The sequence below is a fragment of the Malurus melanocephalus genome, unplaced genomic scaffold (genome assembly GCF_030028575.1).
Source record: "Malurus melanocephalus ecotype Western Australia unplaced genomic scaffold, MMel_1.1 scaffold_62, whole genome shotgun sequence".
NCBI classification, from domain to species: domain Eukaryota; kingdom Metazoa; phylum Chordata; class Aves; order Passeriformes; family Maluridae; genus Malurus; species Malurus melanocephalus.
Genome location: NW_026623294.1, coordinates 1,969,373 through 2,030,320, shown reverse-complemented (window position 1 = coordinate 2,030,320; position 60,948 = coordinate 1,969,373). Strand labels below are relative to the sequence as shown.

General features: G+C 38.2%; 3 protein-coding genes across 6 annotated transcripts; 1 reads left to right on the top strand and 2 right to left on the bottom strand.

The window, feature by feature from the left end:
* Window positions 1-3,079: 3,079 nt before the first annotated feature.
* On the bottom strand, window positions 3,080-40,320 carry SPAG1 (sperm associated antigen 1). The gene is made up of 18 exons (XM_057366276.1): window positions 40,166-40,320; window positions 39,447-39,606; window positions 39,026-39,151; window positions 34,359-34,426; window positions 32,347-32,465; window positions 31,759-31,864; window positions 29,561-29,691; window positions 28,824-28,930; window positions 26,299-26,461; window positions 21,936-22,361; window positions 21,445-21,544; window positions 18,204-18,356; window positions 13,634-13,806; window positions 11,026-11,167; window positions 9,989-10,115; window positions 6,674-6,838; window positions 4,396-4,773; window positions 3,080-4,235 (listed from the first exon to the last, which is right to left on the bottom strand). The coding sequence occupies exons 1-18, from the start codon at window positions 40,303-40,305 to the stop codon at window positions 4,104-4,106; spliced, it is 2,916 nt and encodes a 971-aa protein (XP_057222259.1). The 5' UTR covers window positions 40,306-40,320; the 3' UTR covers window positions 3,080-4,103.
* Window positions 40,321-43,275: 2,955 nt separating this feature from the next.
* On the bottom strand, window positions 43,276-47,033 carry POLR2K (RNA polymerase II, I and III subunit K). Of its 4 annotated transcripts, none has more exons than XM_057366272.1 (4): window positions 46,952-47,033; window positions 44,668-44,731; window positions 43,840-43,932; window positions 43,276-43,427 (listed from the first exon to the last, which is right to left on the bottom strand). In XM_057366272.1, exons 2-4 carry the CDS (start codon window positions 44,726-44,728, stop codon window positions 43,405-43,407), a joined length of 177 nt encoding a protein of 58 aa, XP_057222255.1. In that variant the 5' UTR covers window positions 44,729-44,731; window positions 46,952-47,033; the 3' UTR covers window positions 43,276-43,404. The 4 variants fall into 4 exon arrangements, with proteins under 4 accessions (XP_057222255.1, XP_057222258.1, XP_057222257.1 ...); XM_057366275.1 differs by having other exon boundaries at window positions 46,996-47,019; XM_057366274.1 differs by lacking the exon at window positions 46,952-47,033 and adding an exon at window positions 46,852-46,934.
* Window positions 47,034-56,447: 9,414 nt separating this feature from the next.
* On the top strand, window positions 56,448-60,198 carry FBXO43 (F-box protein 43). The gene is made up of 4 exons (XM_057366233.1): window positions 56,448-57,925; window positions 58,782-58,884; window positions 59,675-59,860; window positions 59,950-60,198. The coding sequence occupies exons 1-4, from the start codon at window positions 56,448-56,450 to the stop codon at window positions 60,196-60,198; spliced, it is 2,016 nt and encodes a 671-aa protein (XP_057222216.1).
* The last annotated feature ends 750 nt before the right edge of the window (window positions 60,199-60,948 follow it).

Here is a 60,948-nt window from a genome sequence, read left to right as displayed (position 1 = left end):
GAACATTGAAAAATGTTAGAATTAATGAATTTAAAACCCATTAATACTCTGTCTAATTCAGGTGAAATTATGGCAGTCTTGRGCAGAAACTTTGGAATGACATGTGAGATTTATTTGGAATGACTTTCTGAAATGACAGAGATCTGAGGAGCACCATTACCACCTTGACTGCTCCTGCCAGTCCCAAAGGTGTCAGACTGCTCTTCCCAGGTGGAATGATCTGGAGTTGCTGTGGGAGCAGAATGTTGTCACCATGAGCGTTGAAGAACCCCCAGGCCTGATCTTGGTGAGAAGCACAGTCCAGACTGGGGAGAATGTCTTTTGTTACCTTCAGTCTCAAATGGGAGGAGAATCAGAAGTGGCCATGAGGTRCTTGGTAATCAAGGAGCTGGTCTGCAGGAAAAGCAGGAGTTTGATTCACAACCTCAAGGGTGGCACTGAACTTCTGCTGAACACAACCCCAAGTCTTGGAAGATGGTTCTGGAGATGAATGTGCTGTCGCTCATGTGCCAGGCCAGGAAATGGAATATCCTTGAGATGTGACAGTCTCAGCACCTGCCTCACACAGGTACCAGTGGGGAGCCTTTGGGGAGCAAACCCAGCAAGCTGCAAGGCACAGCTCTCCTTGCACCAGGTTCTGAGCTGGCTTGATAGAAGGACTATTACCACTTCCTTCTAACAATTRGGACATTAAAATTCCCAACAGCCTAAATTGGGGCAGTTGTGTTTAGGTACCAGACGAGTGCTCATGGGGCTGCATGGGCTTAAGCTTTGCTTTTTCCTCAGGCTGCATTCTCAAGACATTTCCAAGCACAGCGTTCTGTCTGACGGGCACTTTATCCCCTTWTAATCCCTGACTGTATTTACGAGGGTGGCATTTAGCACGGAGCTACTGAGAAATGGCACAGGGGTGCAAGGAAATGGCGCTGCCACAGCTGCAGGCTGCGTCTCCACTGAAATGTGTTACATCCCCAGGGGAGGGCCCAGGCAGGCACCCAGGGAATGAGGGAGGACTCAGGGTAGGTGATATTTCATCCCCCTCCAGCCAGCCAGCCAGGGTGATCCCCTGCTCCGAGCTGCTGGCCCTTTGTTCCTTGCATTGCTGCAGCTCACAGGCGCTGAGCAGAATTACACTGACTTGGGTCATAATAGGGAATACAATAGAGAAGCAGCTTTGTTCCGTGATGTTCAAAATGATGTTTTTTGATTTTATTGTAAGGAACAAGTCTGAAGGCCCTTCTGAAAGGCCTGGCAGCCACAGCAGCCTTTTATTTGTTTAATTGGATCATGTAAAGCAGAGCAGGTTCTGGTGACTGGAAATACAACTCATGTAAGGGCAAGGAGTGTGGTTTGCCAGTAACTGGCTTTCACCACTGCCTGCACCACTACACAGACATTGAAAGAGTGGTCGCCCCATACAACATCAGCTTTAGGGACAGGGAAGAACTTGCCCTGCTGMCACTGAGCCATGGTAGTGCCTCTACCCATCAGGTGACAGCATTGTTCAGCCTGGAGCTGGCTTCTCGAATAACATCAAAAATCCTTTGAAAGGACCAAAGTGAGAGCAACATGAACCCCTGTTGCCATGCTTTTCCCTAGCCACTGACCACATTTGCAGTGGCTACAGGAAGAACCTTGCTCTCTTGTGTGAGAGCCAGGGCTGTGTCCATGAGCAGGGTCTCTGCAGGCCTGGTCAGCTCGGCTGTACAGGACCCATTCTCTGTGACTGGCTGAATCATGGCCACGGTGGTGTCACATTGGTTCGTCTCTCCCATCACCTGCATAACCAGTGCTCTCCTGCTTTTGTCCTGCTGCTGGGCTTGGTTTGTTTTTACAAAGGTCGATGKTAACACTTGAGGGGCTGAGTGACAAGCCAAGAGCAACACCAGGCTGGGATTTGGGTCTMCCTGCCACAAAGCCAGGTAAGACATTTGGGGTTCTCCTGCCCCGCTTTTGRCTCTGTTGTTTATGGGCACTGTGTCCAGAGGCTGTGCACTGCAGTTCTGAAGTGGCAGTTACAGTCTTACCTTTGCCTGGCAGCACAGCAAAAGCTGCAGAAGAGGTAACATTTATAGAGTGCAGAGGGAGACAAAAAAAGCAGCATAAATAAGTGCAAAGCACAGAGCAGAAACAAGATTTAAAATATGGGAGTGTTCAAAAATAGGAGGGGAAAAATAGACCAGGAGGGTGAGGGATGGGGACTACCCAAGTTGAGATGAGCTCCAGCYCAGCAGTGAGGAAAGCAGTAATTCAGCAGCTCTGTGGCTTCTCCTGCTGACCTTTACAGACAGGAGACAGGCACAAAATGCATTTTGCAGCAGGTCCATGGTGGCCAAGTAGCTGCTTTTGGTCAGCAGCTRCTCCAGTGCCACACCAGGGTGCTGTGGCCACCTCTGTGCAGAGGCCAAGGACATTGTCTCTGGCAGGTGACCCCATATTTGCTGTTCAGCTACGACTGTTTGGGGCTGCAGAGATTGTTCCTCCTGGCCCTGAGGCAGTTTCCCAGACTAAGGCAAGAGGAACAGACTCAGGCAGCCCTTACCTGTCAAACAAATGGTGGTGTGAAATCCACACCTGAAGATATTCCATTCTGCACCCCATGCCCCCAAAAGGACTTTGAGTGGCCTAATGCTGCCCCCTCAGTTTTGAAGACTGGTGACCTCAGCTTGAGCTGTTTGGGCCAAATCAGCAGCACAGTCCCTTACCTGTGTTCAGTGCCGTTATTTTCTAAGTGCTATGTTCCTAGAAATTTTTCTGCCTGTCCATCAGGTCCTCCCTCCCCAGTGCTGTCTGAAAAAGCTGCCCACCTCAGTGAAAGCTGAATGAGGCAGGACCATCACCAAAATTACTGCAGGCAATGCTGATGTTTTACATCTTCAACCAGCCAAAGTTTAGGGTCTGCCTTAACCTGATGASATCACAAACACAAAAAGTGAAAACSCGTTAATTGCTAARTATCAGTTGTACTGATGATGCTTTAGGAATTAAAAGTCTCCTTCTTGGCACTCCAAGATGAAACTTGTGATCTACATGTCAGAATTACAGGCCTAAAGAGCACGGAACCAGAAAAGAGAATCAATTGAACTTTTCAAGGAAAAAACTTTATTAATATACACCTGAGAAAAATTTTAATTAGAACAACATTCTTAATAATATTTCTGCAGCACTAAGTGAGTCTGATACACATTTGTATCACCTGTGCAAAGAAGGCATCGGGGTATGTGAAAAATTTAAAAGCTTCACCTTTGAAGGAACTTTGTCAGAATCAAATATAAAATGTAAGTAATGCCTGAAATTAAAAAAAAATCATACTGGTCCAAAAAATTGTTTTAGTTTTATAAATGTATCTGTAAACAGAAATAGCTGGTATTTTAAACAATTTGATTGTGAAGTGCAGCCACTTGTTCTTCTGTCACTGCCAAAAAAAAGTCAGAAAACCAGCCAAGCTCCTGCACACACAGGAAAAGAAGTAATTCTCTGTGCTAAAAATTACTCACTTATTAAAAACATACCCATCCATTTAGTAACTCTTTCCATGACAAGCTAATATATTATTCATTTACCTTTGTTTTTAAGATGTATTGGGCCAAAATTTTTAAATCTCTTTTGTACAGACAAGCAATAGTGACCAAACAGATGGTCGATAGCAGGTTTTTGAAAAATGTTAATACTTTCTGTAAACTCATTTTAGCAAAGATACTGCTAACTGACCTGTTTATCTTGAAGACACTTCTTTATCACAAGAATGCAGAACTCATAAAATGAAGTAACAAGTGATGACTGAAAGTATATTTACCTATTGTACCATCAAGGTATTTCACATTATATATRTAATGCAAAATACATTTTTCTGTATCTAATTAACAGTCTTAAATAAAATTAGTATGCCAAATTTACTGAATACARATGGGCATTAAATTCTAGAGATGTAAACAACTACAAGAAAAGAAAAGCATCAAGTTTTAAATATGCATATGCTGTCAAAACAAGATAGAATTCCAGCAGTTCAGGTAAAGACCCACTTGAATCCAGGCAAGTCTGCAGAGTTCATTCATTCATCTTACACATGAACTATATGCATGCAGCCAATAAAGTTTAATTTCCTAAAGTTCATAAAGCTTTGTAAGGCTCTCAAGATCTTCCAATGAGTACTGATTACTCTGGCTTTCTGAAAGTAAGTCAAACAGTTTCTGCACCTCTTCTTTTTCATTTTTGCTAAGAAGGGCCAGCACCACCTGAAAAAAAAATCCCAACAAGTTACTTTATAATCAGCAAATGACTTAAAATCATAGTATCTGACAGATCTACAAAATTAGTGTGTTGTTTCCTTTTCAGATACAAAAATTCCCTTTAGATTTCTGTGCAATTTAACACACATTCCATCTAGGTTCTTACCTTAAATCTTTCTGCTTTGCTCAAGTAGAAAAGGTGCTGATATGCAAGGCCAGGATCTTTTCCAGCTACATAATGTTCCAATGACTGGATAAAAATCAAAAGKATTTCTCCTTCAAGTTTGTTACTYAGCAGCACTGGCAATTTTTTTGGATCAGTAATTGTTAAAAGATCTGCACAAGCAGCTTTATCCTTAGTGGCATTCACTGCATTTATAATCTGACCGAAGTCGTAAGCATTGGATGGTTCCGAAACAGAGAGTTTCTCAGAGCACTTCTGTGGCTCAGGGTTTTGAACAGCTTCCTTAGCAGTAACACGATGAGTCTCAACATCTTCTGATGTAGCAAACTGTCCCTCCTCCTGTTCATCAGGTTCAGTCACCTTCACAAAGAAAGTGGCAACAGATCACTTTAATGTGGATATAGAGACAACCTGAAGCTTCACTGACTGCACATATTCATCATAGCACTGGATTAAAGCTGGCATTCTACTCTTCATAAAAGAAAGGCACCTATGTTCTTCCATGTCCTACTGCCCCCCTGAAACAGGAGCTCTCTAATTCACCTTTAAAGGATCAGACAAAAGTGTGTATTTCACACTTCTTCCACCACTGGGCACTGCACTGTGGAACCACACCTGGAGAGCACCAGGAGAAAGGAGGGCTGTAGAAAAAAAGGAGGATTCTATACACAAATTAAGAGTGAAGTTCCAGAATCCAAGAACAAAGCAGCAGACACATGTTTCATTTCTCTGCCATGCCTCCAGAGCAGTACAGGCACAGGCAGCTGCATCAGGTTGTTGTTTGGAGTCTTACTGTGGAAAGAGAAAGTTCAGCATGGATACACTGCCTCACTATCCACTTAACTTCTCCAGAGATTTGCAGCTTCAAAGTTTCATGGATTAGTCACTAGAAAACAAGCTATGGGGGCAACTATACTTGCTAAAATCTACTTTAAGCCATCAAGAGTTGTGATATTAGTATAACCTGATTAAACCTTACTGAGCAGGGTCTCTCAATGCCAAGTATTTTGAAAAATCTGAAAATACTGTACTGCATAGTACAGGGGATTAGTAATTTTTGGAAAATACTGCATTTGGCTTATAGACATTTTGTTCTATTTTTCAACAATCCTTAGAATCAAGGGAGAAACCTTGACTGTCTTTTGCATAAYAGCTTGATTAATATGGAATAATGCCGATAAATTATTTTTCTAATTTTCTTTACTTTTTTTTGCTGTTTTCATGGAACTACCTTGTACTACAGCAGGTAAAACAGGAGGCTCTCCACAGGGGCAGCTGTAATTATGACAGCAAACATGAATGTTTCCTGCATCACCCCTAGAAAAATYACCAATGCCAGTAATGTAGTTAGCTGGTCTCTGAACAATGTGGTCACTTCCCAAACCTTCTCTAAATATTTTCCAGGTCCCTTTGTTTGTCACAACTCAGAGCTTAATTAACACTATGCCAGCTTATGCCAGTTACATAAAATCCCACAAGCTCGTGACAATCTGCAAGTATTTCAAGAACATGCACAAGAAGTGCAGCTTCCACTATACCACCACTCTGAAATTACATTATCAAATKACAGTATCACTCTATGAACTGGTAACTATGCATTTTAACTACACATTTGTAAATGAAAACGGGAAAAACAATTCTTAAACCAGCAAACCTACAATCCAAAAATATCAGATGACTGAGAAAATCCTTTCATCACCTAATTCTACCCAGAACTGTGCAAAGCTAACATTTTGATCCTGTACATAACATTACATTCTGTGTTTCTTTTTTAAGATTCTACAGATGTTTTACTCTTCCTCTTTAGGGTAGGATTTCATTTTTCAGATCCATAACTTTAGGACCAGCACAGGAGCAGCCAGCACATCTGCTGATCACAGACCTCTGCCAGCACAGCCCCAGAGGCTGCCCAAGGAGCACAGACTTCAAAAGCAGAACTGCTATTTCACAGCTGCATTSTGTAAAACATGTATTTCAAAGTTTAAGCAGGTTTTGTTTACAAGGAGTGTATCAAGTTTAGTGCCATCTAAATGAACTATTTCCCTTTCTGCTGTAGTTCTGAATACACTTCAGAGCAGTCCAAGCTTTACTTTGTTGTATACAAAAATCCTCCAACATGCCCTAAAAGTAACATGAAAATTACAACCCCATCTCCCCAAAAATGTAGGTTTGAGATGGGCAAAACAAAAGCTCTTATATTATCTCTTCAAAAGTGTAGTTTCTTTGGTGTTTGCTTTTAAAAAATAAAGAGATACACCACCTCTTCTATGGTTATTTTCTTCCTTTGCTTTTGCCGACTGCCAGCTCCAGCGCTGCTGTCACGGTGAAGCAGTTGGGTTACCTCCTCTAATTCCTTTTGTGCTTCAAGAACATTTGGATCTATTAGAAGTACCTTGTTGAAATCATCAGCACTGGCTTGATAATYCTGTAAAAARAAGAAAGTATTTTCTCATAAGCACATCACTAGAAAAGTAAATCTGAAYTAACATACTGTCCCTTACAAGTAAGAAAGGTAAAAATACTGGGACCTGGACATTAGGTAGACAATCATCTAAATACTGGTAAGGGTAATTTCACTAGAGGGGAAAAAGGAAAYTAAGTTTGACTTACTAYTCTGTGATTAAATACKTAAAAATAAAGATGTAATAGGAAATAATTTATTCTCAGAAAATTATTTCCTGTATGAGAGAACAAATTATTAAAGTTTGCTGCTTTTAAGTGTAATTGCTTACAGTGYAACACTGCTTCACAATTAATACACTGTGAGTCCAGCAAGTTTACATTCTTGCTTTGCCAATRAAAGAGTTAAACTGAGCTTTGATTAAAGATGTATCTAATCTTCCTGGGTTTCAATCCAACAGACCATCTCTTACAGTGAAATTTTGCTAATACTTGAGAAGACTGGGATTATGTTWTGAACTCTGGGATAAACCAGCTTAGGGCAAACACAGTGACAGAGTGGCCTTAGGACACAGTTCCTCAATAATCAGTCCTGTAATGTGTTTAATGCTTTTATTTCAAAGTTTTACAGTATAAATTATTATTTTTAGACTGAATTTTCTGGAGATATAAAGTTAATAGCATCAATTCTGAGGAAGACTGGAATTATCACATTGAAAAATCAAGACATCTCAAGGGCTCGAATATCAAAAATAAAGATGAAACATAGCAGTAAACAGTAAAAGACCATGCAGACAGTAAAAGACACACACAATTTCTTTTGTGAGTGGYTTGGTATTTCTTTTGCTCCCAACAAGTATCATAAGGTTACCATCAAATCATTTGTATTATGGAAAAAATTCCTCAGGTACCACCTGAGGTACTTCCTCAGCACCTCAACTGTAATAAAAGAGCCAGTATACAAGTCACTCATACTCTTTTGCACACTGAATATTTTGTTCCATACTGGTGGCCAGTATTCAAGGTGAAGAGAGGCTGCAGGACATCRGCAGGTGAACTGAAGCCAGCTAGGTCATGAAGGCAGAGTAAGAGAATGAGAATTATGTGCCCCAAACAAAGGAATGCACAAAGCGGCCAGGTTGCTTTCATCAGAAAGCCACTACTAATTAAGCTAAACCATCTGAATTACAGATGTGAAAATTCACAGCTATAAAGAAAAGAGGTTCTGGAAAAGACTTCCGAAAACAGTAACAAGGGTCAGCAACCAACTCTACTGGAATTAAAACTGCAGCCTGCCAGACTGCCAAACAAAAATCATACAAGGTGACTATCCAAAACAAGAGAGTGGACTACCAGCTGCAGGAGATGCTGTTGGAGATGCTGTTCAGGGTCCTGTGCCCTATGTTACAGGCCTAATACATCTCACAAACATTTTTTCCTCATCTTCCATAAACTACATCTTGGTAAGAAAAACCCCCTCATTTATTACATTAAACTCTACTGAAGCTTTTGTGGTTAAATGTCTGGTTATTCATATACAAATAACAATTCCCACCCTGGCTAGGTCTTTGCCAAACTACATTCCTTTAGCTCATACAATCTTTCATTACGGAATCATTTGTCAACTTTAGATCATTTTGTTATTCTCTGGTTTTACCTATCACTTTCATCCCTAAAAWGAGCAATTAAATCCAACCACAACAAAACATTTTGCGAGTCCCCTGCTCAGACTGTTCTGACRGAGTTCATGAACACAGTGTTTCAGGTTGTCTTCAGTAATACAAAAATAGCACCTTTTTCCTAGGAAAAAAGCAGAAGTTGTTTCTCCAGTTCTTGACCTTCTTCACAAGTGTGTAACACCCTTTTTTTTCTGACTGGTAGAATCACTATCTACTCATACTAACTTTTTATCAAGTTCAACAATACAAGGTTAGAGATGATTAATACCAGGTAGCTAGCACAGTTACAGAAAAAAATATTACACAGAATTAGGACTTTTCATACTTTCAAAGTTTCATAGCTACTGCAACAGAGAAACAAATGTACTACGTTCCTAGGTCTTGCATTTCGAATTGTAACAGGATGAGAATAGGCTGGTGTGCTGCTAAGCACAGGTGATTTGAGACACCATCAGGTAATTTTTTGTTATGGCAAACATAATGTAGGTGTGAGGTAAGTGTCCACTCAGTTGAGGGACGATGATGAAACCTGGTGGACCTCCAGTCCACTCTTGCCACATGAAAGTAAGCACTTCAGATGCTTGTTTAAAGACACTTGTAAATTTAATAGAAAGCAGATGATGAGAGCTGCCATCGTGAGCCTACAAAAGTGAGAAGCTGGTAATTCAGTAGCAGGGAAGAGCAGAGGGGGCAGATCACGGACTGCTATGGGAGAATTATGGAGTGCAGAGGCCAATTTAACATCACTGAAGATGGGGAACCACCAGAGGGAGGCCCAAAACGAACGACACAGTTCAAGTGATGGAACATGAGATTTGATATCACATTCAGGATGGATATGAACAATGTGTCTGCATTTATGATGATCAGGTACAAGGATGCTCTAAAAACTGTACGTAACATGAGCACTGTGGAGACACCACCACCATGCAGATGGAAAGGAAAAGGTTGAGTACTGACACTGCCACACAGTGACAAAGTACAGTAATGACAAAGGGTCATAAGGCATTTGGGGAAGAAAGAGAAAACAATGATTACTTAAAACCCTGGTTTAATATGACAGGCACTTAAACATGAGCAGATGCCAAGACAGCTGGAGATTTTAGTTAGGACAAATGAAGACAAACTTGGAGAGAATCCATTTGTCRTCAGCAAAGTTACAGTAAACTCCTTGACAGATAAAACAGATAGAGATACCCAGAAGTAGAATATTAGAGCATCAGAACAGATTTGAAACTTGCTTAACTAATGTCCAGTCAAACTTTATTTATTACAATATTCTTGTATTTTCTCAAGTTATTAGATCAATATGCAGGTTTTTATGGAGCAAAAGTATTTATGTAATGTTTTATGTATGCCTAATGTTCTRCAAAGTAATAATCACACTGAGCATTTTGTTTGTATTCACTCATTGACAGCAATTACCTCATTGCCTTTGAAGAGGATAAGCAAGTTTAGAAGTGCTTAGGAATACCTGCCAAGTTCTTTTTCCTCACCTGTAATCCTTTGTACGCTAGTGCTCTTCTATAAAAAGCTTTAATATTAGAATCTTCTATCTGAAGAACATGATCACAATCCTGCTTAGCCTCTTCATATTTATACAGTTTCAAGTAACAGAGAGCTCTAACACAGAAAAACAGAATATACTGCAATATAAGTAAATTCTACAGTGCTGTAGTGCCAACATTATCTGACTTGCGAATTTTAATTACAATATTTCACATGATTCACTCTCAATGTGCTATTTTTTTAAAGTACATAAAACCATTAACTATCAAGAACATCAGTGGATGGATTTAGAGAAGGCAAATTCCTGCAATAAAAGTCAAAATTCAAGTATGACTAATGCCTGAAGTTAAGCAGATATGCAAGTATTTTAAAAGCAGAGCCTATGTTATTATACTATGATAGTATGGGGGTTAATGTAATATAGATTTTATACAGCGATTCTGGGTAAAACAGTGCTCTGGATTAAATAAACAACATTGCTCTCTGTACCTAATTATTACTTAGAACTCTCCTATTCAAGTACTGGTTAATCAAATCCTTCTTAGTTTGTAAAAGCTGATAAGATTACAGCATAAAGAATTATACTGCTGAATTAGGTCAACCTTTAAAATAATGCTCATGTATGACAATGTTCTTTTATTTTCTCAGAATGTAGATTTTCTCTGAATATGTACTCTTCGTATCTGAGATACTGCAGATTAACTTTCTATTTCAAATCACACCAGTATTCTTARAAAAATCTCAAAAAATGCTTCAAAATGCTACACTAGTTACAACTCTTACTTCTGCTTACTCTAGTTCTACAGAAGATTTYACAATATGTATCAGTGACATTAATACTTGCTCCCCTTGAAAAATGTTTTTCTATAAAAAATCCATTTTGTCATTATGAACACTTACCAAATAGGAAAAAAAAAAATCCCCTTTTCATAATGATGAGTAAAGGGATGCAAAATCTCTACTTGCAGTGAGAAAATACCACTACTGTCATTCCACAAAGCAATGTTAAATTTTGGATCTTTACCTGTTAGTGTAGACAGTACATTCCTCAGTATTTAACTTCATGCACTCACTGTATTTATTTGCAGCTTCTTCATATTCTCCCATTTTTACAAAATCATTCCCTTCATTTTTCAGTCTCTTGAACTTCTCCATAGCTTCCTCACCTACATCACAGAAGGATCACAGTGTTACATAAGGTCAGTTCATTAAGGGTAGCTGAATAATCTGCGCAGACGAAGGATTAACGCCTGGAAACTGGAGGATCTGTCAGTCTGTACAGGGCCATTTCTGTTGCCAGCCTCCCCTGGTGTTTTAACAAAGACATAAAGTACCAGATCTACATTTGCCTCACCACATACTTCCCCACCCACTAGTGTAACTACTTTTCTGAAAGTAGTGGGAAGTAACTCTAAGCTTTCACAGTTTCTGCATGGTATATATCAGAGCAGCACTGATACCCTGCTTTTACTTAAAATCGTGGAGATTTCATCAACASGATTTAAAGGCCTTCCAGATTGCCAGCATCACACCAAGGTGGCCATAATTTGATCTAATATTCTCTTTGCAATCAGTTATCACAACTACTATGCTAAACTGACTATGACAAACAAATCACATCAGCTGGAGTTAGGGATACATCAGCAATATTCTGTTACCATTTATAAAAGATGCAGTGAAGAACCTAGCAATACCAAACACCACTTTTTTTTTATTAATACTGTTTTATTCCATAACTGCCTTTTCCTTCTTAATTCCACATCATTTGCTGCATATGCTTTTAGGTTAGGCTARTTTTTAGCTGTGTTTGCAGTAAAAAACTGATCTTGACTGCAGCTTCATGTCTCTATTGTGAGCAAACAATAATTAGCAACATAGCTCTAAGTAAATCATAACGAAATAAYCTACTTTTTGCACGCTGCTAAAGAATATGAGCCCCCAGGTTTTCAACACTGCATATAACCAACAATTTTAACCAATAATTAAACTCATTGAGTTCTGAAAATGAAAGAAAAAATAAACTACGTGAAACACACAACTAAATTATAACTCAAGTTGTAAAAYACAAAGGAAAACACACAACTGTTGCAAAAAAGTGTTAGCCAACACTAAGGTTTAACTACTGACAGAACATTATTTCTGGTAGGCTTTCAGTACCAGCTATCACTGTCAGGTCTCACTGATACAGCAGAGGCTTTAGAGTCAGTCTTCAGTGAAGAAAACRGTTACACAAACATTGTTTAGTATTCCTAAAAACAAAGCCTAACCAAAGCCTGCTGTATTTGAAATAGATTGAGACATGTTTTGCATCAAAATGCTACCAAGCACTTGGAGGACATTCAGTATTGCAGTGAAGCATTATGGACAGATAACCCCATCAGTGTACACATTTGGCCAACAGCCCAGTTACAAACTGCAGTCACCCCTGTGTTAATCGAGGGGAGATTACCTTCTCTACTACTTCATATTGAAATTAACTCAAAGGGAAACCAATTAATACTTGAATAAGAAATCAGAGGGTTAAAGCCTTTGCAAAAAGAATGTTTAATGGCAACAACAATATGGACTAACATAATAACAACAGAATCAGAGAGCTTCCTTCACCTCATTTACTGAAGGAGAAAAATGGAAACTGCAACGAAGGGGAAAAAAGTGAGGAAGGAATTAGTTTCCTAGCATTCAGCACTCAGTGATTATTATATAGAGACAAGTCCAGAACATCTTTGAAAGGTGTCTCCTACWTGTGGGTCATGGTTTTTCTGGGGAAAAACTGTATTATAATTGTACTACGATGTCAGGGAAACCAYTGATACTTCTGGTATCAGGCACAGCATCACCAGCCAGGCAAGGGAGGGGACTGTCCCCCTCTGCTCTGCACTGGGGTGGCCTTGCCTCAACTGCTGGAGGCAGTTTTGGGTGCCACAATGCAAGAAAGTCATTAAGCCATTAGAAAGTATCTAAAGGAGGGCCACGAGAATGGTGCAGGGCCTTGAGGGGAAGCCATATGAGGAGTGGCTGAGGTCACTTGGTCTGCTCAGCCTGGAGGAGACTGAGGGGAGACCTCACTGAGGTCTTCAACAACATCACGAGAGGAAGCAGAGGGGCAGTCATTGATCTCTTCACTCTTGTGACCAGTGACAGGACTCAAGGAAGCTGAGGGAGGCGAAGTTTAAGGTGGGTACCACAAAACAGTTTCTCACCCAGAGGGTGGCTGGGCACCATAACAGGCTCCCCAGGGATGCAGTCAAAGCACCAAGGCTGACTGAGCTCAAGAAAGGTTCGGACAATGCCCTCAGGCAGATCGTGTGCAGTTTGAAGTGTCCCATGCAGGATCARGAGTTGGGCTTTGGAGATACTGATATTTTGCCAATGAAAACATCTGCTGATTTTATAAAACTTCAGAAATTACATGCTGCAAACTACATCACTTGGTTTAAAAAAATTACCGTAACTGTGCTCGACAAAACACATAAAACTCAATCACGTACATGACAATCATATCTACTCTGGCTTTTTGCAAAGGTCTCTAGTAAGTATTTTCTRAAGCACATACTTTGACATTGTAAAAATGTATTCCATTTTCTTACTAGCTTTTTATTTTTTGAATATGTATTCAYATTAGCTATACATACGATTCATCTGCAATTCTTCTTCTCTGTTGATGTCTACAGTACTTGGCTTATTCTCTGAAGTGAGGTTTCCTCCATCCCACCTGTGTAGCTGAGCAGCAACTGGAACAACTGGAATTGGTGGCAGCTTCTCCCTCCAACCAGGACCATCCTGATCCATTAAAGTCTTGGTTATTCTGAAAAAGAAGAGCCCCATCAACATGACTTTTCATAATTTAACTCACATGTTAATAGCTTACAATCAGATAAAATAATAAAGTTATGTTCCAATTTTGCAAAAAAAAGGTAACAATTATTCTCAAGACTAATTTAAAAAACATTGTCACAGCTGTCAACAGTATTGCATCCACTTAAGATTCAGACTTTTTCACTTTTTTAGAGTGTTATGCTGGCATTTAGAAGACAAGCCGTTGCAAGCATGATCTGAATATATTTAAGTCAATGACAGATTTTGCAACTAAGCTCTAAATGCTGCCTACCRCATCCAGTAAAGAAATTAAAAAGAAAAAAAAWCCATATATTTATTTTGTGTACTCTTCTCAGCTGTTCACAGGTGTTATTTGTAGAAAGTTTACATTACAATATTCTCAGGCAAAATGTAGTACTTAGATTTGCAAATGTCAAATGAAACTTCTTCTGCAACAACTGTCTAAAAAAGCTGATGCAGGTCACAAAGTAGTCTGCATTAAGTTGCATTTTATAGTTTAGTAGTCAGAAATGTATCAGTCAATCCCCATTTTAAAATACTTTAATTATATATAAAAACTGTTTTAGTCTTTCTTAAACCAACACATACATTTATATATATACATATATATGTCAACTATTTCCATATATGAGAAGTTCAATCCAAATCCCTTTTAAGTGGGAGTTTCTCACTGCCTTTTTTCTCTTTTGGAGAAAGAGCTAAGTAGACACAGTAAGTGAAGCCATGTAAGATTTCATGGTTCCACTAGATTTTTTTTTTATTTTATAAAAATTTTTATAGCATGTTTGGGGTGTTTGTTTGCTTGGTTTTTGTTATTGTTTGGGTTTGTTTGGTTTTTTGTTTTTTTTTTTATTTAAATAAATAATCCATTATTCAATAACAGTAACAGTGGGATAAACATCTCCTAATCTCAAAATGGGCTTAAGAATCAAGTTCAACCAGCAGTAAGTCTAATTCATACTTTAACAAAGAAAATTCTGAATTGAGTAGCAAAACAAGTCRTTTTGACACTACAGCAAATAAAACTAAAATTTTTATATCAGGTGCATTTCCATCTGACACAGGTGTAAAAAATATACTACATGAATATACATAAAAAAAAATTAAGAACCTTGAAAGTGACATGAAGAACAACACAGAATGAACATAAATTACCTAATGGAGTTTTCTTTTTTACTTTTGTTCTTTTAAAATATTTTAATAACAATTTGAAAAAAAAAAGCATAAGTATAATACTTTGGCAACAGAGTCAGAGCACTCAAGACCTTATTCTTCTCCCATTGTGGTCTGATCAAAATCTAATGAAAGATGCAGCAACAGTTCTAATCTCCTTTAGGTAAAACAGAAATCACCAAAATATTTTAAAGAATGATAGAGACTAAAAAGTCTGTTTGAAGAGCTATGTAATGAGGGAGTTCATGTCTTACACAGTGCTGCATAAAACCAATGTATTTTTGACTTGCACCTAAATTTYTTCATTCACAGAATATCACTTTCTGTAGTATAATGTAGTTGCTTTATTTGTTTTTTAAGACTGTTTTACTGTGTGTTAACTGCATATGGCCTTGCAGGGCCTCTTCCCTGCCTGTACCATTCCCAAGTATTTTACAGGACATACCAACAATGTGGCTTGTTAAAGCACTGCTTTGCTCTAATTTTACTAGAACTTTAGGATTTTATGATAGCCTGAAGTCAATTGCTATGAAAAAATGTTGCACACCATCATAAACTGAACAGCYCAAAGACTTACTCAGGTTGTTTTATTAGACAACAAAACAACACACTTCWTATCAACATGTCAGTTAATTACATTTAGGTTTCCCACAGAAAGTAATGGAGTAATTCCACAGGAAACCAGAGTCACACTGACTTCCCGTTTGTTTCTTCATTTATCATAATGGGCTGAAGAAGTTGGAGGAAAAAGCTAATTCATCAAAATCCACAGAAAGAATCCTGCACCATCTGATGATCAACTGACTTCTAGCAACACCATGATGCAAGCACACTCTTTTGCAAAAATGCATACCTGTGTGCCATGMTTAGTTTCAAAAGCACAGGTGTCTCATGAAAAAAGCTGGGATAAATACACTCATTTCCCATCAACAACACCCTGACTCAACCCAACAACCCCGCAGTTCTGGAGTTGATCACAAATTACTTTCTGCAGTATAGTACTCATATGGGACCTTGTAAAAACAGCTCCCAAACTAATTCATGCAATTTYCTCACTGACACTAAAGGAATTGAACCAACTGAAATGAAACTTGAATTTAGTAAGAGGAAATGGATAAATATATTCCCACACATGAGAACTTCTACATTTCTAACAGAGAAAAGCAAAYAATGAAACATTCCAGAGGAAATTAAAATACACAAATAGGAAATCCATTGATTTTCACAAAGCTAGTAAAATGCCACTAATTAAAAGCATGCAAWTACCAGTTATTTGGCACACAGCATTAAAAGAGACAGTCCTTTCAGTTTATCTAAAAAAATCACCCCAGGAACCAATAAAAGACACAATTTAACATCACCTAATTAACATGATAAACAGTCAAGTAACTGTTTATACTTGTTTGCATTATACACCTAAACTCTTAATCATTTCCTTTTGATTGCAAAACAATCAGGTAAAGGCTTGATATTAAAAATTCTTGTCTGTTACAGGACCATTAAAAATATGCAATTGATTCTAAGGTTTTTGGCAAGTCTGCTTAGTTAAGTAAGCACRGAGAGACAAGCTTAAACATGGTTTATAAAAGCCACCTTCAGACACAAGGAAGATGATGGATTTTTTTGTCAGCATCCTACAGCATCACTATCCAAATTCCCACAGAAAATTACAAAACAAGAAATCAGCTAATACAAGAAAGTTGCTAAGACCTGATCTTCCTAGTATTAAAAAAAAACCAAAACAAGTATTATATTTGGTGTTGTCCCTTTATATTAAAAGGCAGTCATTTGTAAAAAAAAAATTCATTTTTAGAAAGGTCTCCTACTTTGGAAATGAAAATGAATGCTTACTTAACAGTTTCATTTGAATTTACAAATGATAAAATATTAAAAAAAATAGTTAAAGTTCAATTATGCAGGAGGTCTGTGGTTGAGAAACTAATAATTTGCAAGCAAAAATGAATTACCAGCAGCAGAGAAGAAGGAAGAAGCAGCTGAAATAAGGTGATGGGTTGCCAGGGAGGAAAGAGTAATGAGCAGTGAAGCTAAAAACATAAGGAAGGCCTAGAGAGGAGAAAAGGAAGAGTGTTAAGGGGAAAAGGGAAATAAGCTTATTACTAAGCAAGTTCCAAGTCAAGGAGAAATATGAAAAGAGTATYTGCAGATAAAGCAAGCCAATAAGATTTTTTGAAAGTGTAATAATTACAGAGGTACCAGGAATAGCAGTTATTCCACCAATTCAAGTGCTCTATTACCACCACAGATATAGAAGATCATTAATCACTTGTGTTATCAAAAATATACAACTTCTAAAAGATGATAAAGTGTCAAAATTTCATCTTGTCAAATAAGCAGAATTTAAAGAAAGATGTAMTTTTAATGAATAATGCAAGTGCTCATGGCCTTGCCTTAGGAAGGAAAAACCTGTACCAGATTCCATTGTAAAAATCACATGCATATGGGTTCCTGATTAATGGCTGCTCTGTTTTCACACAGACTTTCTTTTTTGTTCATTAAAAGAAAACAGAAAAGGAAATGTAAAAATCCTAATATTCATTCACYTAAGTATTTYATGTTATTGAGAAGACAATTACCATAGTATGTATACACWAACTTTATACTATTAAAATATAATTAGAGAAATTCAAACATTGCTCCTGGCAGCAAGAATTAATGGTGAAAGTATTAATACTAAAATAATATTAAATTGTATTTTTTACACCTCTAAGCTTTGTAGCCAACTACTGTATCAAGCTACTTCAGTATTTTCACAACTACATCATACAGAAGGATTCACATTTAACATAAATCTCCAACTGCTACAGAAAGACTGTTAATATGAAAAGGTAACAGGAATGTCAGAGAAAAGCCATGGACCTGAAAGCATTATTTTATACAGTATAAAATAGACATCAAAAAAGTGATCAAATATAAGCACTAGTGAAAAAAAAACCCCAACCTTTAAGTATTTCAAGTATTACATTTTTGAAAAACAGACAAGGGATCTACTGCTAGGAGAGGAAAACRGCAATTATGGGAAAACAACTACATGAACAGCCAATCCTCTAGCTATAACGCACTAGCTGCATGACAGCTCTGAGGATACARAATAGAGGGAGCATGTTAACCAAACAAATTTGAATTCTACTTTTCTATTTTGACTGTTATCAGAAAATTTCTAAGTGGAGTTACCTGTTAGCACTATCGTTTGCTGCTTGGATACTGCTGTCTATTTGTAGGATTGTTTTATAATCAATGTATGCCTGTCGATATCGCTCCATTGATTCATTCGCCATTGCTCGGCGTAGAAGAGGCTTAAGGGAAAAGGGCTGAAGCTCCAGAGCTCTGGAGTAAACAAAAAAAAAAGCACCAATGAAAAAGAGAAACTGAAATAATAATAATAATAATAAAACTGTTTTATAACATACATAACTACATGTAACTTTGTGATTTCAGATGGTACTTACAACAAAATAACTAAGGAAAATGAGTCATATCAACACCCTAAATTACAGAGCTTTGAAATTGTTAGTGCTTTTACTACAGCTTACTCTACTCAAAGCCCTATCTTCCATCTGGAAAACTGCTCTCATCATCAAGATATTATTATTAAGGTAATGGCACCTCCTTAAGAGCAAAAGCTACTTTTCTTAAATCATACCTAGATCTACAAGGTTTTCATGCATACAGTACTTTTGCTTACATGACTTTCAATTCTTCTTTCTTACATGAAACTATGAATTAAAAAAACCCATTCAGTAAGACATGAGTATACACCTGTCTTTCTTTGGACTTTAGGTTTTCACCTGTCTTCTGTCTATTTAAACCTTTGATTGTCTGCCTGATCAACACCGAGCTCAACACTGCGCAATTAGAATGCCTTCCCAACTCCATTCACTTTCTCAGCAATATGAAGCAGTCCACAAAGGCTTTACTTCTCAAAGACTACTTTCTTTTCAATCGATRATTCTTGCTAAAGAGAAATAAATTTTCAAAATACTTAAATTAAGATGAGTCTAGASAATCTGATTTCATGATATCATAAAGCAATCCAGACTGAATGTCCCTGRTCCAACTTTGTTACAGGCAGGGTCAACTCAAAGATCACACAAGGTTGCTCGGGGCCTTGAAAATCTCCAAGGGAATCTCTGTCCAGCATCTCTGGACAACCTGTTGCAATGCCAAGCACTGTAAATGGAAAGATTTCCCCTAATATACCATCCCAAACCTTGTGGTTCTATTTTTTGTCTCTTTCCTTTTGTCCCCCCACAGTTCACTGCCTGAGTGAGCCAGGATCTACAGTCCAGATAATCTCCTCATAGGTGCTGGCAGGCTGCTGTTAGGATTTCTGGAAACCATTCTCTTCTAAGCTGAACAAACCCAGCTCCCTTAGCCTCTCCTCCACAAATTAGCACTCCAGAGTTCACAACCACCTCTGTGACACTTCACTGAACTCACTCCAAGTAATCCCTGTCTTTTTTGTACTGCAGAGGCTGAACACCAACAGTTATCACAGTGTTGTCTAACAAGYGCTGAGTATGAGGGGATATTCACTTCTCTCAACCTCACTGGCTGTTTATAAGCCCAGCAGGCTGCTGGACTTCTCTGCTGTAAATTGGCTTTGCACCATTACTCCTCCTAAACYTAGAGGAATTACGATTTCTAGACTAAACACCTCCAACCTGAAGTCATACATACTTCCAATTTTCAATTTCTCTTTATGTTGCTGAATGCATTTGAAAAATACAACTATGCACAACATCATAACCCCTACAAAAATCTGGAAAAATGCTTGACATTCGGTAACTCAGAAGAATATTAACACAATTTCACACCCCTAACACCAGGAATGAAGAAAAAAAAAAACAACCATAAACAAACACAAGGAAAAACAACTCTGCTTGAAGAATAGCATCAGTGAGCATGGACCATTACATTTCCAGAGTAGGATGAAAAGGTAACACAGCCAGGGACCATACCACACTATAGGCCTAAATAAATTAACATTAGTGCATAGGGGCCCTTCTTTCACTCTCTGTAACAASAATCAAATGTACTCCAAATCACAGCTTTTGGAACACAGGGTTTTTWATACACTTCTAAGCCCTAAAGCTTAGACTGAGTAGCTCAGAATTTGCTAAAATGTAATAGAAGATAAATGTCCAATGCTTATTTTCTTAACGCAATTATTAGCACTACRTAATTTTTTACTTTGAGATCAAGTAACCTATTTGTAGATCATCCATTTTATTGTGTTGCCTATAGAAATTCATTCAACATTGCCTAATTTACATGTGTTTGCAGGCTTGAAGTTCTGCTTCCCAGTATCTAAACTAATTTCTACCTCTGTACTATTTCTACCACTAAACATCATGGGTCCTTGTGCATCCAGGAAATATGCATGACATTAAGGACACTATCATTAAGTAGTAAAACAAAAAGCTTCTAATTGGTAAGAATACAAAACTTAAAACATTTGTATTACTAAAGTATTCAACTAAAGTCTTACATACGTCAAACTTCCTGAATAGAAAAATGCAATGGCTCTTAAGTATGTCATCTTGGCCAGCTGTCTGTGGTCTTACATCTATTTTAACAATGAGTCATTTTTTTCAGAAAACTTATTCTATCAGGTAGAATATATACAGTGAGTTAAATGTTTTGTTACTACAAAGGTACATACATATTTTATTTTTAGTTTTGGAGGGCTTTTTTAACAGTTGGGTTCYGCTGTACAAAAAACTCGATTAATTAATATGATTTATAATTCTTTTAAGATGCTTTTTTGCACCCTAAGCCTCAGCATTACAAACTCAGTCTATAAAAATATTTTAAAAGCCYGAAACATCAGAAATACAGTAATAGTTTAGCAGGAAACAGCATCTGGAAGTTACTGAAGGTGTCTGATCTTCTCTAACACCAGTATCCTTATAAGCACAATAAGCAGAAAGGATTTTAGCTCAATTCCTGAACAGCTGTAATTACTTTTTATAACTATGCCAACTATATATTAAAAACCTCCAAATCAAAACAACAAACCAAACACAGMGAACACACACACATACACCATACATGTGCTCAAAAGCAATTTCCAATACTGTGATAAGCAACTGGCTTAACAATACTTTTAAATGTAAGTTACTGGAGAACATCATTGTAAGCCTGCTTTCGTATTAAAAAATTTAATCTTGCTATGCATTTCTGTGCACACAATTAGCTTAAAACTGCCCTCACACAATAAGACAGTAAGTTCAAAGTTATTCCTTTTCTAGTTTCCCTTTGTTTACATATGAAACAAGGGTACCTATCATTTAGACAGGGAATCAGACTTTACTGATACTGCTCTGAGTCAAACAGCACTAGCAATATATCAGTCAAAACGTTTAATCATCACCAGGAACGTTGGTGTTCTACATGGGAGGTTTCAATTTACCTGTTACAATCCTGAATGCAGTCACTGCAGTTCCCTTCTTTGAGATAACAAGCTGCTCTGTTTGAGTACAAGATACTTAAATCGTCTGGACTTTGTTCTCCTARAAGAAGTTACAATTAAAATCAAATAGTATTATTTATTAGTTTACTAAAATGACACTCAAGAATTACAGACTTGCGTACTCCAAGTTGCACTGCAGTGATGCAGTTTGCTGACACTGCAGAGCCGTAAGGAGCTTTCTTTTATCATGTCGCCTAGAATATATAAGTATTCAAACATAAAAAAATGCCAACAGCTCTACCCAAAGAAAATTRGAACATTATTTCACTCATCATCCTGTATTTTCTGTCATGTGAATTGCAGTCTACTGAAATGATGTAAGATTTAATGCACAGTAACTCTTGACAAAAATCCAGGGAAAGGCTGAATTAGTTCACTTGCAGCTCCTTTAAATAATCTAAACAGTTTTAGATTTAAGGTATTACACTCACCTAGGCCAGTGACATAGTCAATTGCTTCCGAGTATCTAAGCACAGCTTCTCCAAACTGTCCACTCTTAAAAAACTCGTTTCCTTCACTTTTTAGTTTTGCTGCAGTAGGAGGAAGTAAAGTGGAACAGACACCACCAGCCGACTGAGACCCTTCTCCATGCGATCTGGAGATCTCCTCAGCTTCGGGGCTTTCACTCTTCTCATCGCTGCACACATAGCCATTAACTTCACCTTCATGGTCCGACGAATGCTTTCCTGATTTCTTCTCTGACGCGCCCTTTTTTAAGCCGCTCTCAGTGGACTCCTTGTGCTTGTGTGCCTCTCTGTCCTGCGCCTTGCTGCCGCCTTTGCCGTGGGACTTTCTGTGCGCGTTGCCCATCGCGGGCTCCCCGGCTGCCGCCTGCGCTGCCGCTGGGGCGGGAGAGGCTGCAAGGGCATTAATGAGCAGGGTTAGAGCCGCATCATCAGAGCGAACTATCGTCCTGCCGCGACAGGGGGGTGCTACACGGGGACACCGACCAACCAGGGCAGCCATCCCAACGCTAGGAGGGCTTATCTGCTTCAGATGATACTTCCAAGGACACAGAAAATTCCTTCTTACAAGTAACTTGCAATTGTTATCGAGAAGGGATTCCTGTGAAACCTCATTCCTCCTTTCTGGGCACGTGGGAACCCCTGTGCTRAGGTGTCAGAATGGTACAGCGCTCATCTTGAAATTAACTCTTTAAATACTGCCTTATTACAACACGGACACTGATTTTCCATGTGTCAAATCAAAATGCTTATTAAAATTAGATCTCAAGCTAATAAACCAATAGCTACACAGTGCAAAACTCTCCTCAAATGTAACACAGWATAGGTGGGATAAAAGCTTATAAATCCTTCTCAAGGACATTTCATTTAAACATGTCAAAAACCCTTTTATGCATACTTGCAATCATTCAACTTTCACTTTTWTTTATTACAAATTTATCTAGGAAAAATCATAGGATAAGGATATKAGATAATAAGATCTCTATATTCCTTATTCAGCTAAATTCCTACCAGATTACCTCTGCAGTATTAAAATACAGATTTCTGCAGAGCCTGACTCTTGATACCACTAATCACAGRAAGACAAATCTGTCTTTTGGTACTATTAAGATGCTATTTCCCCTTCCCTTAACTAGATGTACTTATCTATCCAACAGAATTTTTTCATATATTGCAGTGATACTTTCAATTGGCTCTAACAAAACATCTCAAGCTGGCTCAATATGGATGAACTCCAGATGGTTCCAAATGAAAGAAATAATTTTTTTTAAACACAAAACGTTACTGAAATCAAACTGAGCAGGATGGAAAAGCATAAGATTTGTAGAAACAACAGATCCTCTAGTGCCTAACAGAAAAAAGCTCCAACTACCTCCTGCCTCTTTTGAAATACTATGTTTAATAGTAAGTTCATACTCCACAGTGGGAACAATGATAGCCTAAACCTACCCACACCGACATTTTGTAAAATTTAAAKTATTTGTGTTTGAGACATCTATCCACCCATCCAATTGGTGGTGCCAAATATGCCAAAATGGTTTTAAGTCTATTTGCTTGGTAGAATGGTCGTAAAAGGCTTGCTGGGCAGATGAATGGAGACAGCAGTATATTAACAACTTCCTTAAAACACATGCTAAAAGGCTTTCATTTTGCATACACCAAAAGAGAAAAAAAAATGTCACAGACAAACAGTGTGTGACAAAAGGTGATAGGATGAGCTTTTAGAAAACAGCAAAACGCTCTCAAAGAGCATCCCAGCTTCTAGAGACAAAGAAAAAGCAAGGCAGGAACATAATATGTGATGTGAATGTTATTAATGTAAACATCACTTCCTGAATACAGGAGGAAATTTCCTAAAGATGAAGTGCACAGAAACAGTGCCAGATTAAACACGAAACATTTATAGCATTTGGAGTCTGGAGTCCTCCTGACAGTACRAATACTGATAGTTACCTGGTTCAGCTGCTGGGTTGTGCTAATTGGTTAAATATTTCAGGTCTGAGTAAACAGCATGCAAAAAATTGTATAGATATACTTCTCAAATGTAATTCTCATTGTCTCTTAGTTTCCRTGTTTATAAACAATGCTCCTGTATTGATCTCTATACAGAAATGTATTCGTGAAAGCAATATTCTGGGCTAAAAAAAACCCAAATACTTCTGAATTTTTCTTAACGAAAACAAAAGTCAAGACACATTATAAATTCCAAGAAGAATTTGAAGAAAGGTACTGAAAAGTATGGATAAATTTTGACCAGAACAACAACAAATACCTACTAAAAAGAATTTTGATTTTTGTTATTACTAAAATAACAAACTTAAAATGGAAGGACCACCATAAAACTAAAAAAAAAACCCACTGAATACTCCAGTAGGAATATTTGAAGTTTGGGGATTGTTTAATATTATATAATATATAATAATATAATATATTCTTTAATATTGTAATAGATTAAGTAAATACCACACAACTCAGCAATTTTTTATTAATTAAAAGGGGCTATTTAAAATATAACAATTTATCCCTAAACTGCATTTATCACTTGAGGTCRTAATTTCTAGAAACATATAAGAATACCAGGTGCTTTGTCAAGTACATAAATGATTTTTAAGTTTTACAGTGCCTGAATACTGGTTTTTACAGTCTCTAGGATTAAAGCAATTTTCCATTYCTGTTTACAGAAAGGATTCTATTTACTTCTGCTTTCAGTTAAATAGAAGATGAAGAGAACTTTTAAACCATTTTGTTCAAAGTTCAGAAATCAACTCTTCAGAGCTAAAGAAAAAAAAAATTTTTTTTCAAGTCTCTAAATTGTAAGTTTAGTAAGAATGCATTAGGCTTGCCAATTAAAATGAGAAATAAATGTGACTATGTGACAAGACTCCATGGACTACTGGATTGCTATAGATCTACTATTGCTATAGATCTAGAGACTACTATAGATCTATACAGAAGACATAAAATGTTTAGTCTAACTTATTGCTCTTAGGTTCAAAGAATATTTTTATTCATTAACTGAACAGAATTCATATTTGTTTCCAGTTGTACAAGACAATACACAGTAATCTATGAAAATGCTTGCCACTTAAATCTCATACTTGTGTATATCAAAGGAACACAGATGCCATTGGTGYCAGTTGACAATCTTCCCTGTGTTTAAAAGCCTAACGTCTCATCAACAGAATGGAAGTCTTCCTATGGAGCTAGAAGGCACATAGTCATCTGAATGCTCACAATAGAAAACAACTCCAAATTAACTCATATTTAAGGCTACGGACATGATGCAACCTTTCTTCCAAGGTTTTAGCTAAGGTAATTTGGTGAACACCAACTGATTTGGCAAAATGTATTTTCCCTAATCTTGTRTGAAAATAATGCATTATTATATCACACATTACAGTCCAACATTCATGATTAAGCTGAAAAACCAACAGACTGATTCAATTTCAAGATAAACCACAGAAAATGTAAAAGTCACAGCTGTCGTGCCATGRTATCTTAAAGAATCGACAGAACAACAGAAAGGAGAAAGCTAAAATCAACCYTGAGAAGTTACTCTGTTGCAGGTTGGAGCCCAGACATGCAGCTGAATCTAAAAGCAACCMGCCAATCAAGCCTTCACAGCCCCTGCTGCCTCACTTCCTCCTGCAAGCCATGGATTCCTTGCAGTTAGTCACACACTAATCCAGGAATGGGAGATGCACTTCAACTGCTTGTACACTACATACAGTACAAGAATTACATGTTGTTAACCTCTAATGTGAACTCTCAGAGAACAGAGATGACCTCTTACAGTAAAAAAAAAAAAAAACCAAAAACACAAAAGAATTTTCATTTCCAAAACAAACAACAACAAAAMTTACAGATGTTGACAAATTACCCTTGATCATTTTTACACCCTTTGGTGCAAGCATGGGAATTAAAATGCAGAAGAAAAACATGCTGATGAGAAGGCAAGAAAGCTGTGTGAGAGAAAGATCTCAGGAACACAAAATGTTCTCTAACACCAGAAGAAAATTTTAACTGTGGCCACATCAAAGGACAGGTGTAAAATTACACAGGGGGCACAGGGAAGTAGGTGATTTATAGYAACATTTTCCATTTGTCTCTGTTATGCCCATTTTAGAAGGAATTACAAAGATGTGTAATAAAACTGGATTCTAGATTTCACACTCAGGTCTATTTTAAGTAGTCAATGTAATTTTAGTCTTCTAACAGGCAAAATTCTTTGCAAGAAAATATGGATGAATTGTGTGAATTAACATTACAATCCCAAAGACAATGATTTYTTCTTCAGCTTAAAAGAAAATAGGAAATGATATGACATTACTTTTATCTGCACCAAGTCTTTCACATTCTTCTGTATTTTCCCTTCTATCTTCACTACTTGCTGAATCCTCTAGCTCTTCAATAAGTATTCTTTTTCCTTTGCCTTGAGGCTCAGATACAGGCTTTAAAGCTTTCAGTTTCTCTTCAATCTCTAGCAGACTTTTCTACAATAAAGAAAAATAAAGCAATAGCAGAATTACAATTGATATATAATAAAGACATTCTGTTAAATAAACCATGTAAGATCCTGAAGAACTATCAAGATATGTGCCAATATAAAAAGAGGGTAAATACATGTGAATTTTGCAAGAGTCAGCATCAAACCAAGAGTAATGGTCAATTTCTGTCTCTCTCAAAGTGATAGACACACAGTATCTCCACATCTTTGTGTGATGATATCACACAAATAAATAAATACTTTTCTTGAGTGCACTGCTTAAGCAAAAAAAAAAAATTGAAAGGAAAAAAAGGAAATTTATGAATGTGAGTTCTGGCACGATCTATTAAGAACAGACTTGGAAAACAGGTTCTCTAGAGAAATCTTAAAAAAAAGCCTAAAATCAAAATCAAAATTTATGCTATGGAGAAGCTGATGTCAGATGGACATCTGATCAAGAAATGTAACTGAGAGACCTAGAATCAAGTGATAAGTCTCTTGTAGCAGAAGGACACTGTTGAATAATAAGGTCTGTTCCTTTTGTAACAGCTGCAATTAAATGAKCCCACATTTCTCATTCCTTAACATTTTTTCATTACTCAAAAAAAACTCTTTAATTGCACTTAGAACCATCAAGGTTGGAAGAGACCTTTACGATCAAGTCCAGCTGTCAACCCAGCACTATCATTGTAACCTATAAACCACTTAACCACTTTAGACTGTCAGAGCAGAATAASACACACCCAACATTATATGCTATTCTAAAGCTAATTCAATGTTGTGCAAGGAAGTGCCATCTCAGTACTTCCTGTCTCAAGGTAAAGATAAGAAYGGCATCCAGCAAAGATTCACATGGACAAAGTACCTTGAGGAATTCCAGTTACTGACAACCAATTCACTTTTATATTAGTGATAYAAAACATGCTGGATATAAACATGCACTCTGCATGTGTTCCATATATTCATATTGGGCACAAGAGGGTTTTGAGGATCCTCCAAGCAATGAGAAACTTGAAAAAATGCCCTGCCAAGAACTTGTCATTTCTAGATGTGCCAGCCAAGGCCTAATAGCTGGCATGGATACGAAGTACAGACTTCTGCTTTCAGCTACAAAAGCACTGCTCAGCAAGGCAACTACTGGAAGAGTGTACTCAAAATGAATGACTATCTATGTCTGGTACCATAAGAAGTCTCAGCACAGCCTATTTGATACACCTTTTCACAACAACTGTTGTGGATTTTGTCATCAGACTCAGAAGCTATTTAATGATTCAGTCTTATAAACAGAAAAAAGAAGACCAAAATCTCTTTTAGAACACAAATCTAGAGACATTATAATTCCTTGGCTGATGCGAAACTCAGGAACTTTTCTGGACAGCAACTTAGCTCTAGGAATACCCTAAAAGGGATAAATGCTTTACRTGGTGAATTTGACACAAGAGGCTCGTACCACTTTCACTGGTTCAAGCAATAGCAGTGATCAAATAACTCCATGGAAAGAAGCAGCCATCAGTCATCTGCTAGCTGCTTACAATATACCACCAACAAGAGCTGAACAGATTTCAGAGGGTGAGACAATTGCACAGCATCCAGAAGTCATATGTAAAAAAACTGGGAAGGTAGTAGTATGATGGACTCATAATTAACATATAAATAGAAGTTTACTATCCAAACTGCCCAGCACTGAAGATTCCCAGGACATGTAGAGTCCAAATGGAAGGACTGTTCTAACCTGCAAAACACACCCCTAAGATACCAATGAAAGGACACAAACCAATCCTCTCCTAAACAGAAGCAATAGTAGTACAAGGACCACATGCTGACCTTAATTTTCAAAGAAAGCATTTGTCTTTCTTTGATCCAAAATTGGTTATGAAGTGTCCAGATTTACCAGAAGGTATGAAAGGATTTTCATTCTGCCCTGGAAATGTGGACTCAAGYGTGGACAGAAACCAGCTCCTCTCCTTTCAGGTTGACTTTACCACTACAAYAACCAAAGGTTGGCAACCCTGTTAATTTTTCTTTTCATTATGTGTCAAACTTAAATACACCTATCCCAATGGATCTTTTCRAGAGAAATTTCCAAATAGCTTTGATCAGCTAAAACGCTCATACTGTAAGCATGTTCAGCAGAAATTTTTTTTGGCATCTAAATTACATTAATAGAGAAGMTTTTTCCTTGCAATCAAGTCCTGAACAGAAGATCTGGCCGCATTCAAGTACCTAATTTCCACCACATGAGGTCTTGGGAAACTGATCAATGGCACAGGGGATCAAGAGTGTGTCTTCAAAACTCACAAACTGTACTCAATTTATGCTACAACTGCATACAGCCTCTTTCTAGCCGTATTCAACTCACTGATCTTTACCTTAGCTTTAGAGTTTTCTGGTTCAACAGACAACACTTTTTTCAGATCCTCTATAGCTGTCTGGTAATTCTGCAGATGACTGTGTACAGTGGCAYGACGCATCAAAGCTACAAAAGAACAAAGTGTGTATTATTTACGTATTTAAAGTATAAAGTGAATAAAAGTACACTATTTTTTTCTAGACTTATTCAGTGTAGTTACACAGTTTTTTAAATTTTGCACTTCTATATTAGTGATAACTGTTCTCTTACTAATTTTTAATGACGCAATTTCACATGACTTCTTTTGAGACAGGAAACATGAATTGTGAAGCAACTTCTCATAGTTTTCAAATTTTCCTCCTCCATTCATGMAAATACAATTAGCTACGTTCAAGTCTTTGACTTCAGGAAGGAATAAATCAGCAACTTTGATTGTTTTCATGTCACTTTTTTTAATTAGAAATTCAGTGTAGGTATTATGGAAACACTGCATTGCTTGAACACAAGAGGGCTTATAGTTATCATATGAAAAACATGCTGCCACATAAGAATTCCGATTACAGATCAACAGGATGAACTGGATAAAACTTCACTAACTCCCAGAGAACCATTAAAATTGCTTTGGGGATCTACACTGTTTTTTCATTTGCACTTCGACTTGATCTAAAGCTTATTTAAGTCAACTAACTACATGTACCATTTTAGTTGCTAGAGATAAAACAATTCATTGAATATCAATTTTATTTTCTGTTTTACCTTTTATGTTGCTAGGTTCCATATCTAGTACCATCTCACAATCCTGCAAAGCACTGTCCCAGTCCTCAAGTTTGATTTCTGCTTGAGCTCTGTTATTATACACAGCTGCAGTTGGTATTACTGATATACTCCTAAAAGAAAGGGAATATTGACCATGTTAGACTCATAGTTAGAAAATCTGAATCTAGAAGAGCTTCACTACTGGAAGCTGAAAATAGTATTATTGCAATATTAATACTGTTATTCTAACCACAGTATTGGTTAGAAACTCCCTCCTGTGAGACCACAGGCAACCATCCACCAACTAGATTCATTGTCTTCAGAGGCTTGTTTGCCAGGGCTTAGACCTCAGATGTTGCAGAGAAGATGCTGTGGCTCATCTGTCACTCAGACTACGACCTCTTCCTGCCATCCATGTAGACTCCAACAAAACTTCCGAGTGAAACCTTTGTAAAATGGAAAGACTCAGGTAGCCCAGGTCAATGTCTGGCTGGTATTGTAGGTAGGGCTTTAGCTTCTACAACAACAGGATCATCTTGGAGGAATAAAGACAGCTAGGATGCACACAACCAAATGGCGAAGGGAATCTTTGCCAACAACCTTGTTAATGTAGCAAGGACAATCCTCAACTGTGTTCACTGGAAAGAACAGCAATGGAAGTGCCTGGGGACAGCAGGGACACTGCAATAGAYTCACACTTTCCTTGTGAAAAAAACCTGGTTAAGAACAATCTCAAGTGCTTGTCCACAAATGCACAACGCATGGGAAACAAAAAAAAGAATAAAAGATCTGTGCAGCTATGATCCCAGTGGGATAACAGATATGGTGGGATAATCTGTGCATGCTCTTTTGAAAGACTAGGAGGGTGAGAAAGAAGAAAAGATGCATTCTAGTCTAAGCAGTGATTAAATGCATGAYCGTTTGTGTTGGAACAGGCAAGAGTCTGACAAGCCAGTCAAGAAAGCCAATGGGTAAGAATAAGAGGTCAGACAGATTTTCCATTTTAGCCACATAGAGACAACCCCTTCAGATTATTAACAATTCACTCCAAAATATATAACTTAAATATTTGTAACTCTAAGAAAATAGAGGATTTCAGAAAGGATTAGAAAAGTGACCAGTTAAAACAGCATGGTGTCAATATCATACATTTCACAAGGCATACAATGCCCCATGGGGTCAAATATAGAAAAACTCTCCATTAGAAAGGATTCTGCCTATCCTTAGTAATTAGTACCTTATTTCTATTCCAAAAGCAGATATTTTTACTTATATTATGTATTTGTATTTTATTTATTGTACATGAAATACAGCTATAGACTTTTTTGTCTCAAAAATCCAAAGAAGAAAGATCTTAAGGCTGCAAGTCAAGAATAACAACAAAAAAAAAACTGTCACAAATCAAATGCCACATTAAGCAGCTTGTGCTTTATGAATATCATTACAAGTGTGCACACACACACCCACATATATACATATCTATCTAYATACTTTAGCAACCTCCACATAAATTTTCATAAGCTGTTCTACAAAACCCTGCCTCTTTTGGTGACAACATGAATGATACTTCCTAAACATGAAWCTGTTAAATATTTGTTTTATTGCTRTTTCACAATATTTTTATTCATCATTTTCTCCATACTTGTCTGCACTGACCACAAATGCATTACCATTCTCATATTTTTTTTCAAGGTTATCCAACTACAATATCATAGTCCAAGAATTACCTTCACGTCTCATTTCACACTAGTGTCATATCATTACCCTCAGTTTACACTGGTAATTAATACCCCAAGATTCCCATGTACTCTACATTTCTAAATGACAACTTTGACACTTCTGATTCCTGGGTTTTTTTAAGTCCTTATCATTTCAAACCACGATTTCTCAACACTCTGCTTATCCTTGTATTTTTGYAAACATGGCCTTGAATCTCAATGGTTTGAAAGATCTGAAGAAGTTTSTGACACCTGCAGATTGCATTCCATCACTCTCTAGCCCCTTCCTGATAAATAAAAATTAATATCAGGATGCTTCAGTGTTTTAAATATTCTTCTGTCAAATCTTTTTGCCCTTYTGAAATTAATCTAGCTGTCACTATTTGCTTCAGTAATAAGTTGCTTCAATTACATTGGTCTATAAACAACATTCACAAGTAAGAGTTATTAAAAGAAAATAACACAATAGTATTTACTCACCGAGTGTAATATGTCACTGCTTCCACATAATCACCAGTGGCAAAGGCTTCATTGCCCTTTTCTTTTTCACGAGTAGCAATAAAAATTTTCTCTCTCTTTGTCATTCCTAGCAAAAATTATTTTTACGCAACAATTAACGACTTGCACAGATGTAATCAAAACAGTCAGATAAAATATYTTGAATATCATAGTCTGMATTTTTTAAAAGCACATRGCTTACTAAAAGACAAACTTGTAYTGTATTTTCTGTAATAACCCACTAAATTCTTCTGATAGGCATACAATTTAGAGTGCAAGAAAAAAGYAGTTAAATAACCTCTACAATTAATTTATAATACCAGATGTATGCTTTACTTATTAACCTAGTGTTCTCAACTAAACATAACATAAACATTCTTACTGTTTATTAAGCAAGATTAGATTTTTTTCAAACATGGCTTCAAGCGCAGTTGATGAYCTAACAGCTTTTAGCTTCTCTAGGGATTGAAAAATAAAGGCACTTCAACTCTGATACACTTCTTCAATTTGTATTCATACTCTACAACACAGTACTACAACTAAAGAAAAATTATGTTTCGAAGACATTACCAGTTGTGTCAATTTTCTTTTCAATTATAGGCAGACTTGGCCTACTGAAGAATCTTGCTTTTGAGTTACTTTCTTCACAGTCTTCATCAATTTTAGAACATTCCTTTTCCACATCGAACCTTTAATTAATCAACAGGACAAATTCAATAATACTGCATAGTAAGGCTTCTCAGCTCATAGAATGGTGCACTGTATTTCCATTATAAACCAAAGGAAAAGAGATACAGACTGTGCTCAATTATCGGTGACCAAGAAAAGGCACTACCTCATCTCCTCAACATCTCCCCAAATAAAAGACAGGTAAAATTTAAGAAACAGCATCATCAGGCTCAATCCCAGACCTATCAAAGATCTCTATCAACCTTTGCCAAAATAACTAAGGAACAGCTTCAAAGCAATTTATATGGTAAACCTGAGACAAACAGTCTCAGACACTTCCAAAGCTACTCTGAAGCACCTTTTGAAAACAGTGTTTAGGAATGTACATCAAAGAAATGTTGCTGCCATAGTATTGTAAAATAAATATAGTAATAATCAATTCCTACCCTATGCAGAAACATTATTCTTACTGCTTTTCTGTGTAGACCGTAATGAAAACCAGCCTTTTCTTTCCACAATAATCTTGACAATATGAATATTTTTTTTTCTGAAATTGAGATATTATTTTGAAAATTTTTCTAATTCAAAACCTTTTCATGCAAGGCTAATTGTTCTCCATTTTGAATCTAGCTTACTTTTGCCTAGCTAGCTTTTGCTAGCTTACTTTTGCCTATTATAAATTAACCATATTTCAAATAWATGTTTTTAAAATAAGAAGCAAAACATTTTGTTCAGAAATTGCCTAAACAGTTACTTGAATGTTTTGAAATTATCCTCAAAACGTTTCAAAAACATGATACACTTCTAATTGGAAAATGTCTTTCAAACAATTTCTGTTTCAACATACTCATAATCCAAACAAATACACTCTACAGGAAAATACATAAGTTGTATTATTATCAGCATGCTAAAGCACTTAAAGATTGTGTACATAAAAGTGTAAACAAAATCTGTACATGATTATTTTAGAAGGATGCAGTAGCAAGAGYAAAGAATAAAAGAATGAAAGAATAAATTATTTCAGAAATTATTTTTATAACCTATTTTCTTTGTCCACATTTGAGCAGGAAGGGACCAATTTCTGAAAGATACTTGCAGAAAATAACTGATATGCAAAACTTACGCAGCACAGGGGTTTTTTTAGGGGCTTTGGGTACAGTTTCATGACCCCAACCCCAAAATACCTAGATTTAGCTCCCCATCTACTGCACTGGAAACTTGTGCCTCCTCACTCTGATTCTACAGCACCATATTCCAGATTTCAGGTACTATAGAAAAGCYTCCACCATGTAAAATTAAGAAGTATATGGTTTTCCCTTTCTGTTCAACAATTTGGGCATCAATCTGTCACGTAACTTGGGAGGGCAATATGCCACCATTATATGATGCAGAGTGTTTTCGTATCAGGGCTCCATCCATTCCAAAAATAGTTACTGTCTAAACCTCTATTATGTGTAATTGCATCTGAGTAAACTGATGCACCTGCCTGAAGCTCATTCTTTGAGGTTAGTGGGGTTCAGAGCAGGAGTAAGTGTTCATCAGTTTTGTTTTCAATTTAGAACTGTGGCTTTAGCTAYAGAGAGAAGACCAAATTTATAAGTCCATATTAAATAACCCTGCTTTCAAAAATCTCATCAATTAAGTTATCAATTTTTCTTTTTCTGTTGACTTGTGATATTTCACACAGCTTGTACCAAAGTATAGACTAACTTGTTCTCAGCTGTTAGCAACACAATACATCATTTGCATTTTAACAAAATATTAATTAAGAAAAACCAAAGTTTMATCAGTGTTACATTTCCCTGAAATGCTGACCTTAATACTATGTTTCTGTTAAATATATCAATTATGTTTCCTAGTTCAACAAATAAGTAAGATCTATTAAAGTCTTAAATATAAAGGTTTTAACATACTTGTCCCATTCACTGTAATCCCGTGGTATACTTTTCTTGGTTCTTTGTTTGTTTTGAATATTTTTTTTCTAAAAGAGAAACAAACAGCCAGCCTGTAAGACAATTTTTTGCAGTGGAATTCACGGTGGAGTTTTTGCTTTTATTTCTGCAGTACRTATTTTCCTAGTAACCAACACTATTTGCGACCAATTTCAGCTCAGTCTTGAAAATGTAATTTATCTTGCTTTAAAGAAAATCTTCATGCATTTCACATATCATTGTAATCTGAGGAACTCTTGAGTCTCACACTTTCTGTCAACTGTCCTATTACACATCACAGAAGAAAACTTTCCAATTAGTTATCTTGTGATGCCATCTTCCCAACCATCCTTTCAACACAGCAAGGGAGAACTCAGTCTTGGGAAARCYCAGACTTGTGATGAAGTATTTGACRCTGAGATTGAATCTGTAACCTGGTTTTTGGCTTCACTTTCCCAGGAGAATTCAATGCACAGATTTTGGTGGTCTCTGGAACTCTCACAACAAAATTACAAATAAGTAACTTCAAAGCAGTGCCTGGACTTCTTTTGACTATTTATCACTTCACTAAAGCCAATTCCAAGATTATTTACACTCATTCTAGATTTTAGACAAGCTCCATCATTGAGGCTTGCCTTACCTAAAATCTTTCTTGAGAACCTTCCTGCAACAATCAGTTCTGACAATCAAATTTGACTGCCTTGTATCTCAACCCATCTCCTACACTAATGGAATCTATTTCCACAGCTGTCACCTTTGGCAKCTCTTCTGCCTCTGTCATGAGACTATACTTCTTCTATGTCCCTCCCTGCTTGTTGACTTCAAAATACTTAATAGTAAGGTGTGGTTCTGAACAGGTATTTCACAGTGGAACACCCAGATCAAAATATTCCCATCTACCCTATCCTGGCCATTCAGTCCTCCTCCTACCTTGCAATCYACCATTCACTGAGTTAGACCAGTGTCATTCTTTGTAGAGTTGCAGATTTACAATTTTCTGGGTTTAAGAAAGCAATCTGATAGAGATCACAGCACAATCTCCAAACATCTGCACCAGCTTAATTCAGCATGAGATAAACTGAACCAAAGAAATGACCAGAAGCCTCTTAAACTTGCTTTACCAGTGGTGACACTGGAACAAGGACATAGTTCTGCAGTTGGGTGTAAACACCTCAATTTACATAATGCAAATGTGACCCTTCCTGTAAACACTGCTGACYATCTGTAATGTTAGGTTACACAAACTTTTGTAGTATATAACTTCAGAATTACTCTTAATGTTATGTCTTTCAGGAAGCTAGACAAAATGATAAATACGTGTAGCAATCAGCACATGTTTAGAGGAGGGARCTCCTAAATATGCCTTCCTGAAACATGAGTTATTATATTTGCATCCTTSTGTATATTACAAATGTACTAATTTCATAAATATCATATATTTCTTTCAAACCAGAAGTCCTTAAGTTAAATGAGCAAAAATATTGAAASTCTYAGAAGAAAACTCATATGGTACTTAYACTGATGCAACTCCAACTTAGGGAGAGAACTATAGCATGCAGATTTCAGGAATAAAGCAGAAACATAGACTCAAAAATCCACAATTAAAAAAAAATTCTAAGTCTCATATTCTTGTGACAATCGTAATCAAGTTGTGGGTCTAGCAGAGTCAGGAATTCTCAATCAGCAATATTTCAGAGCATCTCATCCAAGAGGCTTTGATGAAAAATGTATGCTTGCATGTGATGGAGCTCAATAAAAAAAAGTTTCTCTGCTTCTCATCTTTGCTGCCATAATTCACAYGTGAATCCCACTGGGTTTGAAGCCCAGTGAACATTTTCTGGATCAAAGATCAACACATGGATTGGCTTCATTATAGGTGACACAACTTGGCCTTGGTTCTCCTGTGGGCCCTGTGTGCTGGCCTAATATATTAGTATTCTGTGCCAGCTAACAAGTGTACTTTTTTAGTTCAGAATATCCAAAATACCACGAAGGCTATGTAGAGCCTATCACAATGGATTTTTATAACATAAAACTTGGAATGCATTTTGCCATGGAATGCCCTGGACTGTAGCATGAGGAGTTATCTGAGGATAGAAAACCTTTCTGGAATAGTACTAGAAAACCWTATTTGGCAAAGAAGCCTAAGCTGAAATCCCATCAATAGTCTTTTGAATGTGAATATCTTTAAACACATGCTTTAGTTCTCTCTGGACAAAGTGAGGCAGCAAAAATAGTAACTGYGCAATATGGACAGTTAAGACAGCTCTGGGTAGCATGATAGGAAAACAGGGGTGTAAGACAGAAACTTCCACATTGTGTTATAGAGGGAGATATTGCAAAACTTAACACTTTTTCAGTCTATTTCTGGAAAATCCTCCCCCCACCCCCGGGATTCACATCAATCAAGAAAAAACGCTACATAAACTATCAGTAGTGGTTTGAAATTATACCTACATATAGTACCAGCAAGAAAATCTGATTACATACAAAATAAGAGGCTTCTATTTACCAAACTTGTACCCCTAAGTGCAATCCACTGGTTTAGGATCAATACAATTTCCACAATTCGATTCATTGAAAATGCTGAACCTTTTATGCGTCAGATCATATGAACAGTCTCTGAATAAGTAATAACATAAAATTATGGAAGGCTTTGTGCATTTCTTTCGAGCAGAGAAGATAAATTTATCATGATGACTTAGAACTTGATAACCACTTACAAAATTATATTATGCCAAACTGGAAAATAATTATAGTCCTAACTGATTAGCAAAATATGTTTAAAAAATGTGAGATGACACATAGCTTTATCAGGAAGAAAGAAAAGAAAGAAAAGCTGATTATGTATATTATTCTATTTTTTTGAGATTTCATGTTTATGGCTGTAAATTTATTGTATGCAACAAAAAGAGTGTCTTTTTATTCAATAGGGATCTAGCAGTGTATAACTGTATAACTGTATAACTGTATAACTGTACTGATGCATAAAATGTTTCAGGCTTCCCTTCTCTCTTCCAGGACAGGTTACAATTCCTTCAGAGGCCATCGGCTTTGGCAAAAGGAATGGAACTTACATAGCACAGATAAAGCATAAAGCTATATCTAGGTTTCCTGGGTAATAACACTGACACCTAAACCCTTGTATGGAGGACAAAGGCTGAAAAACAAAAGAACAATATTTGACCTGAAGACTGTTGCCTAGTTTAAAAGAGAAGGAAAAAAGGGTGAGCAAATAATTTGATTTTTAATGAAGATCACATCCTCTTTAGTAACACTGTGTATCCTGGATTTCAAGACATTTCCATCATTTCATGCTTACATTCTAAACTTCACGAGGTATTATACCATTTTCTGTTCTAGCAAACAGTTATACAGGACATGAATCAAGGATAAAGTTATAGTGCCGTTCTTCAACTCAGCAAAACAGAATAGTCAGGAGGAACATAAATGGAAAAATATGAAGAAGTACACATTAATAAAAACAAAAAAAAAGCACAAACAAAGCCAAACAAAAACACACCTTAGTCTCAATACTAACCATTTATAAATATATAAAACTGTTATTCCCAGCCTCTTTGTATACTACATAACAGAGACTGCCTAGCTATCCCAAATGCACCAACTGACAATAAGAAGTTTCTGACAACACAGAACACAAATCAGGCATTTTCTACTACACTCATTTACAATATTTCTATTCAAGAAAAATAGCAATTAGTATGAAATATCACATGACTTTTAAGGATGCTTACACAACATTTCAGACTCACAATCCTCCAAAAAGAACAATTCTTAATGAATTTCTTATCACAGTGTCCCAAATTTTGAGAATCAGACTGAAGTGATCCATGATAATATCTGACAATTCAAAAAAATCCCATCTACGCCTACTTGTCTGCCAATCCCTTCAGCAGCACTGTATGTAGTATACGCAAGAAAAGCTCCTCAGAAAAAAAAAAAAAACTGATTTCAGGCAGATAAACAAATAAAAAAACACCCTGAAAACATTAGGAAACTAATACCTAGGAAAAAATGTAAATATTTGTTCTGTAGTTAGGAAGATTTGTTRAGTCTGCTTAAGGGCTAAATTAGGAAGTATGCTGAATGTCTGCAATAGGAACACCAACTMAAGGTGTAAAATAAGGGGAATCAAAGGCTACGTATTACCCAATACACAAGTAGCTATAAAGTAAAACACTTGCTGAAGAGGGTCTAACATCTCAACTGCATGTGTTCCAGGGTGTTTATTTTGGACTAGCTCCTGACTGGCCCCATGGAACAAAGCCTACAGGCAGCTGGAGAAAATCTCCTGGCATMATTTCATCCAGAAGGAGCCTAGTTCACATGCCTAAACAGTACTTTGAAATATGAATTGAAGAACATAAAAGGGTGTTTAAGGAGCTCTGCTTTGGCAGTAAATTCTCAATCAGAACTAAAATATTAAAATAATACACATGCTAGTACTAAGGAAGCATTTTTTTAAGCWTTGGTCTCTTGCAAGGGAGCTTAAAGGTTTTTATTTTCTGGTTAACAAAATAAATCTAGTTAGAAAGGCACAATGATTAGAAGTTGGAACATATAAAATATCACAGTTTTAGAAAAACCTATAAATAACAYCTACAATTAACACAAAAAACTGGAGACACCTGATTAGCAGGAAGGCAGCTGCTGGAACAACGAATAGGAGGCAAGTTATCTTTTCTTTCATTCGGTGTRTCTGTTCTCAGGAACTGTGATTTCTCGTCATCTTCATTCATTTCTCTCATCCAACTCTGAAAAAAAACAAAAACATATTTGTACCTTAAGTCAATGSGGCAATTATCCTTACAACACACAGTTCCTAATGGGGAAAAGCAGTTAAGACAAAAAGCAATARTACTTCCTGTAGAGTTAAAATGGGTACTAAAGGTTCAGTGACATTAACACAAGAAAATAATTTAAAAAAAMCAAATAACCCTTTGATCATTTCCTCTTTTAATCAAATAATTACATTCTAATTAGGCACAAGAAGCACATTGATACATCACAGTGATTATATTATGGACCATTACAAATTTGATACTGTACCATCAGTTCACTATTAATYGTTTCCCATTCTTCAGCTGTGAAATCAGAAGCTGTGGCTGCAGGCTTATCTCTTCTCAGAGCTCTGCTCCTTGGATCTAAACGCTCAATACGCTTTTCACAAACCAACGTGAGTTCAGGRTAACATCCCTCTTCACCAGATCTTTCAAATGCAAAGATATAAACGTTAACAAAAATTAACAAAACTGCACCACATCCTCCATGTTTCTCTCCATGTGTAGTCACTKCAGTGACTCCAGAGGATCTTCTGATACAACCCAATTTTACTATCATTAATAACATTTTTATTAGAAAATTCCAGTTAAACTTCAACCATATTCCAATGCCCACATACACAGTTCAAAAACAGCACCACAGTGCCCATAAAAAGAAGTTTGTGAAATTTACAGCAAAAATTAAGCAGGTGTGGCATCTGAAATTACCAGTCGGGCAACATGGATCATGAGAGAACCAAAAGAGAGTGGCAGCATTTGAGAAAAACCTGACATTGAGTTACTCAGACCTTTTGCATGGTTAAATCAGGACTTGCATTTCTAGTGTCATCATTGGGCACTTTTAGCATGATTACTTTTACTTTGTACTTTTAATTTTTAAATTAGAAAGTCACAAACAGGTTCAAACAAATAAGAGTATGTAGAAAAGGGTTCCCTCGAATTTTACAGAACAGGAATATAATTATTAAGTTTAAAAAATACATTTACCTTAATACCCTGAGAATCTTTTCCAGGTGCTTAACATCTGTGCATTTTTCAATGAATTTGTAGTCCAGATGACTAATAGGTATTTGATATGTTTTAGTGGTTCCTTCACCCAGCAAATATGGTACTGACTCATCACCCATAACTAAATATTAGAAGAAAAAAAAATAGTGATTCTGTAAACATTTGGTTACATTTTGAAGCAATGCCAATTTAAGGAATAAACCTGGTCATGCYCCACTCTCTCACAAAAGCAGACCTATAAAAGAAAAAATATCAGATTTGCAGGCCTGATCACATTAACTGTTCTTGACAGAGGTTKACTGACATACAGAAGTATGATGCTTTGTAAGAATATGTGCAACACTACTGCTTCTGCAATGCAGAACAATCCAGAAAGACCACATAAAGAAAAATTGCCAATTTTTGCCTACCACATTCTCTGTTTTTTTAACACATACCTGTTTTAAGCAATTGTGATAATACAAAGGACAAGATAGTGGAGGACACTCCTTGTTTCAGACGGAAGACCTTAACCAGTGCAGTGTATCTAAGGGAATTAAAACCTTTGGCTTCTCTGTAGCCAAAATAAATTCAATTTCTTTCCTCACTAACTGCATTTTCTGGGTCTCTGATTATATTACAGCACTAAYCTGAATCTTTTCCAGTAACTCTGAAACTGATGAAGTGAGGGATTAAAAAGGGRCATTTCTGTCTCCCTGTACCTTTGATCGGCTCGTCTGCATCTTTTTCTATTTTGATCACAAGCTCTGTGGAGCTGAAATTCTTCTCTTTTCCCCTTTTTATATAGTACATGAAGCAGTCAGTTATTTTTAAGAACTACAATAAGGGCAACTCGCTAGTATGTGATAACAACTATGTGCGGTTATAAACCAAATTAAAATAATTGTGTTCTAACGTCTTGTATATTACATATATTAATTTGTAGTTACACAAAAATGTTTACAATACGGTATCACTTAAATAGTAACTGTTCATAATTAGACGTTGCATAGAGATTCTGCCCCAAGACTTTACAGTTTGAGTACTGGAAAAGGAACAACATTCATAGAAATAAGGATAAATGCATTAAATAAAGTAAAATAAAAAGCTCATCACCACCGGCGTTTTTTCCCGTTTATTCCCATGGACGCGAGGGAGCAGCCCAGGGTAACTCTCGGGCACTGAGGAGCCCAGGACTGCTCGGGGGACACACCGAGTCCGGCGCACCCCCCTCCAATGCATTTGCSCACCCATCCCCTGGCCCGGAGTGAGGGATTTACCTCCTCCAAGCCGGCACCCGAGGCTCCCTCAGGCACCGCCGCGCCGGGCAGCGCGGCCCGCGCCTGGCAACTGTTGCTATGTACAACATGGCGGCAAAGACGCGGTCCCGCCCTCCCAGGGACGCCCCGGTGAAGCTCCTGCAGAGCCCCGCCTGGCTCCAGCAGTGACACCGGCGTCGCCCGTGGCTCTTCGGCACCCACCTGCCCGGTGCTGCGCTGTCCCCGGGACACGGACGCAGCCCGAACCCCACCGCCAAGGGGGGCCTGCTGCCCCTCGCTGAGGCCGCGCAGGCGCGGCTGGGGTCAGGGCGCGGATCAGGGCTGAGGGGAGCGCCTCYTGAGGGCGGGCAGAAAGACTGCACTCCTGGGTGTGGGTCTACTAAGCAATCACCCTCGTAGTTTCAGTGTAATATTGCACTCAGCGGAGAGCAACAGATCYGTCTCCCAACGCCGCTGTCCCCAGGCGCCCACACCAGTGCTGCCCGGCAGCTCTGCACTCTCCCGGCGCTGCTCCGCGGAGCAGATCTGTGGCCCTTCCCAAGGGCAGCGGGGACTCCTCGCCGCCTTTCCCTGGCAGCCAGTCCGTGGCCCTTCCCGAGGGCAGCGGGGGCTCCTCGCCGCCTTTGCCTGGCAGCCAGTCCGTGGCCCTTCCCGAAGGCAGCGGGGGCTCCTCGCCGCTTTCGCCTGGCAGCCACAGGCACCCGGCGTGCCCGCAGAGGGGCCAAACCCGCCTCCGTTTGCCGGCGACTTTCGGCAGTGCTGCTCCTGCTCGCTCCTCCTGACCCTTGCGAGCAGCCGTGTCAGCAGCCCACCCCTCCTTTCCGCTATGCAATCAAAAGGTACACGCCGTGCAGTCCAGGCTGGTGAACTGATAGCAACCGTGTAGAAAAAACGTTATCTTTTATACCCAAGTATATCTGGTRTACAGGAAAAAATCTAGTCTTAATAGCAATGACCAGATTCCTAACAAAATCCTAACCAAACAGCTCCAAAACAGCATCTCAGAGTGCTTTTTTATCCCCTAYAAAAAGCCATTGCAATTAATTTAATTACCAGCACACAGGCATGCAGACCTTAGAAAAGATATTACTACAGTAATGACTTAGGCACGTTATCTCAACAGCACCATTAGCACCATCAATACTGAGATCAGGCACACAGTTCAGCAGTATGGTGTAATACACTTCTAGTGTACTGGTAATAGGTAACACATTCCAAACAGATGGAAAAAGTTTTGGGTCATCATCAGAAAACCACCACTTGTTAGAGACCCCTGAGAAATCATCTGAAAAGCAAAACAAGATGCCATTTTAGTTTTGAGATGCTACCCACATTTTGTAACACAGATCTAATTCTTTGCTTGAATACAAACAGGTCAAGCAGTACTCTGGGAATTTCTGTTTCGCATTGCTTCTTAATATTTACCTTGCCTACCTCTCCCTCTTCTTTCAGGAGAAACTTTTTTTTTTCTGACAGTTTCAGACATCCATACTTTTGACACATCCACAACTGGACGCCAGAATTAGGACCTTTGTCTGAAGTCCTTTAAGATTTTCTTCTGAAATCCAGATCTGTTTCAAACCTAGCCTTCTGTAGCTTTCTATTTCTTTTCAGTGGAATTTATTGAAACCACAGTTATTTGCTGCAGTTCACAGGAGCCCAAAGAACATTTAGCAAAGTTAAAGAAAATAAAATTTAGACAGGTGTAATAAAAACAAGGGTAATTTAAAAAGAAAACAGTATCACTGAACTTAAAAAAACTGCATACTCTAACCACAATTTAAAACAACAACTTTAGAAATCTCTTGCTGGAAGACAATATAGACAAAATTGAGTATTACAGTAAASTTTAATATTTCAATCTCTTAAAACACAAATAAGAGCATGCATTTGTACACAGTTTTACAGAGCAAAGTTTTCAAAAAGATTACATCATGAAGTCACCATCTTCAGCAGACATCATCGGGCATCAAAAACTACCACTGGAATAATGCAGTTAAAGAAAAAAAATATGTTGTGGTTAAAAAAAGTTGGAGGAGAGGAGTAAAGAGAGAGACTGTCTAAATCTAAAGTCACAACTATCTACATAAAGTATTTCAAAAGCCATCCTTAATAAGAAGCTGAATAATACCAACAATTCACAGTACATCACCCAGCAGACTATTATAACTTAGTGTATCGCACATATAAAATGGAAAAAAGAAGAGATAGTGCCAGGAAAGAATCCAAGGTGGCAAATCACACTGCAGAGATTGTGCTCTAACAGTTTGCTCYACTGTATTGATTTTTGACCCTGAAAGATTGTTACGTAATTACTTCAATCTTCCATTCTGTTTTCCGTTGCYTCCACCCACAGCTTCCTAAATGCATTTAAGTGCACTTGTAAAAGGATACATCTTTTTGTCCTTTTCTTGTACATTATTCTGTAGCCACATTCTCTGCACCTGATAGGATCTCTCGCCTTTATTTCATTTTCTGTATGACATTCTGATGTTATGGAGGAAGACAAATGAAGTAGGCAAAGAAAAACAGCATTGTTAATACACAGATAACTTTGAAAAGTCATTATAGTCAAATTCCTATATATGGCCAACRAACATAGCAAGTGGAGTACATCTATCAACAACTCAATGACAACAAATTATTGTGAGAAAAAGGCAAAGAGAAAATAAAAAGCATGCTTCACTTACATTAAGATAAAAGAGAATCTTGCTAAAAATCACACAGATATTACTGCACAGAACACATTCCACACTTAATAYTAGACTGTCTACTAATGAAAATTTCAGCTCAGGCCTTCAAAGCCCAGAGCCTGTTTTCCTGAAAAACAAAGTATTCCAGGGATTCCTGAAAATCAGCAATTTTTAAATTGTTGATTTATCTATAGGTAAGTGAGAATTTGGCTACTGTACTTCAGTGAAAGCTGAGTGCCCTTACAGCACTGTCAATAAAAYACACAGAGATGGAGGAGCTCCACACAGTAACACAAGCTCTAGGGAATTACTTCCACAACACTGCATATGTACCCCATATATGTGTTACCCTCAATGCATAAAACTTTAAAGATCATCAGCACAGATACTGCAGCTATTTGTATCTATGTACCCTTCTGATGAGTGGTGACTAACCACTAACTAACTTAGTCTAATGACTAAGTATTATTCATTATTAAAACACCCAATCTCCAGTAACAAGTRATAAAAAAATCACTAATGTCTTTACCTCCACAAATGTAAATCATTGGCTGCTGTTTTGGAGGCTGAACATCCTTCTGTGAATCCATGTTCTAAACAAAAAACACATAACATGCACATTAGCTTGGCTTTGGGATTCTTTGGTTTGGGGGTTTTTTTCAAGGCATGCACAATCATTTCAATATCTCAATCTAAAGCTAACAGACGATGAAGTCACTTCCTTAGAAGTAAACACAAATTAATTCCATCCATATTTGATACATGGGACACGGATTAATTCAGGTTGAAAGAGACTTCAGAMAGTCATCTAGCTCAACTTCTTAAAAACAAAGTGACATCAGGTTTCACAAAGCTTTACTATTCAGGTACAGAAAACCTCCAAAGATGAAGAAAACACAAAGCTTTATTAAACAGTATTTTAACCATTAAAGCCCATTTTCTTTCCTCCTTCCTGCCAATATTAAGAATTTCCTTGCCAGAAATACAAAATTCAAAAATTTGTTACATATTAYTCATGTAACAATGGTCCTAACAAAKAAGATAAGCCTTATCATCTTTTCTCCCCCTCTGATACACTAGCTAACCTAATATACTTTCCATTAATCTGAGATATTAGAAATCCTGGGATCAGACTGTGGGTAGAATAGTAATAGGAATTAAAAACCAAACCAAACCAAACCAAAACAAACAACAAGGAAACAGACAAAATCAATTCCACCCTTCAAATCCTACCAAATCAAGAGTGATAATTCAACACTACTGTTCAAACATCTCTTAATACCATGCAATGGTTTCAATTGCTCAGACCTAGTGAAAATAAGTATTTGTCCATGGCACCACACTAAAAAGTTACATATACTCCACACTCCACCAAGCTTTAAGTAATCCTRTCCTAACATGGAAATGTGCTTGCAACCATGAATTTTAAGGTAGTTACATATAGTACATTTAGTAAACCCTTTTTTTTCCCCACCCAGTGCAAGTCAAGACAAGAATATGAATATTTCCTTCTAGGTTTTTCGAGGTAGCTGTTTTCTGTATTGCTGTTCTGTCTAATACAGAAGACAAGAATTCCTAACCCTTATGCCAGTGAATAGCCTTCTTGATGCTTCTTTACGAGAATGGCTCTCATATGCTTTTRGTTAATATTATGTCAAGGATTATTTCCCTGATCTTCAGAATTTGTTTCAGTATAGATTCAACTGGGAAAACTATGATACTGAAAACAGAAGGACAGAAACAGTTCATACTCCAAGAATCTGACCAACATCTGACAAACCAAACTATGTCACTCCATTTAAGACAATGGAAAGAACTGAACTCTACAGCTTTTAAGTATGTTACACCRTAACCACAGTGGCATCTTAACTCACATGTGCTACAGATTTTTTGTGTCAGCACATGGCAGTAAGATATAAGCAGTCATCCATCAGCACTGGAAAGCAGCAGACTCTTCTAAAACACAGCGCTGAGCTAAGCTGGATCACAGTTGAAGCTAAATGAGTTAGTGCTGCTTGTACAGCAAAATTATACCAGTGCTAAGGGCAGCARTGAACTACAGTTATTTTGCAGGGAGGTGCCATGGTTTAGCTGGCCTTCACATAACCTGCAACCCTAAGTGCCACCAAGCTGACAGAGCCCAACAGAYACAGCGATGCACCAACATGTGCAGGGGTGCAGCCAAAATCCACTGTGGAGTAGTGAGTGGCTCCATGTGCCAAGAGCACCACACCGAATCACAGAACGGGTAAGGCTGGAAGGGACCAGAGTGGGTTATCTGATCCAACCTCCCTGCTTAAGCAGGATCATCCTAGRGCACATGATGCAGGAYTGCACCCAGATGGTTCTTGAATATATTCAGTGAGGGGGACCCTGCAATCTCTCTGAACAATCTGTTCCAGCGTGCAGTCATCCGCACAGTAACGAAGATTATTCCTCATATTTAGAAATATCCTATGCATCGGTTTCCGCCTGCTGCCTATTGTCCTAGTGCTTGGCACCACCAAGAGGAGCCTGGTTTCATCTTCTTGGCACCCCCCCGCTTCAGTTATTTTTACATATTAACGAGGTCCTCTCTCAAAGCATCTCYTATGCACCCCTAAGAGAGGCCAACCCGCTCCTTCACGTCCCGCAGAGGCCACGAAGGAGARGGGCAGACAGTCCTTTTCGCAGCCCACGGGCCCCAGGCTCCACACGCCGCCCCAGCTCCGACCTCTCCCACCGCCCCGCGAGACTGGCACGCAGGAGCGAAGCCCACGAGCCTTTCCCTGCCCGCCGCGGCCACGACCTCCCCCCAGCAGCGAAGGGAATACCCAAAGGACYGGAGGAGGCTCGGAGGAGCCCCGGTGCCGCTCGCCTGCTCACGCAGCTCSGGCCTCGCCGCCTCCCCGGCGCTCAATGATGACGGAGCTCCCAGCGCCGGCAGTGGCGGGCAGAACTCCGCCCCGCCATCAGCTCCAGCCTCGGGCATGAATAGTAACTAGGTTGAGAAAGTAATGAATATTCAGTTATGGGTGTTGCCCACCAGAGATTTAAAAAACAAACAAACAAACAAACAAACAAACAAACAAACAAAAAAAAAAAAAACCCATACAGACTCTTTTAAGACACAAGCTTCCATATGAATAGCAGTGTTGATTTACAATGAAAATAGTAGGCAGCTGCATGGTTAAGTAAAATCAGCCACAAGGTACCCGGTGTTTTTATTCTCTTATTTGGCTGTACCAAACATACTCGGAATGCAGAATGCCCCGCGTCAGGTCTGATCATATGGCTGCGGAGTTTTAAGCCTCCAAGCTGTTTTACCTCAAGGTCCTCKCTCTTTTCAGAAGCATTTAACCTAAAATTTAACCTAATATCAAGTTGTGGATAAACCCCACAACTTGATATTTTGATAACGTGGTCGGTATCATGTGGACCCACATGAAGCCAAACTTGCATACAATAAACATACATGTTACACATTTTAAGTATAAGGTCCTATTATGAAAGAAGTYCATATGTTGGTGGTTTCCGATGTCCTGAACTAAAACAGTGCAGGCAAGGTTTGAAACGGCACTGCTTGCTCATTGTCACTGGCTCCACCTCGCTGGCTGTAGGAATTTTGAATCTTCGAATGGTATTTTGTAGAAATAGATAGGTATGTTTCCTTTATTACCCCCCCAAAAATATGTTTAATGAATACTATATTTTGTGAATACGCCAATTTGAGCAAGAGGTTCTCTAGTTTAGGGAACAATCTCTGTTTCTGAATACTTCATAGAAATTGTTTTCCTAAGCACCCAGATTAATACGGATGAGGTTTCATCAGTTTTAGTTCGTTGATGTTTTCCTACCARCAAATCACCTTCATATATGACTTGCAGCTTACCTAAAATGAACTCGGGTAATAATAAATAGTTTTACTTTTCATTATTTTGTGTTTAATTTAAACGTAATGAAATCACAGTAATGACTTTAGACTTGCTTTTTCACATTGTTGCATAAGAAAAAAGCTAAACATAACTTTTGGAGTGCCAGAATAAAGCACGGGCAAGAAAAACGGTTTATAAAAGGCAGAGGTGTTGTCATAGGTTTTTGCTTCTATCCTCTCCGCCACGGAGCTGCGGGTGTGGATGAGTACCCCGGAGGTTGAAACACAGGAGAAAAAAATGCTCTATCTTTCCTGGTAAACGCATACTAAGAAATTACTGACTGCTAAATACGCAAATAAAAAATCCTGGTATTATTTCTGCTAGGGTATTATGACTGCTAGGGTCATTAGTGTTTTAAAAATTAGTTTGTCAAACCGATAAATTTAAAAGGACTTACTGAAAATACCTCTATGAAAAATACAGTTAATCCTGTGAAAATAATATCTCCTTTATTAGGGACGAAATCATGTAATTGTTTGATTATTGGCATCCTTTAATCATTCCCTTCGAAAAATAGGATGCTGTACCAGATCTTAAAGCCTCGGTTACTTCAGCCGTTCCCAATAAATCCCGCCCCTTACAAGAGGAGCGCTTTAGTAACCCCCATTCCCATGGGCTGATAAATTATAGCCCTAAAGATGCTCCTTTGGATTTAGAGTAGCAGATAGTGTTGAGACTATGTAGGAGACTCCCACTGTCTCGTACCGTGAAACAGTTCTGGGGAATTGGTGGGCAAGTGAGAAAAAGGCTTGTGTGACGAGAGGGGGAGGGCACAGGAGTACCGGCACTTTTGACATGGGAAGGAGAAGCAGCTGTAACCGAGCATAGTGAATGTGTCGCAGAACGTCTTACCTCTTTTTACTTTTTAGAAGCAGCGTTCTCAGGTTTTGGTTGGGGATTTTTTGTTTGCTTGTTTTTTGCTAGAGTGGTTTTCTGGGAGAGTGACTTTTTTGTTAAATCACACTTTCGAGTGTGACACTCCTGTGTGTTGCATAAAGTGTCGCATTTACAACCCCTTCAATTTCTTGGAGATTTTAGATTCAACTCGCATAAGTCTATCCAGGTTTCAGTGACGGAGATAGAGCTTGCAGCTGCTATGTCCCACTAGTAAACTGCCAATTTTACTGAAAARGTATTTTATCAATAAATGCAAATATTTGAAAAACAATTGTATTCTGTTCCTGTGAAACAGACGGTACTACAGAAAGCACTTTCAGAAGAGTTCTATTACGTTACAGAAAGTTTCTAGTGTTTCCTCCTTTTACATAGGAAGGGGGAGATACCCCAAGAGCCTTTCTCTTTTTAGCCATAACTGTTTTCTTGTAGTCAAATAAACCAATATTCTTTCCCTAAAAATATCAATTTCCGCCGACTGARGGTCGGGAACTTTTAAGCCCGTGTTTCCTCGGGCCCCCCTCAGGCTGCCTCACGCCAGGAGGGATGCGAGAGGCTGGAGGAGCGGAGTCGCCAAAGGGGAACGCGGAGAACTTGCATGATCCCATGTACAAGGATTACGTTACTTAATTTCTGAGTTTCTTTGGAAAGCCTGGCGCTTGCTTATTTAAGTGCAGGTATTGCTTTTTAGAGTCGGGTTTAGGTCTCTCGTTCAGGTCTGACATTCCCCATCCCGCTGCTGTGAAGCCAGCAGATAGCCGAGCCTATGTAGCCTCACGTTATCCTTCCCCAGCCCAGGAGAAATAGACATCCACGTAGTCGTAGTTCTGACGGTTTTGTAGTTTTTTTTGGTGGAGGTGGATTTTTCCTCGTTTTTTTCTTTTTTTCCTTTTTTTTTTTGTTTTTTTTTTTTTTTTGTTGGGGGCTTTGTTTTGTTTTGGGTTTTGTAGTATAAAGAAAACCTAAAACCACAGCAAAACCCAGGCGCCAGGTTCTGAATAGGTTCTGAATAACCACAAGGTTTTTAACAAGTTAAAACAGAAGTAGCCCTTAGGCCATTCACAACAGGACAAGGAGTGAAAAATATGCTCTACACTGTMGCCAGGGAGAACCGTCCTTCCTGGAATCTSTGGYWAAAAGTATCTGGGGAKATTCGACGACGACCTGYGCGGTTCTTGAGTCRGGAATCCTCMACGCAGCTGTTTTGAAAGCAATGTRCWTRACAAACCCTCTGTGACTGGTTTGGTCCTGGCCTGTGGGGTAAAAAGGTGCTAATTAACTCAAATTAACTATCACCTTTATAACCCGAGCTTAAAGGCTCTGGTACAGATAAGGGTTATTATCTGTGAATGCCTCAGGCACTCCTGAGCCGCCCCTCAGCGCCCGCGCCCCTGCGCTCCCGCCCCACGTTGCCCTCCACCGTCGGGAGCGGAGCGGGCTCTGGCACAGGCGGGARAACCTCACCCTCGCTGGGCGCCTGAGGAGAAGCAAAGCAGGGGCAGGAACGACTCAGGGGCGCTTTAACAGTGGGCTGGGTGCGGAGGGGGCCTCGGGGCTGAAGGATAAAGCGTGAGGAGCGGGGCAAGCCTCACCGGTGTTCTCTCGTGTCCCCGAGGAGCGGGCTGGGCACTGCCAGCCTCCTCAGGCTCCCGGCGGGGCCGAGCGCGGAGGGGGCGGGGAGGCAGCGGTTGGTGAGGGCGGGTAGTTCAAACCCGAGCGAGGGAAAGCGGCGGCGGCTGCACGCGAGGGGCCGGTGTGAGCGGGGAGAGGCGAAGCGGCTCCTCGCCAAGGGCAACGGGCTCAGGGCTGGGCGCCGRGAGCTGCTGAAGCGGCACCGTCCCYGCTSGCTCCAGCCCGCSTTCACTCCTGCTCCTCGCCTTCAGCCTTGCTCGGGAAGCCCTGCCGYCGCCCCAGACCTGGCACCGGTGGTAGGGCGGCCTCCAGGCTCTGTTCCTGTGCCCGACGAGGGGATTTGCGAGACGAGGGGGTGAAGCCGTTGCTTTGCTCGGGTCCGGCATCCCAGGTGACAGACAAACCCTCGGGTGCTGGTCCCYGCCTGCACTTCTATCTTCATTGCTGGGCAGTTAGGTATTGCAGTTAGTTAACACATATGTCGACTGAAAACTATGTCTCAGCTGGGTAATATTTCTCTTGCATCTGTTTTCTCACTTCAGGTTATCACTAGGTGTAAGCAATACTTTGAATGCAGCACTTTTGCATTGGAAGATCTTGATTTGATTCACAAACTAGGGTAAGTGAAACACAAAATGTGGATAGGACTTGGCCATGYCATCTTCAGTATTAATACCTTTGAAGGTGTCCATGAATTCTCTGTTTTCTCTAGAGGGTCAAAGAGCAGTCTCTGTTTTTCTGCAGTTACCTTATCTGTTTAAATAACAGAAAATACTTAYGTATCACCAAAACTTTGTCTTTATCTGTTTTGTTAGCAGTGGTGAACAGTGATTAAAAACAAGGCAGAAAACATCTTGTTCAGTGCATAAATGCTCATTGTGGGTTACTGAGGAAAGACAATTGCTAGGAACAGGTGTAACTCCATCCTAGAACTTATATCTAGGTTATAGGCACCATTTCCATTGCCTTCTAGTAACCAACATTCTTACCTTTTTAGGGTGCTTGGTAATGCTAAGCTTGTTACAAGTGATTCCTAGTCTAAATCTGTGAATCTTGTCCTGAATTTAGCTTGGGTCTCTGAAAAGGAATTATTTTGTCCAGTAAACTCAACAAAAGCTTGGAGTTGATTTGTAAATTAATTTGAGATTTGCAAAATTAATAATAGATATGAGAAATGCACAGACCACATAAATCTCCATATTAGTAGATATGGATTTTGTTACTTCCTCTGTAACTGGCTTATGGTGTTACTAGCCTTTTCTTCCCTGCACGTCTGTTTGAGGGCATCTAAGAAAAGGTTAAGAAAACTTTCAGAAACTTATTAAAGATCTGCAAATGAAAAAGGTGTGGTGTTATGTATCAAGTTTAGTAGATGACATTTTTCTCATGATAAAAAAGTACTTATAAAAAGTAGTTGTTGAAAGAGGTTTTATTAGGCATCTTTTATGAATATAAGTAGAATCTTGTTCTGTTATGAGAGATGTTCAGCATCTCTGAAAAGCTTTTCCTTCTGTATTTGTAAATTGAGACCTTGTGTTAAATTAAATCTTAGTTTGTACTGGTAATACATCCTGGAAAAAAAKATGTATACATACAAGCTTGAGGTGTATACTGGGGTTTGCTGTAAATCATAGAATGGTTCAGGTTGTAAGGGATGTTGAAGATCATCTAGTTCCAAACTCCTTCCGTGGGCAAGGATACCTTTTACTAGACCAGGTTGTTTCGAGCCACATCCACTGTGACCTTGAACACTGCAGAGGTGGAGTATCACATCTCAGGGCAACTTCTTCTGGTGTCTCATTGCTCTCATAGTGMAGAATTTCTTCCTAACATCTAACCTAAACATTCCTTCTTCAGTTTAAAGCCCTTATGCCTTGTCTTATCAATAGATACTCTTGTAAAAAGTCCCTTGACTAGCTTTCTTGATGGCCTTCATTAGATACTGAAAGGCTACAATAGTGTTTCCCTGAAGACTCCTCTCCAGGATGAGGAGCCSCCTCCCGTCTCAGACTGTCTTCAGAGCAGAGTGCTCCAACCCTCTGATTATTTTCATGGTCCTCTTCTGGACTCACTCCAACATGTCCATGTCCTTGTCATTGTGGGGGCCTCAGGGCTGAAGTCAATACTCCAGGTGGGTTATGTCAGGTGTAGAGTAGGGGGTAAAGAAATAAAAATAAACACAAAAAAGTATAAATGAATGGAGAGGTATAGAATGAAGTATAGAAGAGCTGAAATGAAGTTTAATGGAGGGACGTTGTTCAATTGTTGTCAATGGCAATTTAATTTATATTTTCCTGTAATAACTTCTAACATAGCCAAATCAATGCAKTGAGCTCCCAATCTCCCCCTGCTGGATGCCAACCTTTGTACAGCCTATATTTGCCTTTTGCTTGAGTGTCCACATTTCTTTAACTCTCCTATTCTGACCTCTGTAATGGCTGCAAAACCYTGTTTTACTGTGATTTGTATGTTACTTGAAACAAAAGTTTGCTTAACTTCTTTTATACTGTATTTTGATTTTTTTTCTGTTCTCAGTTGTCCCGTAGAATGTGTGAGAATGAAACTGCAAGAATGAGGTTTTCCTTTCATAGTTTCTTCAGCATGCTGCCTGAAAATTAATTTTTTAAGCCTGGAAGCATTTGGGATTTTGTATTATTAGTTTGTATGTATGATTAGTTTGAACTGTGTATATAAAATTACCATATTTTTAAAGGTAAGTATGGGTATGTGTAGTTTCTTTTTTTTTTTTTTTGTGGGACTGAGATTTTGAACAGCTCTCTCTACACACCATTATGTTTAAATCTCTGTCTATCAGCATTTATGGAAGTAATATCTACTGGCAACCTTTGCTAGCTAACTGTAGTTTGCAAAAATTCAGCATAAAAATGAAGCCTCTATTCTTTTTGTAGAATACATGAACATAAAGTCCTATTGTGATGACAGGTTTCTTATAGGTCTTCCTCTTCTTACAAAAAGAAGAGCTATTCTCATGTGGTCCTTTGTTCATTGCATGAATAATAGACTGAAGCACAGAGGTATGTTGCACAGAGATTTAATACCTTTAAAAATGTAGGAAAAAGTTATTTTCTGGTTCATAACAAAACATTTTCAGCCTATTGCCTAAAACTATGGAATTGTAAGATTGGAAGGGAGCACTGGAGATCATCTAGTCCAACCTTCCTGCTTGAGCAGGGTCCTCAGACCACTTTACTCAGCATTGTGTCCAAGCAGCTTTTGAACATCTCCAGATGTTCATCTCCCCACAACCTCTCTGGGCAGGCTGTTTCAGTGCTCTGTCACCCTCACAGWAAAGAACCTTTTCCTCATGTTCAGRTGGAACTTTCTRTGCATCAGTCTCTGCCTACTCCCTCTTGTCATATTGCTTGGCATCAYTGGGAAGGGCCTGGCTCCATCCTGTTGACACCCTCCCTTCAGATACTTRTATACAATGATGAGGCCTCCYCTTAGTTTTCCCTTCTCCAGGCTAAACAGGTGCAGCTTCCTTGGCCTTTCCTCATAACGGTGTCCCAGTCCCCTAATAATCTCCATWGTTCCACTGGACTCTCTCCAGTATGTCCTTGTCTTTCCTGAACTGGAAAGCTCTGAACTGGATGCAGCATTCTAGCTGAGGCCTCATCAGGGCTGAGCAGATGGAGAGGATCACCTCCYTTGACCTGCTGGCAGTGCTTTTCCTAATGTACCCCATGATACCTTCAGCCTTCTTGGGCACACTGSTGGCTCATGGGCAGCTTGTTGTTCACCAGGACCCACAGGTCTTTCTCTGCAGAGCTGCTTTCCAGCAGATCAGCCCCCATCCTGTACTGATGCCTGGGGTTATTCCTCCCCAGGAGCAGAACCCTGCACTGCCTTTGTTGAATTTCAGAWGGTTCTTCTCTGCCCATCTCTCCAGCCTGTTGMGGTCCCTCTAAAGGGCTGCACAGCCCTTGGAGGTATCAGCAACTCTTCCTAGCTTTGTKCCACCAGTGAACTTGCTGAGGATGCATTTGCTCCYTCATCCAAGAAACAGTTGAATAAGTTGAACATAGCAAACCCAGAATCAACACTGGGGACATGAGTACTTACAGATTTGCTGAAACATTGAGAAGTGATGCAGATGAAACTTTAAATGCTGTTTGGAGCTGGTCCTGCAATAGGAAAAAAGAAATCCCTAATTCATTAAACACTAGCTTAAAGCTATGCTCTTGTGTTTTCAGTTTGTGCTTATTTGTCACTTTCAGTTTGTCACTTATTGCACTGTGTAAAACAGGGGACAAGGAAAAAGGAGCAATAGAAAACAATTGGGAAGTAAGGTACTTGTAGAAGTAAATGGGAGAAAGAAAGGTAGCAGGCCAGACTTCAGAGTTTGTTGTTGTCTTGGAATTATTTTTATGTAACTGTCTTTCCTGGAAGAGATTTGTGGATTTTGTTTATTCTTTTAAGTCTGTTTAATTTCATAGTGATTATAGCAAGACTGCATATGTCTTTATGCCAAGATATTATYTGCTGTTTAACATCCTTTTCTTTTTGAACTTCTCTTGTTGCTGTGTTCTTAGAGTAGAAAACAAAAAGCATTTTTTTATGTTGCAATAATCTTTAAAAAGTGCCTTCAGTATGGGTAAAAAAATGCTAATTAATCACCCTAGATCATCAAAGAAGAGTTCTGCCTCACCTCTCAAGCAGTTTGGGTTTCTACTCCTTGTGTTTAGTGGCTTAGGGCTAGATCAAGACAGGAGTATTGGGATACCAGCAATGTCTTAGTATTTGATGTTTAGGCCACCTTTAAAGATTTCTACTTCTGTCTGTTTTGAAAATTCAGTTGCTATTTTTAGGGTTTATATTCCAGAATATMAGTTCTAGAGGCCAGTAACATACCCTCAGTAAAAGGCGCTGATTCAACTCTTGAGTCTTGGCAACACTGATGTGAACTACTTTGGTGTCTGTAAGAACAGCACTCTCACTGCATTACTCGTGACATCTTTTGTACAGTTATTGTGCAGAGAAAGCAGTGACCTAATGACATGATAGTTAGGCTGGAGAAACTCTGCAGCATATGAATGACAACAGTAAGCCTCTTTCCACACATCTTTTATTTGAATGTGTGCATCAGCCACTTCTAGGAAATATATATTAGCTCTTAAATTCTGTATATTTGTTGTGTCTATAGTCAGTCATTTCTTTAAAGTGTAAGCCTTCMGAACACTCAGTTTACCCACAGAGATGAGCAAAAGCAGTGAGCTTCTTTACAAAATAACATTTAAATRTTAAAGCAGATGAAAAAGAATTTTTTACTTTGTAACTAGAGGCCAAATTTATTCCCTCYGGGAACTGTAGGGATCTAAGTAATAGGGAGACTTGTAGACTTGTGACTTCATGATTAATCTCATTTTACTTAGGGAGAAAATGCCTTTTGTCTAAATTCACTTATTACCAGAACTTACCCTCGTTCTTGAGGACTGAACTGTTGCTGGATGAACCAGTAATAGTGCTCATAAAAATCTTGGTCCTAATCGAATGATGGGGAGTTTYGTTGCCAGTTTCAGCACCAGTGAGCCTCTAGTTGCTGTGTTGCTTATTTTAAGTGTTTTTCCACAGATGAGGACTGACTGACACAACGCATGACTGATGAGGTTGATTAGCTAAGTAGATATATGTATAATATGCATTTTAATCACTAATGCTAACCATCTATTCTTGTGTTCATTAGAAGCATTGTTTCTACTGAGACTAATGAAATACTTTTGTTATGACTGCTCWCTTGATAGACTTATACAAGGGTTTCTCACTAATCTGTGGGTGTTTTTGTGGCTGCTTTTATTGTTCATTTCAGAAACAACAGTGGTACCTTCATCTACAAAGTGTCAGGCAGAAGATGTCAGACAGTCAACCAGTGAGGTTCAATATTCTTAAAAGAAATAGATTAACACCTCCCAGCAGCAATTTTAAATACTCAAATTTTAAAGACATGTGTTGCACTTCAGCATTTCTGGACAGCAGAGGCAATGAAGCAGGAAAAGATCCTGATGCAGAMTATGAAGAAGCACCAAGTATAACAAGGGTACCATTGCTACAAGAGCACTCTGAGCGCGTTCATCCAAGTGCCTTCTTTCCCATGTCATCATCTATTGAAAAAGAATTTAATTCTATCTCCTTATCAGAAGAAAGAGAAGCAAATAGAAGTGCAGATTTTTTTGAAACTCCCAAATCAAGCAGAAAAGGCTCCTCACTACGCAGGAGGCTGCTTTTACCCAAGACTACTGAAGCTGGCACAACTGTAGGATGCTGTGAAAGACAACCTTGTTCTTCAGGAAGCATCAGGAAAAAAATCTTCTCTTGTGTTTTGAACTCTGAAGAAAAGCTTTCACAAACTGCTGCAGAYTCTCCAAAAGATAAAATTTACAGACCTCTGACAACTAGTACTTCAGAACCTGAGGACTCTAATCCTGATTCTCCAAAACAGAGGCTTTCCTTCTCACAACAAAGGACTTCTACACTAGATGAGTCCCAGTGTAAGGACCCCTTATTGTTAGAATCAGAAAGTTTATCTCCAATTCAGTGTAAGGATGTCATTGTTAGGAATGTTAATGAATTCAATGAAAATGTTCTTATGAGTGTTAGTGATGGGGTGCTTAGGACTCCTACTTATAGTGTGTCACCTGAGGCCAGTGAGGGTAAATTCCTGACTTCCATCACCAGTCCTGTAGAGAACTTGAACTTTGAACTRTGTCATATAAACTCTCCCCCTGTTAAGGTGGCAAATGACCCAGATCTTTCAACGCCTGAGGACAGCGGATATAATTCACTTCCTTTGGACAAATCAGGAGACTCATTTTCTGATTATGAGGGGTCTTTCCAAGAGCTCTTCCAAAAGCACAAAGAAGATTCCAAAAGTTCAGACAGTAAAAGAAAGACAAGAAAACTTGAACGAGTCAGAAGGTTATCCACTCTCCGGGAACTAGGCTCCCAGTCAGAGACAGAAGATAATCATGGCAGTCCTGCTTCRGCACATATATTAAGAAAAGAAACAAACTTTGTCAGTGAAGATCATGAGTTAGTTCTAAAAGAACAGCCTAGTGGAGACCTGGTTGTAAGTCATGGAGATCTCTCAAATACTCCCGCTCTGAAAATAGTTCATGAAATTTGCTTGCAAAGGCAAAGATTGCACCAAAAACAAAACTCAGAGAATATCGATGGAACAGAAGTATTTGCATTAAATCATGTTCTTCCTGGACTTATTGGCAAAAAAATGGGCCTTGAAAAATTAGATATTTTAACAGAATTAAAAGACAGAAATTTAAAACATGTTCTTGCTATAGTTTTAGATGCTTTGGCAGTGGAAAATCTATGCAGGTAAGCACTATTGCTTCACACACACACACAAAGGGGAAAAAGATGTGCTTCTGCAAATAAATTAGAATAGCTTTTAAAATACTGCACATTGTCAATAAATTTGTTTGTTCCTGAGAAAATTGAAAAGTTTTGTCACTATTAATTAAGTAGGTATTTCTCTGTAGATCTAAAAATAAATAGGGGAATTAAAAAGCTAAACAAATACAGAAAATTAGTAAACTCAAAACCAAATCACAGTACTTGTTGAAAAATATATTAAAAATTCCTTTAAGCCTAGAAAGTAATTTATTCTCGTTACAAGTTCCCAATAGTGCACAGCACTCAAAACACAGTTTCTATAATTTTTCTTGTGTATTTTATTTCCCCAGTTATTTCTAAGCACAAAGATGCTCAAAGAATTTTGATTCATAGTAATCCTCTCGATTAATTTCTAATCAATAGGAACTGTTACATTTCTCACAACGCTTTTGATTTCTTTGTTGTTAGTTTCAAAGAGAATGGGCAGAAAGGTCAAAGTATAAAGGCATAGATGTTTTTCAGAACTCTTAACACAAATGTGACTAGAAACAATATTGGTAAGTGGCTTATGTGGAGGAAGAAACCAGTTTATTTAAGTCAAAGATAATAGCCATGCAGTTTATATTGTTTTTGTACTCTAGACTCTTATTACTCTTACGCAGTAAAACGTAAAGATCTGTGTTTCCTAACAATATGATGAGCTAGTCTCTAGCAGCAGTCTGTAAAATGACAAAAGTATATGAAACCATGCAAAAATCTTATCAGGTAGTCTTGCTATCATGACTTCTGCATTACTTGAAAAAATTTGCAAGTGAGTAATTTTTTTTATTTGTTCCAGCATTTGGAAAGTAAGCAAAAGCTGGCGTGAAATCATTGTACAAGACAGAAGTGCAGATAAGAGGAGAAAGCTGTACACAAAACAGCTGAAAGAAGATGCTCGGGTAAGGTGTCTCTCAAACGTGGGATTTCTTTTTCAAGTGTGAAAGAAGACATACCAAAGAAAAGAGGAAGCATCTTGTAAAGCTACAGAAAGGTAGTTGACAGATACAGTTCCAAAATGAGTAGGTGATGGATTCTAACAGGAGAATCTTACTGCTTTTCTGCTTTTCAGTTGTCTGCAGTCTGAGTACTACTCTTTCAACAATATAAGACTCTTACTTACCCTCTCCTGCCCTTTCTTGAGAATCCTGTAGGATCTCTCCTTTGACTAATTCTTGCTTCAGTTTTTAAACTCTGTTCATAGCATTGTGCCATGCTGCTCCTTATTGTCCATTTCACTATAGTCTGCAGTGCTTAGGACCTGCTCTAGACTACTGATTATTTTCAGGACTGCTGGTGTCACAGAGTCATAATGCATTTGTGAACATCAGAAGGAAATACAGGATTTTTAAGGGGAATCTAAAAAAGTAAGCATATTAATAGCAGTATGTTTTTTTCAGATCTTCCACATGATGCATGCACAGTCAGCTATTGAGATGTCCTGATTCAGAAACTTRAGTACCAGTAGAGAGCGCTAAAAGATAGTTGGCTTTTTACCTTGCTCATGGGCCTTGGTTTTTAACCATCTCTCTATTGTATAARCATTTAATGGTAAATACTTGCAGTATAGATAGTTTTCTCTTCTTATGTGTTGTTGCAGAGGGAAAAAAAACAAACAAGTAAAATCTGTCTCCAAATCCCAAGTGAAATATAGTACTTATTTTCTCTCCCCCCTTTTTTTTTTATATTTAGGAATATTTATTGAAGGCTGAAGATGCTGCTACAAGACTTAACATTCTCAATAGATCTGCTCTAAGGCCTGTTCAAGCTCAAGCCAGAACTCCTGTTTTACAGACACCACCTTCATACACTGAACTTACACCTAGRAGATGCAGTTCTGTTCCCCACTCAACTACTAGGCAGGAAGAATACATGAAAGTAACTATCTAAGAAATGCTTCAGTTCCACTCCACTTTTCTTGTCTCACTTACAAGACTAAATAGCTCTTCTCTCTCCTCTTGCTACAGGTTGCTAAAACTCTGTTCACTGATGAAGCTCTAAAACCTTGCCCAAGATGTCAATATCCTGCTAAATATCAATTGGTAAAGAAACGGGGACTATGTAGCAGAGAGGCATGTGCTTTTGAGTTCTGTATTATATGTCTGCATGCATTCCATGGGTCAAAAGAATGTAATAGTTTATCTGCAAAACGGAAGAATAAAAAAGATGCTCCACCAGGAAGTGCCCAGAGTAAAAGAAATTTAAAAAGACTCTAAATTTGTAAGGCATGTAACTCCTTACATTTAATTCCTTCCCCCTTCCCCTAAATTCCTAACCTTGCTCCTATTCTTCCTAAAGTTATGCATTTTGAAAGTGTCATCCCGTTTGTTCTTGCTGACTTACCAAGATAGCTTCTCATGTATATATCTTAATTAACAYAGTATATTTTTGTTTTTTAAAAAATGAACATTTAAAAATATTTTATGTCTTGTTTTATCTGTTGTGTAGTAGTTAGGAACTTACTAACATCTTAATTTTTAAATAAAGTATCTTAAATGTAGTCTTCAATATTTAGCTTACAGCACCTCATAGATCTTTAAAAATGTGATTCTTGTCTTAAAGACAAATTAAAGAAAATTATTTCTAAAAGTCTTTGAAATTTGATTCATTTATTCATTTTAAATTACAGTAACTGCTTTAAAAACGTCTCAGAGTGGGGCACTATGTACATTTGCAAAAAATACTTTTATTTATATAAAYGGTGATATGTTAAAACCAATATATTGTCTGATTTTTTTATCAGGATAATTAATTTGTTGTTAAGCTTGTAATGGAAGTCAATAGAATAGTAATTTACAAATTAAATTGATGCTGTGTGGATATTCTGTTGTACTCAGTTTTAAAAAATGTCTTGAAAACTTCAGGTGATACTGTATCTATTCACAGATCTAAAAAGGCTGTAGCATCACCTTTGTGATGTGAATTTACCTTTATGTTAATCTGACTTGACTTCAGGTCCCAGATAC

Excerpts from the sequence above, each read along its gene's own strand:
- POLR2K (XM_057366272.1), bottom strand. The coding sequence starts at position 44,728 with ATGGATTCACAGAAGGATGTTCAGCCTCCAAAACAGCAGCCAATGATT. Across the intron at positions 43,933-44,667 it reads AATGATTTACATTTGTGGAG|AATGTCATACAGAAAATGAA; the intron begins GTAAAGACATTA and ends CCATAACATCAG. Across the intron at positions 43,428-43,839 it reads CAAGAAAAGGACAAAAAGAT|TGGTAGTTTTTGATGCCCGA; the intron begins GTATCCTTTTAC and ends GCATTATTCCAG.